Here is a 72,089-nt window from a genome sequence, read left to right on the forward strand (position 1 = left end):
AGGGATATATCATACTCTGTTTATCCATTCACTTGTTGACAGATATTGGCGTTATTTACTGGTTTGGGCTGTTATCAGTAAACCTGCTATGAACATCCATATACATGTCTTTGTTCAGATATATGATTTATTTTTCATGGGTAACATCTAGGCATAGAATGGCTGGATTATATGACAATTTTATGTTTGGTTTTTTAAGAAATTGCAAAACAGGTACCTTCTAAGAATATTAAAATCACTGATTTTTGCCAAATGCCAAAGGTAAGTGTACAATAGTCTTTATCCCCTTATCACTTTTGTTTTTCACTTTGAAATGAGAATTTCTCTCCCCTCTAATACTAAAACATGTTACTGACCAAAGCAGGCAATGTGAAAAATATCTCATCCTTTTTAATATTATAAGTCTTTGATTATTATACTTTTTTTGCTCCTCAGAATGCCTTCCCCTGCTATTCCAGACCCACATATATGGGAATGGGGTACTGTATCAAACTGTCTCCCAAGTGACAGGACATTAATTACTGAGACAAGAAAAACCATGGCCTAATTATCATTAATCCAAGTACATCTCTATTGCAGAAAAGCAGAATGCTGTAAAGGGCAGAGAAGAGCACTATTCACAACATTGTGTCGCTACTAAGTAACTTGTGATCTATTTCAACTTCTCTACTGATATCTCAAGTCCAGGGAATTCTCTCTGGTTTCTAACAAATGCCTGAAAAAAATAACTGCTTTACCCACTGATTTTTTTTTTTTTTCTGGCCCTCAGAAAATGGCATCATATTAAGCATACTAAGGGTGTAAGGGTAAAAGTCGCTCAGTTGTGTCCAACACTTTGCAACACCATGAACTATAGCCCGCCAGGCTCCATGGAATTCTCCAGGCAAGAATACTGGAGCGGGTTGCCATTCCCTTCTCCAGGGGATCTTCCCAACCCAGGCATCAAACCCAGATTTCCTGCATTCCAGGCAGATTCTTTACCATCTGAGCCACCAGGGAAGCCCCATTAAGCAGATTGGATTGTATTCTGAGTTTCTCTGCAGGCTCTTTCCAATTCACCTTTCCCCAGTGAGGTTTAACAACTCATCCATGACGGGTAAGATTCTTCTGTGAGTGGATTACACTCAGTGGCTGACATATGCTTGCCTGTCCTCAGTGCTCCCATTTTCTATTGTCTGGCAGATCCCCTAAAACAAATTTGCTTTCATTTTTTCTGGTATTCTTACTAAAATAAATGAAAAGGTAATCAGTGCTGATGTTTTCATTTGTCTCAGTAAAGGTTGAATTCAGGAATAAATCACAAGCTTTTTCTTTTTTTGGCTGCACTGCGTCATTGTTGCTTTGCTCAAAGTTTCTCAGGTTGCTGTACGCAGTGGCTACTCTCTTTTGCAGTGTGTGGGCTTCTCACCAAGTTGGCTTCTTTTGTGGAGCATGGGTTCTGGAGCTCAGGCTAGGTAGTTGTGGCACACAGACTTAGTTGCTCTGTGGCATGTGGAATCTTCCCAGATCGGGGATCGAATCCATGTCACCTGCATTGACAGGCGGACTCTTAACCGCTGGACCATCAGGAAGTCCACAGACTTTTTAGTGAGGATTTGTTCTTCCTTTTTTTAACATTGAAAATAATATTTATATTATTTTTCTTCATAAAACACTACAGAATGTATTTTTATGTCCATTATTTGGATCCTTTATAGATTTTGAGACAATTAATAGAATCTTAGCTTTGAGATAAGTCTTAGACTTAAATCCCAACTTTGCTGAAGAACTAATGCTGGTGATCGTGCACGTTGCATAAATTCTGTGTTTTGTGTTGATTTCTTCATGAAGTAGGAGTACCTCCAATCACAGAGCTTCCGGAGGGCAGGTATCTTGGGTTGTTTTGTTCATTATTATACAGAGGATGTCAAGAATTGTGCCTGACATATGACAGGCACTAGATAAATAATTACTAAATGTATAAATCTTCCCAGGTGGCTCAGCGGTAAAGAATCCATCTGCAATGTGGGAGATGCAGGAGATGTAGGTTCTATTCCTGGGTGGGAAAGATCCCCTGGAGGATGAAATAGCAAGCCACTCCAGTATTCTTGCCTGGAGAATCCCACAGACAGAGGAGCCTGGTGAGCTACAGTCCATGGGGTAACAAAGAGTCAGACACTACTGGGCACAAACATGCATGCACACAAATGTATAATTTAAAAACTGCAATTATAATAATATGACCATCGTCACATGATTTGCTGTATGAGACCCATGGATAAACAGTACTATTTAATTTACATTATATATACAAAGTGTTCTACTGGAAAGACAGCAAACTAAGAGATGATTTGGAGAATTTAGAGGGAATAATTCCCAGGTACTCTAGACTTAGGATCTGTGATTTATTCCTGACATCAGTCATAATTGAAGCAAATGAAAGCCTAAGTAATGACTGCCTTTTCTTTTCTTTCAGTAAAGGAAGGGTACTAGAAAAATGGATCATGAGAGGCCACATGAAGTTCTATGCTAAGGAAGTAAGAATATTATATGTCACCTTTTCCAGTTGTCACATAACAAAATGCTACTCCTTAGAGAAACACATCCTAATCCATCCTGGTAAAGTGGTTAGGACATGGGGCCTGAATCAATGCCCAATTCATCCAATATGTGGCCAGAACCATAACTAAATTGTCTTCCCAATTTCAGAGTAGAATTATTGGTGGAAACAAACAAACAAACAAAAAAGAGATCACAGAGACATCTTCAGAAGAGAAAAGAACTCACCTCTATGCAGGGTTCACTGTATTGGAGTTACTGCTGCTACTGCTGCTGCTGCTAAGTCGCTTCAGTCGTGTCTGACTCTGTGCGACCCCATAGATGGCAGCCCATCAGGCTCCATCATCCCTGGGATTCTCCAGGCAGGAACACTGGAGCAGGTTGCCATTTCCTTCTCCAATGCATGAAAGTGAAAAGTGAAAGTGAAGTCACTCACTTGTGTCCGACTCTTACTAGGTGAACATATTGTGCCCCTTCCATAAGATCTGACAACATCTTACTGCAAGAATGACACACCTTGAAACCTCTTGCCAAGGTCTGAGTCACATGGAGAGCAGTGGCTGAGAATATGCAATGGATGCAGCAATAAACAGAAACCATGGATCCAACCCATCAGCAGAGAATAAGGCAGCAGGTAGCAGCACCTTGAGGACTTCCCAAGTAACACTGATGATAAACAACCTAACTGCCAATGCAGGTAGATGTAAGAGACATAGGTTCACTTCTTGAGTTGGGAAGATCCCCTGGAGGAGGGCATGGCAACCCACTCTAGTATTCTTGCCTAGAGAATCCCAAGGCAAGAGGAACCTGGTCGCCCAGTCCATGGGGTCGCAAAGAGTTGGACACGACTGAAGCGACTGAGCAAACGTGCACAGCAGCACCTTGAAAATTCTAAAATACCCTCATAAAGTATGAAAGGGATAAATAATGACAAATAATATAAATAATAACTTGTGGTGATGCATACATTATTATTTACATGTTGTTTAGGACACACTGTATTTATAAAACCAAGGAAGAAGGATCCATAAAAAGTATGATGACACAGGCAGTGTCACCAAGTCGATGAGCAGGGCAAGAACTCTGGTTCCTGGGAAAAGAGAAATTGCTCTGAAAGTTACAGGGCAGTGGCGGGGCTCAGGGCTCCCAGGAGGGGCTCTACAATGGCCACAGTTGTCAACCACCTCTGCTCTGAAGCTTGGCTCCAAAACTCTGGCTTGATTGATTTTTAGGACGTCTTTTTACTCAGTATACCCCTGAGAAAGACAGATTCTCTGTACCAGTGAGATAAAAAGGAAGGAAAATGTGATTCTTCTCTCTCCTTAGAGACTTCTATTCCTCCAGCCTGCTCTTATCCTCCAAGAATGGGAGACCCTAGACACCAAAGGCATGTTACAGGGTTTATCAATTAAAAACACTCAAAATAAATATAACCCTTCTAGGTTTCCTTCTTCTAAGAACACCTCCCAACGTCCACTGCCAGGACCACCCAGTTCTGAGGGAGAATGAGGAGAACCAACCCCATCGTGCACACAGATCTGCACGTCTGGCTCCGACCAACTATACCTGCACAAACACTAACCACCCAGTCAGAAAAGGGCCACATCCCACGTTCCCATCAATCCTGACTAAGCCACTCCTTGTTTTCTGGCAATGTTTCATCTTTCTCTTTGTGAAGCCTTCCTTCAAATCTTTAAGTGTGTAATGTTTCTTGTTTTTAGGTACCATGTTTCTTTCCTACATGAATGGTACACGTTTGCAAGGAAAGGTGATTCTTCCTTGATTACTGTGTGGAGGGCTGTCTGTACTGTTTTTGCTAATGGAATTTAATCTACATAAACCCTCCATGGCAAACATTATCATTCCTGTTTTAAATAAGACTCAGGAAGATTAAATTGTCAGTGGACAATCTACCAATAAAGAGAACTAGGTCTGTCCAATTCTAGAATCTCCAATTTTTCACTATGCTAAGCTGTGTCCTAGAACAGGAGGTGCAGTCATTTAACAAATAGATCTACTAAATAATCTATAACACACCATGATTAATCCAGGACTGAGAATAGTTTATTAATGAACTAAGTATATCTCATCTATATCATATGGCCATAATTAATAGAGAATGTTTGCAAAGTCATAGGAATAGAACTGTCAAAAACAAACAAACAAACTCATATGTCCAAGTGAGAGTCTTAAGAAAAGTTTCCCTAGCAAAAATATGTTACATTGCCATTAGGACATATTTCCTCTAAGGAAACTTTGTTTGGTCTCTTTATTAGTAGCATACAAGATAACGATAAGGACATATATATTATACCCCCTGTCCCTTCAAACCATAAATCAATTATCAGATTATCTTTCAATCGGATAAGAAAAATCATGCTTATGTTTCTTACTTCAAAGGAAATTAAGGCAAATTCATCATTTAAGAATTTTATCTGCTCCAGAGTTACTAGGAAATAAGTAACAAAATAATTTAAAGTATTTTTAAAGCACTAAGAAAGAAATGTCTAGTACTGGTGTAAAGATGTCCATAGAGGACTGTTGCATAAATCCTGCACTCTGGATCTGCACAGTGAGCTGAAGTTAAAGATGCTGATTAGCTGCATTAGAAGAACATTCCATACAAGAGTCTAAGAAATTACAGACTCAACAATTCTAGGGGCAAGGAAAAAAGAAAGAAAACCATGTATTAGCAACCTTAAGATATTTATTAAGTATAGATCTTTCATTTTAATTAATATTCCATAATCATCTAGTCCATATGCTTCCATTGCATCCATTAACTGTACAGAAGGCACAATCCTGTTTGTGACAGAGGAACTAACAAAAATAAGGCTATATTTTTCACCTTAGAAATTCTATTACCTGGCTGGTGAGGATGTAGAGAAAAGGGAACCTTAATACACTGTGGGGAGGAATATAAATTGGTGAGTCACTGTGGAAAACAGTGTGGAGGTCCCTCAAAAAACTAAAAATAAAGCTACTCTATGCTTCAATATGGAGAAGGAAAGGGCAACCCACTCCAGTATTCTTGCCAGGAGAATCCCATGGACAGAGGAGCCTGGTGGGCTACAGTTCATGGGGTCACAAAGAGTCAGACACTACTTAGTGAGTCAACAACATGTTTCAGGGTATATATATCCAAATATAAAAAAATCACTATTTCAAAAAGATACAGGCACCCCAAAGTTCATAGCAGCATTACTTACATTAACTAAGATTTAGAAGCAAGCTAAGTGTACATCAATAAATGAACGGATAAAGAACATGTGGTATTATTACCCAGTGGAATATTACCCAGTGGAATATTACCCAGTGGAATATTATTACCCAGTGGAATATTACCCAGCCATTTAAAGATAAAGATAAAGAACATGTGGTATTATTACCCAGTGGAATATTACCCAGTGGAATATTATTACCCAGTGGAATATTACCCAGTGGAATATTATTACGCAGTGGAATATTACCCAGCCATTTAAAAAAGGATATTTTGCCATTTGCAACAATATAGATGAATCTGAAGGGTATTACACTTAGTGAAATAAGTCAGACAGAGAAAAAAAAACTATATGTTATCACTTCTATGTGGAATCTAAAAAATAAGCAAATAGGTGAATATAACAAAAGAGAAATAGATTCACAGTTATAAAGCACAAACTAGTGGTTACCAATGGGGAGAGAGAAAGGGAGAGGGGCAAAAGGGGGTAAGAGATTAAGAGGCACAAACTGCTATATATGAAATAAGTAAGCTACATGGATTCATTGTACAGCACAGGGCATATAGCCAATATTTTATAATAATATCTTTAAATGGAGTATAATCGGTAAAAAATATTGAATCACCATGTTGTACACCTGAAACTAATATAATATTGAAAATCAACAATACTTCAATAAAAAATGAAAAGGAAAAGGAAAGCTTACAACCTAGAGATGCAAATATCTATGCATCAACATACTTTCCACTAGTGAGAGAGGTGGTTGCTAAGCGTCATGGGTCCTCCTTTAAGGAAACTACTCTGTTAGGAATAACAACCCATGGTAACAGCTGTATCCAAGGCTCCAGATCACTCAGATTATTTGCTTTGTGATATAAACCACTGTCAATCAGTCCTTCCATAGCTGCCAGGACCAACAGACATGTATAGAAATGTTCGCTATGAAATATTTTAGAATTGTTATTACAGTGTGCTTTGCAATAGCCTCAAACTGCAAACTATGAAATGCTCATCAAAAACATGAAGGAGAATAAATTGCAAATGTGAAGTGGAAAACAACATAGCAACTAGCATAAACACACTACCACTACATGTAATAATACAGATGAATACACAAACATAATGTTATGCAAAAGGAACCTATGACAAAAGAGTACATATTGCAAGATCTCACACATATGTAGCAGTCCCCAACCTTTTTGGCACCAGGGACCACTTTCATAGATGACAATTTTTTCCAAGGACTAAGGTTGAGAGAGATGGTTCAGGATGATTCAAGCACATTACCTTTATTGTGCTTTTTACTTTTTTTAATCTAATGCCACTGCTGATCTGACAGGATGTATTGGTCCATGGCCCAGAGGTTGGAGAACACTGAATAAAGCACAAGAACAGGAAATTTCAAGTTACATACAACTCGATGACAAAAAGACAAATTATAAGACAAGCAAAGCATTCGAATAGATATTTTTCCAGAGAAGCTATGCAAATGGTCACCAACCACTTGAAAAGACGTTCCACATCACTATTCATTGGGGAAATGCAAATCAAAGCCATAATAAGATACCACTTTATATCCACTAGAATGGCTATCATCAAAACAATGGAAAACATGAACTGTTGGCAAGCATATGGAAAGATCAAAACACTTGTCCAATGCTAGTAAGAGTGAAAAATGGCACAGTCAGTAATGGAAAACAGTTTGACATTTCCTAAAAAATGTAAACTTAGAATTACTATAATTCTACTCCTAGGTACATATTCTAAGCGTTAGTTGCTCAGTCATGTCCAACTCTTTGTGACCCCATGGACTGTAGCCCACCAGGTTCCTCTCTCCGTGGAGTTAACCAGGCAAGAATACTGGAGTGGGTTGCCATTTCCCCTTCCAGGGGATCTTCCCAACCCAGGGATAGAACCCGCATCTCCTGAATTGCAGGCAGACTCTTTACCATCTTGGCCACCAGGGCCCCATATATTCCAAACAGATGTGTAAATAAAAACTTCTATATAAATGTTAATAGCAACACTATTCACAATAGCCAAAAGGTGAAAACAAAGAAAAAAGTTTGGAAGGACTATTTTTAATATCAGCCAAAAGCAAACATTGGTGAGATTTGAAATCCTAGTCTACTCCCTGCATGCTGAGGTCATCACATTGTATTTTCCAAAAATCTTTACATGTGACATTTATCCCCTCAGTCCATATTGAAATAGGAACACCCAGCAAACCTGTATTTTTCCTAATTCAAACATCTGGATCTCACAATCTAAGTGAGATCTCAGTGCGTTTCATTTAGGCTTAGGGTCATACGTATCTGGTAAAAGGAATCCTCTTCCATCTTCAGAGCTAGCTGGTTCTCAGAACCCTGTTTCACTGGCCTGATGCTAATGAATCTTATGTGTGAATTCTAGCTCTGTAAGTGGTCACAGGAACATGCAACCCCCTGAAGGGAGCTGTTGAACAACAACTTGCTAAGTCCTGTCCAGCTCTCTGCGACCCATGGCTGGCAGTACACCAGGCTTCCCTGTCCTTCACTATCTCCCAGAGTTTGCTCCAAGTTATATCCACTAAATCAGTGATATTATCTAACCATCTCATCCTCTGCCACCCTCTTCTCCTTTTGCCTTCAATCTTTCCCAGCATCAGGGTCTTTACCAATGAGTCAGCTGTTCACATCAGGTGGCCAAAGTATTGGAGCTTCTAGATCCTTCCTAAATCTCCACCACCAACATCCTTTTCATTAATTCCAAAGGTATGACTATATACATTATAAGACCTTTAATGAGTATGTAGGCAGCCTGTACATCACATATCAGTCACTTTCCTCTCTCTCAAAACAGGATTGTTTTGTTACTTTAAAGAATCTAAGAGGGAATATCTTAGAAAGCCTGGTTGGGGGAGGGGGTTGAGCACAATAGGGCAATGTCTAGAACCCAAGAGCCCTTCTGGTTTGTCTCTACTACTTGGCTGGGCTTCTGTTCACTTTCAGAACAGAAGTGAGGCAATTTGTTCCTGCGTCTTCCTCAGTATCCTTCTAGTCCAGGCCACCATCGCAGTGGAGGATCTCTTCTTAGAGTCACCTATGCTAGCAGGGGACAAATAGGATATCGATGAGTACTAAGGAAAACATGAGGGCTTCCCCGGTGGCTCAGTGGTAAACAGTCCGCCTGCAATGCAGGAGAGGCAGGTTTGATCCCTGGGTTGGGAAGATCGCCTGGAGGAGGGTATGGAAACCCACTCTAGTATTCTTGCCTGGAGAATCCCATGGACAGAGAAGCCTGGTGGGCTACAGTCGATGGGGTCACAAAGAGTTGGACACAACTGAAGCGACATGCAATGCATGCAAGAAAAACATGAAATGTCAGGAATTCACAGGAAGAGTATGAAGCTCTCACTTTAGTGAGATGGAGCCCACTTGCAGTGCATATTTCACTTTACATATACATAAACATAAACACATACATAAACATATACATAAACTGGAGATTTTAAAAGTTAACTTACTTGTATCTGTTCCTGAAATGATGCTCCCCTTCTCACTGCAGAAGTCTTAGAGTACTTTCTGTTACTTTACCATTTAACATTCAGGGATCTGAGCCAGGAATTCCTTGAAGGTGACATATTCACACTGTACTTTTTTTGGCTCTCACAAAAGTAAAATCATTTATTTTTATATATAACTTTCCTCTACTTTTCCTTGAAAGAGATTAGAGAAATAAGCAAAAGGCATCAATCAACCCCAAGCATGTATTGATTTTCTGCCACAGACCAAGCAGTTATGTGGATCCTGGAGTCAGAGAATGAGTTACCTGCCAGCAAAGACCATAGACTCTGGCAGAAGCACAACAAAGATGTACCCAGTCAGTCAATAACTGCCCACTGAACAGAGCATGTGGAAGGCAATCTGCTGACCACCAGAGACTCAAAGATCAACAAATGATAGACCCTGTAGTCTTCCCGTCTACAAAGAGAGGATCCCAGACTGGAAGGAGAGGTATGATTAAACATATGGAGGTAATGGAAGCCATATAGTGAAACTGGTTAATATATAAAATGCCTTAAGAACAGCCTATTGTAGGTCAATAATGCTGAGCATTCATAACTATATAGTCTCTTACAACAGTTGATCAAGACCAGAAAACTAGTTAAACAGAGCTTTTAAGAGAAACGAGCATGATCATGAATTCTTAGTCCTTTTACTAGACTTAACCTCACATGCTGGCATTTAGAATAACTGTGTTAGTTATCTACCACTGCATAACAACATACCTGAGAAGGGCCTAAACCACTTTTTTTGCTCACAATTCTATCTGGGCCAGGCTCAGCTTTAAAGTTCTTTTGCTTGTCTCATCTGAGAATGTTCAGGTGGCCTTTAAACTGGGGACTGATTCATCCAGGAGTACTCAGCTAGGAGACCTCATCTCAGCTCCATGTGGCCTCACATTTTATGAGGTTATTCTAGACTTCCTCACACAAACACATTACATTCTATGGGGGAAAAGGAAGTTACGAGTCCCTTTGAGTCTTAGATCAGATTGTCACAAATATCACTCACTCCACATTCTTTCAGACAAAGCCAATCACAACACCATTCTAGGTAAATAAATGGGATAAAAGACTCTTAAAGTATGGACAGTAAAGCTATATATTTCAAAGAGGTGTGTGTATAGGAAATGCAGAATTGCTGTAGTCATCAGTTTACCAATGTCTTAACACTTAGGGCTACAAATATCTAATGCTTACAACATCTGTGATATCTCTTCATTTCTCACTTGTCACAGTATAAATATTCCTAATTTCATATCTAAATTCCTAAAGTCTAAATATGTTAGTTTTATCTGTAAACTTAATATTTATACAATACCTGTATTGATAGCATTTTTACTTCCTGGGCTATGTACAATACTCTTGTCATGTGAATTACTAAAGTAGATAATAAAGGATAATAATAACCTTTATTATTAATAATAATAATTAATAATAATAATAAATAAAAGGATAATAATAACCATGTTCCCTGTTCCACAACTATTCCCCACTGCTAGGGCCATCATTTGAGGACTTTTGATTAACATAACTCTCTTTTGTATTTGACATTAGTTTTAAAGACATCAATTAAAAGTATTGAGTTGTCCAGAAAATTTGCTCAGATTTTTCCATTACATCTTATAGAAAAATCTGACCGAACTTATTGACCAACCCAATACAAGTCCTGTACAATCAAGTTGAAACAACTTACTTAAACATGTGACTTTTCATGGAGCCCTCCCTCCATCAACACATCCCCTCCTCTCCCAGGTACCTGAAGTCAAACAATCATAAACAAATGAGTAATTCTGATTTTAGCCTTCCCTGGTGGTTCAGATGGTAAGGAATCAGCCTGCTTCAAGAGACCTGGGTTTGATCCCTGGGTTGTGAAGATCCCCTGGAGGAGGGCATGGCAACACACTCCAGTTTTCCTGCCTAGAGATTCCCCATGGACAGAGGAGCCTGGTGGGCTATGGGATTGCAAAGAATTGGACACGACTGAGTGATTAAGCACACAATTCTAATTTTTATATAATATTGAATACAATGTGCAGTTTTTCTTTTCCAGATAAGAGGCATAGAAAAAAGAAAACATTGGAATGTAGTTTTTTGAGGCTCTCGGTTAAAGACAATGTGTTTTGCTTTTCTTTATAAGTCAAACTGACTGTAATGCTTCAAGCACAGTGATATTCACTTACTATTGAACAAGAGATGACTAGTCTCAAAAATAAACTCCCAATGTTCTTCCAAGGTAATTTTATCACAATTGCTTCTGCTAGAAAAGAGGGAAAGTGTGGTGATACACTCAAAATTTCCATTAGGAGAGGCTGTCTGAATAGTATCCTATCACCTTATGATATTCATGAACAAGTTCCCTTGCCGCTCTCACCTACCACAAGGTCACTTGGCAAGGTTCTGAGACAGCCTTCTCTGATTTCGCTTGGCAGACGGAGGCAGTTTTTCTACTCCGTGATTGATTGCAGCATTACCTGAATATTCTTAGTCCAAGCTCCCGTGTGAAAGTCTTGAATAATTTGTAACTCCTGCCATGAGCTCAGCATCTGATTTATTACACTTCATTATTGCAGCTGCCTGTCTGTGTACAGAGGCAACAGGTAGTGAGAACACACAGAGTACAGGGGAGAAGACAGGCACCATACCCACACAGCAACCTAAACAAGACAGACGACAAAATTCGATTCCACGTTACAAAATTCCAGACTAAACACAGAAGCTTTCCTGTTAAAGACTTAGTCAGTGTGGACCCAGCCAACGCCTCCATTCTACTTTTCCCATAACTTTCACCCTACCTGTATCCTAGCCAAATGCTAGACCCACAGTGAAATTATTCCCCATGCAGTTCTATCATAAAGGAACCCATTTTGAATTGAACTGAATAAAAGAAGACATGGAAAACAATATAAGCATGGGTGTGTTTTCTAAGTCTATTTTGTAAATAAGTTCATTTGTATCATTTTTTTGTAGATTCTGCATCTAAAGGATGTCATACAATATTTCTGTTTCTCTGTCTGACTTACTTTCTTCACTCAGTATGACAGTCTCTAGGTCCATCCATGCTGCTGCAAATGGTGTTATTTCATTCTTTTTAATGGCTGAGTAATATTCCATTAATATTAATATCACATTACTCAGCCATGTGATATCTATGTATCACATCTTCCTTATCCATTCCTCTGTCAATGGACATTTAGGTTGCTTCCATGTCTTGGCTATTGCAAACAGCTCTGCAGACACTGGGGTACATGTATCCTTTCGGACCATGTTTCTCTCCAGACGTAGGCCCGGGAGTGGGATTGCAGGGTCATACGGCTTTGCTGTGCACCTGAAACTGTCACAACATTATTAATAACTGGCTAAGCTCCAATATAAGGTAAAAAATTTAAAGCAACAACAAGAAAAAGCAATATAAGCATGCAAATGGCCAAGACCCATATTTAAACCAACAAAGAAAAACAGCCAAAATTCATTCATAATTATCCCATGAAGAATTTCTCACAAAATAGTCTAGGTGTCTAGTTCATAGCATAAATGTTCACGTTTTTGAGTGTCATTGTCACTCAATTCTCTTTATGTGTGAAAGATTTCCAAACATCCACCTTGATGATATTTTTATTTCACTTAAGAATAAATTTCCCTTGAGGACTTCTCTGGCAGTCGAGTTGTTAAGACTTCACCTTCCAATTCAGGGGGTGTAGGTTCAATTCCTGGTCAGAGAGATAAGATCTCACATGCTTCAAGGCCAAAAAAAAAAAAAAAAAAGCCCAAACATAAAACAGAATCAATATTGTAACAAATTCAATAAAAGAAGGGGAAAAAAAAAGCCTTCCCTCAATACTTAGAGAAGGACTCCTCTGTTGAATTATATGCTTGAAATGCATTAATTCCAAGATATGTTGATCATACCCTAAAAAATGCCTGAAAAAGGGAGAGAGGTTAGTGTCTCCTAAGTTTATCCCAGGATTACTGAGCTCTGATTCTCAGAGATAAGTGGTTAATCCTCTCACAGTGTATAGGAGCATGTGTGCATGCTAAGTCGCTTCAGTCGTGTCTAACCCTTTGCAAACCCATAGATGATAGCCTGCCAGGCTCCTCTGTCTATGGGATTCTCCAGGCAAAAAATAATGAACTGGAGTGTCATTTCCTCCTCCAGGGAGATCTTCCAGGAGATCTTCCCAACCCAGAGATGGAACCCACATCTCCTGAATTGGCAGGCAGATTCTTTATCACTAGCACCACCTGGGAAGCCCTGTATAGGATCATATATCCTACATAAGCTGGAGAAATGGGTTTTATGGTATTTTAAAATTCAATAATAAATGTAGAGGGTTACCTCTTATGTACTCCTCGAACTCATATGCTGAGGCTCTAAACCCCAAAGTGATGCTATTTGATGGTAGGCCTTTAGGAGGTAATCAGGTTTAGATGAGGTCAGTGGAAACAGTGGCTGACTTTATTTGGGGGGGGGTTCAAAGTCACTGCAGATGATGACTGCAGCCATGAAATTAAAAGACGCTTACTCCTTGGCAGGAAAGTTATGACCAACCTAGACAGCATATTAAAAAGCCGAGAACTTACTTTGCCAACAGAGGTCCATCTAGTTTGTTCAGTTCCGTTCAGTCACTTAGTCGTGTCCAACTCTTTGTGATCCCATGAACCACAGCACACTAAGCCTCCCTGTCCATCACCAACTCCCTGATGGAGTTGGATCTGGAGACGAGATGGATCTAACCTTGACTAGATGGACCATTGTTGACAAAGTAATGTCTCTGCTTTTTAATATGCTGTCTAGGTTGGTCATAATTTTCAGGCTATGGTTTTTCCAGTAGTCATACATGGATGTGAGAGTTGGACTATAAATAAAACTGAGCACCAAAGAATTGATGCTTTTGAACTGTGGTGTTGGAGAAGACTCTTGAGAGTCCTTTGGACTGCAAGGAGATCCAATTAGTCCATCCTAAAGGAGATCAATCCTGAGTGTTCATTGGAAGGACTGATATTGAAGCTGAAACTCCAATACTTTGGCCACCTGATGCAAAGAGCTGACTCATTTGAAAAGACCCTGATGCTGGGAAAGATAGAAGGCAGGAGGAGAAGGTGAGGACAGAGGATGAGATGATTGGATGGCATCACCAATTCAATGGACATGAGTTTGGGTAAACTCTGGGAGTTGGTGATGGACAGGGAGGCCTGATGTGCTGCAGTCCATGGAGTCGCAAAGAGTCGGACACGACTGAGTGACTGAATTGAACTGAACTGAGGTCATGAGAGTGGGGCCCCCATATTGGGATTAGTGTCCTTAAGAGACTAGAGCTTGCTCACTCTCTCCACTATGTAAGGACACAGCCGGAAGGTGGCCACCTGCAAGACAGGAAAAGGGTCCTCACCAGAAACTGAATCTGCCAGCACCTTGATGCTAGACATTCAGCCTCCAGAATTTTAAGAAATAAACATCTGTTCTTTAAGCTACTGACTCTGGTATTTTGTTAAAGCAATCCAAGCAGATTAATACACAACAGACTGGTTCCAAATAGGAAAAGGAATATGTCAAGGCTGTATATTGTCACCCTGCTTATTTAACTTATATGCAGAATACGTCATGAGAAATGCTGGGCTGGAAGAAGCACAAGCTGGAATCAAGATTGCCAGCAGAAATATCAATAACCTCAGATACGCAGATGACACCACCCTTATGGCACAAAGTGAAGAGGAACTAAAAGCCTCTTGATGAAAGTGAAAGAGGAGAGTGAAAAAGTTGGCTTAAAGCTCAACATTCAGAAAACAAAGATCATGGCATCTGGTCCCATCACTTCATGGGAAATAGATGGGCAAACAGTGGAAACAGTGTCAGACTTTATTTTTTGAGTTCCAAAATCACTGCAGATGGTGACTGCAGCCATGAAATTAAAAGACGCTTACTCCTTGAAAGGAAAGTTATGACCAACCTAGATAGCATATTGAAAAGCAGAGATATTACTTTGCCAACAAAGGTCCGTCTAGTCAAGGCTGTGGTTTTTCCAGGGGACATGTATGGATGTGAGAGTTGGACTGTGAAGAAAGATGAGCACCAAAGAATTTATGCTTTTGAACTGTGGTGTTGGAGAAGACTCTTGCGAGTCCCTTCGAATGCAAGGAGATCCAACCAGTCCATCCTAAAGGAGATCAGTCCTGAGTGTTCAATGGAAAGACTGATGCTAAAGCTGAAACTCCAGTACTTTGGCACCTCATGCGAAGAGTTGACTCATTGGAAAATACTCTGATCCTGGGAGGGATTGGGGGCAGGAGGAGAAGGGGATGACAGAGGATGAGATGGCTGGATGGCACCACTGACTCAATGCACATGAGTTTGGGTTAACTCTGGGAGTTGGTGATGGACAGGTAGGCCTGGCATGCTGTGATTCATGGGGTCACAAAGAGTTGGACATGACTAAGCGACTGAACTGAACTGAACTGACAAGATTATTGGGCTTCTCTAATAGCTCAGTTGGAAAAGAATCCGCCTGCAGGAGACCCCAGTTTGATTCCTGGGTTGGGAAATCTGCTGGAGAAGAGATAGGCTACCCACTCCTATATTCTTGGCTTCCCTTGTGGCTCAGCTGGTAAAGAATCTGCCTACAATGCGGGAGACATGGGTTTGATCCCTGGGTTAGGAAGATCTCCTGGAGGAGGGAAAGGCTACCTACTCCAGTATTCTAGCCTGGAGAATTCCATGGACTGTATAGTCCATGGGGTCGCAAAGAGTCAGACACGACTGAGTGACTGAACTGAACTGAACTGACTGAGGCATCTTTAAAGTATGTTAACTTCTTTACATTTAAGTGCCTTTACCTAAGGCATTGGGCATCAGATTGTTACTAAAGCTTGTAGTATTTGAAATTTTTCCAGCCAAGGGGCAAACAAAAGACATCTCTGTTCTGACAGTGTATATGATTTGAGGATCCCTTTAAGCATATTTTGTAAGGAGAAAATGGCATAGGCTTTTAAGATGTCTTGAGAAGAGTCAGAGGAAAAGTCATTTAAGGTCAAGTTAATAAAGGAAAACTTTCTTGGAAAGACTTTGTATCAATTTCGCTAAACATTGTTTCAGGGAAGAAGCCAACTCTGACTCCATATTGGAAACTGTTTCTTTGAGTTGCTTTTCTTTGCTCTTGTTGTTATAATCATAGTTACTGGCTTGCCTGGAGGACCCTGCCCTCTGCTTGACTCTGAATTTTGTTTAGCTTATGGAGAGGTAGTTTGTCCCTGCCCATCTTTAAATAGAAGAGATTAACACACCCCTTCCAAAGGCTGGCCATTCCCTCGAAGGTGTTTTGCAAGACTGAAGACCCTTTCGCTTTATTCCCCCACTGCCTCTCCTTCTCTATTCTGCCTTTTGACTTTAGTTTCTCATTGTTTCTTTCTCTCTGATCCATAAAAGTACCTGGCATCCAGAGCCCGATAGATGTTTATTTTGAGGCGCTAGCTTGCCATCTTCTCAGTCAGCTGCTTTCCAAATAAAGTCATTTTCCCTGCCTCAGCACCTTGTTTCTCAGATTCATTGGCCTGTCATCTGGGCAAGTAGAGCAAGCTTGGATTTGGTAACAACATGGCAGTAACAAAATATCTAATTGGCTCCTTCTTCCTGATACATCTACCCTCCCCACCAACATCAGAAACAAACACAGCATGTTTGAAATAGTCTATGAGGTGACCCTGAAGGAGGGGGGTTTACAGCCTGACTCAGATTCTCATCTTTAATGAATTGCAGGCCCTCCCAGGCGGTGCAGTTAGTAAGAATTTGCCTGTCAGTGAAAGAGATGTGGCCTTGATCCTTGGGTCAGGCAGATGCTCTGGAGTAGGAAATGGCAACCCACTCCGGTGTTATTTCCTGGAGAATCCCATGGACAGAGGAGCCTGGCAGGCTACAGTCCACGGAGTCACAGAGTCGGACACGACTGAGCATCAAGACACATACAATGGATCATAGTCCTATGCATAGTTATTTAATGAATACAGAGTTACCTGTTAAATTCTGCCTCTAAAAGTTTTTTCTCCTTTTGTCTATAGAATAAAGCTGTTTTCAGGTTTCATAAAAAGAAGCTGCCACATCTATACCTGAAACAGTCAAGTCTCAGGGTGTCCTGCTTCTTGCCATTCTTTGAAGAGACACTCACTGCTTGATACCCTTATATTACCCCCACATTGGTTTTATTTTTGAAAAAATTTAATAATTGTCAGTGACAACCAAATTATTTTTAGAAGAATAAAACACTTCATGGGTTTTAATTAATGAAAAACAAGGAATGTTACATTTGAAAACCCACAATGATTGCCCCAGGAAAAAAATTATTGTAGGACCATTTCTCTACATGATTATTCTGTGTGAAAGGCACACCAACACTTTCATAAGGTGGTGTTTCCAGGCACAGAGGAGGCCTTTAACAGAAAAACAGAAAGAAATAGGAGAAAATGATCAGATGTCTAAAGTAATTACTAAATGAATACAGTGATCTAAAGTGATAATTTTGTTGGAGCACAAATCTCCCTAGAAAATACTCATCACAAAGACGTCCTCTAGTATGGGGAAGAAAGAAGAATATTTGGCTGGAAGCCCCAGGGACAGGTCTGTAGCAGTAACTCTTTAACAGAAGGGAGATAAGAATTTGCAGTGGCATAATGCAAAAGCACAGCACAGAGGCAAGAATATTCAGGGTAGCACAGGGAGAGCAAGTGCTTATACAGGTAGAAATGAGTCATTAGTAAGAAAGGCTTGGGGTAGTAGTTGAAGGCCTCAGGTGCCATGATAAGGCTTAGGAACAGCATCCTACCCTCAAGACCAGCACACTGAAGGTGGGTAGCGTGAGCCACGTGCCATCATATCCAGCAGACTCATTTATGTATCAATACAACAGAATCCTGGTAAAGATCATATATGTGCTTTAGGATGACAACTCTGCTAACAGAGAGTAGGGTAGCAGAGCACAGAAGACAGAAAATTATAGCAGCAAGAATGGTTAAGGGCCTCCCTAGAGAACTGGTTGTACCAACACAGGGTAAAAGAGCATCCATTAAAAATCATGATCTTAAAAAAATGATGCTATTTTTTTAAAAGGAACATGTTTAGATAGTAAAAGAAAAATTGAAATACTAAACTCTTATATTTCTAGTTTTTTTTAATTATGTAAGATAAACACAAGAAAAATGTTAGTAGTATACACAACATACTAAGTTCATTTCCAAGTTGACATTGTGAGAAGCTTCATGGACCTTCTGAGGCTTCACACTGCTTCAAACTGTGGAAAAAACAGACTTTGAAAAAATATATCTTAGCAGATCACTAAACAAACAAGCAAACATCAACAAGTCAGGAGAGGAGTGAGGGGAATCAGTATCCAGAGTTGCTACAATATATTACCTAAAATATTCAACTTTCATCAACAGTATGAGAGGCGTAAAGGACGAGGAATGTTTGACACATACTTAGGCAAAAAAAAAAAAAAGGAACAAAAACTGCCTTTGAGAAGAACCAGATGTCAGATTTAACTAGACAAAGACTTCGAAACAACCATTGAAAAATACACTCAAAAACTAAAGTAAATCATGCTTAAAGCCTGATATGAAGACACCATTTCATCAAATAGACGTACCAATAAAGAGGCAAAAATTATTATTTTTTTTTAAATGGAGGGGCTTCCCTGGTGGTCTAGTGGTTGAGAGTCTGCCTTGCAATGCAGAGGACATGGGTTCAATCCCTTGTCCAGGAGGATCTCACATGCCATGGAGCAACTAAGCCTGTACTGTATTACTGAGCCTGTGGGCCCAAGAGCCCATGCTCCACAACTACTGAAGCCTGCATACTGTAGAGTCCATGTTAAAATACATTATTAAAGTAAAATAAAGAAATAGACTCACTATTCTGAATGAGTAATGGAAAGATGGTGGTTGAATGGACTAGAAAGTGGAGTTGCTGAGAAGACTGGTCTGCCCTTCCTCTCAGTCTGCTAACTCATCCTGAAGCCATATGCTTGTGTGCTGTGTCTTCTTGATCTGATTTTATACTTGTCTTGAGATAGTTCAGTGATAAAGAAATTTGCCTACCAAGCAGGAGATATGGGTTCAATCCCTGGGTCAGGAAGAACCCACGGAGAAGGAAATGGAAACCCACTCCAGTATGCTTGTTTGGGAAATCCCATGGACAGAGAAGCCTGGCAGGCCACAGTCCATGGGGTCACAAAGAGTTGGCCATGCCTTAGCAACTAAACAACAACAAGTTGCTACTAGTTTTCCTAGACTATGGGGTAACAACTATATCATATACTGGAACTATACCATGTTAGAAATAAAAGTCACCTAGTCAAAATAAAATCAGTAAGGATGGTGATTTGGGTGGAAGGAAATATAAACCAGACAATGTTTAGAAAGTTTAAAATTATATTGTCCTTATGAAGCTCTTTTGCTTGCTTATGCCAGTGTCCACAATTTCCAAATAACCCATCTCTGACCTCTTTCCATGGTCCTCCTTGATCTTATCCAACAATTATCATACTAATGCTATAACTCCTCTCAGGAGAATTATCTGTTTGAGGTGCCCCAATTTCCACCTACCCTAATTTTTTAATTTAGGCTGGTTATTCTCAATTTGTGTTGTTGTAATTGTTTTAATTACTCAGATGATTGACTCAGAAAATAAATCATTTCAGATGCTATTTCATCAGGCTCTTCTATATTAAGAAGTGGCATAAATATTCTCTGGTATTGTTGCATAGGGCTTCCCAGGTGGTGCTAGTGACAAATAATCTGCCTGCCAATGCAGGAGACCTAAAAGACACATGTTCGGTCCCTGGGTTGGGAAGATTCCCTAGAGGAGGGCATGGCAACCCACTCCAGTTTTCTTGCCTGGAGAATCCCATGAACAGAGGAGCATGGCGGGCTACAGTCCATATGGTCATAAAGAGTTGGATGTGACTGAAGTGACTTGACATGCACATTGTTGTATATGCTCTCATTTTTCCATTGGAAATAAAGCATATAATCACAAGAGCATAAAAGAAAAATTGAGTAGTCACACAAACAGCACTGCTTCCTTTTGTTCTGGGTTCTGCCTCCCAAGACATATAGTCCCTCTTAGAGATTCCAACACAAGCTTGTGAATCAGATTCAAGGTGTTGAAAAACCTGAGGAATTTTGCATGCAATTGTACATGAGTGTGTGTAGATGAATAAGTTTCATTGTATGTGATATAGTCCATAATTTTCATCTGATTCTCAAAAATATTCATAACATAAATAGGTAAAAAATTACAGCACTAAAATGACCTCAATTCTTGCTTATTTCTTCTTTTGGGCTCAAATTAAATTGCTTTGCAGTTTCTGAATAGATACAAAATGGCAACGTAAAAAGTGTCAAGAATCTCTCACAGATTCAAGAGGAGAGAGTCAATTAGATATAAAATAATCCACTAAACTAACTCAATAGGTATTCTACCTTCAAAGGATTTCTTAAACAAGAAATTGATTTCAATAGTGTCAATCAGTTCAGTTCAGTTCAGTCGCTCAGTCGTGTCCAACTCTTTGCAACCCCATGAATCGCAAGCCAGGCCTCCCTGTCCATCAACAACTCCCGGACTTTACTCAAACTCATGTCCATCGAGTCGGTGATGCCATCCAGCCATCTCATCCTCTGTCCTCCCCTTCTCCTCCTGCCCCCAATCCCTCCCAGCATCAGGGTCTTTTCCAATCAGTCAACTCTTCGCATGAAGTGGCCAAAGTATTAGAGTTTCAGCTTTACCATCAGGCCTTTCAGTGAACAAACACCCAGGATTGATCTCCTTTAGGATGGACTGATTGGACTTCCTTGCAGTCCAAGTAGGGTATACATTTAAATGAGTTAATTTCTTTTTAAAATTTTCTTTTTGATTAAGGAAAACCTTATTCTAAGGGCATTGGTCAGGTCCAGTTTCCGCAACATAGGAAAGAAGATACCAAGCATTACAAAATTATTTCAAAGCAACCTCTTGTGCAAATAAGCACCTAAGGGTAGATTGATGCTGAGAGGGTAGATGGTGGAAAAGGGAAGGCATTTCAGCACTTGGAGCAAGAAAAGTATTAAAAAGAGATATCTCAATTTCTTAGTCCATTTGGGCTGCTATACTATAATACCATGAAGTTTATGGCTTATAAACAACAGAAATTTATTTTTCATAGTCCTTGTAAAGGACAGCAAGTGTAAAAAGAAGGTGCACACAGATCTGGAGCCTGGTGGGATCCCACTTCCAATTCATAAAAGACCGTCTTCTGGTTGTCCTCACATAGGGGAGTGGAGCACAGAGCTCTCTGGAGTCTATCATAAGAGCATTACAGGCATACCTCGTTTTGTCGTGCTTCACAAATGTTGCTTTTTTTTTTTTTACAAGATGAAGGTTTGTGACAACCCTGCCTCCAACAAGTCTATTCATGCCCTTTTCCAAGGGCACTTGCTCACCTTGTGTCTCTGTGTCCTATTTGGCTAATTCTCACAATACTCCAAACTTAATCATTTTTATATTTGTTACAGTGATCAGTGATCTCTGATGTTACTATTGTGACTGGAGGGGGCATCACAAACCATGCCAGCATAAGACAGCAAACATAACTGACGAGTGCTGTGTGGGTTTGACTGTTCCACTAACCAGCCATTCTTCCATCTCCCTCTCCTCAGGCCTCCCTATTCCCTGAGGTATTGTTATTAAATTTAGGCCAATTAATAACCTTACATTGGCTTAGCAAAGTGTTCAAGCAAAGGGAAGAGTCACATATCTCTCACTTTAAATTATTAATAAAATCTAGCAATGATTAGGCTTAGTGAGGAAGCTGTGTGAGAAGCTGAAAATCCTTCCTTCCAGGAAATCCCTTCAGCCCTCAGCAAATTAGGACATCTGGTCACTCTATGCCAGTGCTACATAGCTAATAGGAAAGCATGGACTCCGGCCAAGGTTTGTCTGCCTTGATGATTCATTCTCAAGTTATGAATGCAAACAAAAAGTTCTTGAAGGAAATTTAAAGTGGTACTCCAGGGAACACATGAATGACAAAAAAAAAAAAAAGCAAAGCAGTCTTATTGCTGATATGGAGAAAGTTTTAGTGGTCTTAATAGAAGACCAAGCTAGTCACAGCATTCCCTAAGCCTCAACCAGAGCAAGGTCCTAACTCTCTTCACTTCTATGAAGAGTGAAAAAAAGTAAGGAAGCTGCAGAAAAAAAAATTAAACCTAGGAGAAGTTGATACATGAGGCTTCAGGAAAGAAGCCATCTTTACAATCATAACATTTCAAGAAGAAGCAGCAAGTGCTGATGTAGAAGCTATGGCAGTTTATCCAGAAGTCCTAGGTAAGAAGATTAATGAATGTGGCTACATTATATAACAGAGTTTTAATGTAGATGAAATATTCTTCTATTGCCAGAAGACTCCATCTTGGACTTTCTTGGTTTCCAAGATTCAAAGGACAGATTGATTCTCTTATTAGGGTTAATGCATCTGGTCGAAGCCAATACTCACTTATCATTCCAAAAATCTTAGGGCCCTTAAGAATAACACTAAACTGATTCTCCCTGAGCTCTTTAAATGGATCAACAAAGCCTGAATGACAGCACATTTGTTGAAAACCATGGTTTACTGAATATTTTAAGTCCACTGGAGACCTACTTCTCAGAAAAAAATTTCCCTTAATATGAATGTTTATTAAAAATGCACCTGATCACCCAAAGATTCTGATGGAGATGTACAATGAGAATAATTATGGTTTCATGCTTGCTAACACAACATCCATTCTGCAGCCATGGGTCAAGGAATAATTTTGACCTTCAAGTCTTATATAAGAAACACATTTTGTAATGCTCTGGCTGCCACATATAGTGATTCCTCTGATGAATCTGCGTAAAATCCATTGAAAACATTCTGGAAAGGATTTACCTTTCTAAATGCCATTAAAAACATCCATGATTCATGCAAAGAAGTCAAAATATCAACATACACAGTTTGGAAGAATTTTATTCTAAATTTCTTGGGTGCTTTGAGGGGTTCAAGACTTCACTGGAAGAAGTAACTACAGATGTGGTGAAAGGGAACCAAAACAAAAGTGAAGCCTAAAGATGTGACTGAATTGCTAAGATCCCATGATAAAAACTTAATGGATGAGGAGTTGCTTCTTAAATGCACAAAGAAAGTGGCTTCTTGAGATGGAAACTACTCCTGGATGAAGACACTTTGAAGATCATGAAATGACAAGGAAAGTTTTAGAATATTATGTAAAACTTAGTCGATAATACAATGGTAAGCTTTGAGAGAAATGGCTCCAATTTTGAAAGTCCTACTGTAAGTGAAATATTATCAAACAACATTGCCAGCTACAGAGAAAATGTTCATAAAAGAGAGTTAATCAATGTAACAAACTTCATTGTTGTTTTATGTCAGGAAATTGTCACAGCCACCTCAATATTCAACAACCACCACTCTGATCAGTCAGCAGCCATCAACATCAACGCAAGACCCTCCAAATGATGATGACAGGCTGAAAGTTCAGATGATGGCTAGCATTTTTTAGCAATAAAGTATTATAAATTAAGGTAAGTACAATATATTTTGGGGCGTCCCAAGTAGCTCAGTGGGTAAGGATTCAGCCTGCAAGGCAGGAGATGCAGGCAGATGTGGGTTTGATACCTGGGTTGTGAAGATCCCCTGGAGGCAGACATGGCAACCCACTCCAGTATTCTTGCCTGAAGAATCCCCATGGACAGAGGAACCAGCTGACACAACTGAGCAACTAAGCACAGCACAGCACTTTCTCAGCATACCTAGGACTAATCACAGTCTCCTTGACTTTTCCCTAGGTCCTTCACTTCTTCTCAGCTTGATTTACTTGTATTCATAAACACATTAAATGATTTAGAAATACACAATGGATTAATTTCTTACTAAGAAAAATCCAGACTGGTGATTCCCATGTTGGAAGGGGTAGGAGAGGGATAAAGTGGGTTAGCAGATGTAGGCTCTTATATATGGAATGGATAAGCAACAAAGTCCTACGGTATGGCACAGAGAACTGTGTCTAATATGCTATGATAAACCATAATGTAAAAGAATATTTTTTAAAAAGAATGTGTATATCTGTTTAACTGAGTCACTTTATTATATAGCAGTAATTAACACAACATTGTGAATCAACTATGCGTGCATGTGCTCAGTCGTTTCAGTCCTGTCTGACTCTTTGCAACCTGATGGATCACAGTCTGCCAGGCTACTCTATCCATGGGATTCTCCAGGCAAGAACACTGGAGTGGGTTGCATGCCCTCCTCCAGAGGATCTTCCCAACCCAGAGATAGAACCGGTGTCTCTCACTTCTCCTGCCTTGGACAGCAGATTCTTTACCACTAGTGCCACTCAATTTAAAAAATAAAATAAAAGGGAAAAAAAAATCCTAAAATCAGTTTGACTCTTCTGTTAGTTTTATGGCAGGAATTTAATTTTCTTTATTGGGTTTTCAAACCGAAAGCGCAAAGGTTTTTTTCCACCAACACTTCAAGGACATGAGGGTAGGCAAGTAGTGAAAGCTTTCCTACCTAGAGAGCAATAGAGGCTCATAAGGATAGTCTCGGGTCTCCAGGAAAAACTAACAGAAAACCATTAGAAGCACATCTCCATTTTCTACAGCCACTTGAATAATTTAACTTCTCTAAAATGGTTCAGAACTGGCACTTTGAGGACAGTGAATGACTGTCATTGTGTGTTATGACATATCCTCTCTTGATTTGCTCATTATGAACTTGGTTTAATTTTAGATCTTCGCAGTTGTCTTATTTATCTTCATTTTTCCTGATCATTTGTCCTAAGTTTAAGCCATTCTATTTTTCTCTTGGTACATCTGTCACCTGTGAGTTTTCTTTTTCTCATTTTCGAGTTTCATATCCCTAATCAGTGTCTCGCCTGCCTTGGTCATGAGCTTTGATAGTCACGAGAAACTTTTGGCATTTTCTCTTTTGTTATGTGTGAAAGAAAGCAAGCTCTTAATATTCTACCAAAATGCAGTCACAGAATGAGAGAGACTAGGAGTCTATGAAACTCTGTACCTGTTTTGTTCTTTTAAGGGTTATCCTTTCTGGTGTTTTTGTGAGATTTTATCTTTTCCAATTTGAAAATATCCAGACTTCATTGGTGGTCCAATGGGTAAAACTCTACACTTCCATTGCAGGGGGCACAGGTTCACTCCCTTGTCTCAGGGAGATAAGATCCCATAAGCTGTATAGCACAAACAAACAAAACATACCCAAAGAAGTGTCCATACTCCCTGACGTGCCTGCCAAGCCTTCGGGAGTTCAGTAAGTACTTGTCTACTAGCTGAATGAGTCTTTAAAAGCACCCGCAGTAAGATAAAGTTTATCTTATCTAACTCAAAATTGTTTCTACTTTAATATTCAGTTGTTTTCTTTTAATTACCTTTAGTAGTTTCCTTCAGTTTTTCCAGTTCAGTTCACTTCAGTCTCTCAGTTGTGTCTGACTCTTTGTGACCCCATGAATTGCAGCACGCCAGGCCTCCCTGTCCATCACCAACTCCCGGAGTTTACTCAAACTCATGTGCATCGAGTCAGTGATGCCATCCAGCCATCTCATCCTTTGTTGTCCCCTTCTCCTCCTGCCCCCAATCCCTCCCAGCATCAGGGTCTTTTCCAATCAGTCAACTCTTCACATGAGAGGACCAAAGTACTGGAGTTTCAGCTTTAGCATCATTCCTTCCAAAGAAATCCCAGGGCTGATCTCCTTCAGAATGGACTGGTTGGATCTCCTTGCAGTCCAAGGGACTCTCAAGAGTCTTCTCCAATACTACAGTTCAAAAGCATCAATTCTTTAGCACTCAGCTTTCTTCACAGTCCAACTCTCACATCCATACATGACCACTGGAAAAACCATAGCCTTGACTACATGGACCTTTGTTGGCAAGGTAATGTCTCTGCTTTTGAATATGCTATCTAGGTTGGTCACAACTTTCCTGCCAAGGAGTAAGCGTCTTTTAATTTCATGGCTGCAGTCACCATCTGCAGTGATTTTGGAGCCCAAAAAAATAAAGTCTGACACTGTTTCCACTGTTTCCCCATCCTATTTCGCATGAAGTGATGGGACCAGATGCCATGATCTTAGTTTTCTGAATTTTGAGCTTTAAGCCAACTTTTTCACTTTCATCAAGAGGCTTTTTAGTTCCTCTTCACTTTCTACCATAAGGGTGGGGTCATCTGCATATCTGAGGTTATTGATATTTCTCCTGGCAATCTTGATTCCAGCTTGTGCTTCTTCCAGCCCAGCATTTCTCATGATGTACTCTGCATATAAGTTAAATAAGCAGGGTGACAATATACAGCCTTGATGTACTCCTTTTCCTATTTGGAACCAGTCTGTTGTTCCATGTCCAGTTCTAACTGTTGCTTCCTGACCTGCATATAGGTTTCCCAAGAGGCAGGTCAGGTGGTCTGGCGGTCATGTATAGATGTGAGAGTTGGACCATAAAGAAGCCTGAGGGCTAAAGAATTGATGCTTTTGAACTATGGTGCTGGAGAAGACTCTTGAGAGTCCCTTGGAGAGCGAGATCAACCAGTCAATCCTAAAGGAAGTCAGCCCTGAATATTCACTCGATGGACTGATGCTGAAGCTGAAGCTCCAATCCTTTGGCCACCTGATGGGAGGAGCTGAGTCATTGGAAAAGACCTTGATGGTGGGAAAGATTAAGGGCAAGAGGAGAAGCAATGATGGGATGAGATGGTTGGATGGCATCACTGACTCAATGGACATGAGTTTGAGCAAACTCAGGGAGATAGTGAAGGATAGGGAAGCCTGGTGTGCTGCAGTCCATGGAGTTGCAAAGAGTTGGACATGACTTAGCAACTAAATGACAACAAGGTCCCTTCACTGTACTTAGACCTTTATTCCCACTTGTCTTATACTCCTTAGTTTTTGTTCAGGTTAGTATTTAAGTGTTTCATAGTCTCATCATGATGGCTGGATGGCATCACCAACTCGATGCACATGAGTTCGGGTGAACTCCGGGAGTTGGTGATGGACAGGGAGGCCTGGCGTGCTGTGATTCATAGGGTCGCAAAGAGTCGGACGTGACTGAGCGACTGAACTGAACTGAACTGAGTCTCATCATAACGTGTGGAAACTTACTTTTTATTTTTATGCTGTTCTATGTTCTGAGGACTTCCCTGGTGGCTCAGATGGTAAAGGAGACCCGGGTTCGATCCCTGGGTTGGGAAGATCCCCTGGAGAAGGAAATGGCAGTCCACTCCATCTATCTTCATATAGATAGCTCTGTGATAGCTCTGCTTCCCTGAAAATCAACTTAACTGCTAACATTGCACGGGGTGGGTAGTGCAATCTCAGAGAAGTAGGAGACAGGATAAAATAAAGCAAGGAAGAAGGAAGAGTAAATAGGAAGTATTATTCATCAGACCAGCATTTGTCAATAAGTTCAACCAATTCCTCAATCACAGGATAATTTTAGAAATTCCAATTATACCACAACTTCTCAGAACAGTATGGAAAAGAAGGAGAAGAATTCATCTGCTGATTTCTTATTATTTTCTTTCTCCTACTGGTGTTGACTCATTCAAACATCCAGATTACATCATCCAGACACTAAAGGCAGCCATGGAGGCCCACAGCCACTGTACCTATTGAATCTGTCCTGCCAGCACTCAGCATAGTGATCTTTCCTGCCCAGCTGGCCCCATGGTGCAGAGCCTCTCCAACTCTAGTGATTGATGATGGTGGCAGCATCAGCAACCTGGAACAAATCATTTGAAGCCAATTTTCTGAGCAAGCAAGGCTAGTGCTCATTAGCTGGGTCTCACATAATAGGAAAAAAAAAAAAAAAACTTGGTAGATCTTTGCACACTGCCTTTATCAATTTTTCATGTGGCACCAACTTGCTCTTCAATATCATTTTTGTGCATTTTTCCTTCCTCACCCATGAAGCTCTGTTCAGGGGAAGTCCCTCCCCCTATCATGACCCTGATTCTGTTTCTAACTCTCAAAAGCATCTCCTTGAAGTCCATTGGCCTAACTTACACTTTCTTTTCTCTGTTTAATCTGTTCTAACTTCCTTTGACAAAATTCTGAAAAGCTTTCCTGCAAATCTATCTTTCACCAGCTGATGCATCTGCCCTGTTCCGTCTTATGCACCTGAGGGGTCAGAATACTGACCTTGTTAACTTATCCAACACTCCATAAATTAGTCTGCAACTGTTGGACATTGGGATCAATTACATATTTCACTATTATAAATAATATCTAATATTTATATTTGCACATATATATATTTGCACAAATGGGTTATTTCCTTAGGATATGCTCCTAAAAGTTAAAGTGCCATGCCACTGGAAAAGTTACCTGATGTTGACTTTTCTCCCAAAGGCATATGCTTATTCAGATTCTTGACAATATAAAGCATTTAAAGTGATCTTGTCAAAAGTATTTGATAAAATAGAAAGTAGAAAAAAGATATACTCATTGGTAGGTAGTAAAAAAGGATGAGTTCTCTTAATCATTCATTTATTCATGCATTTATTGACTAGCCTTTAAGAGGAGACCTATTTTGTAAATGACTTTTAGATGCATTCACCTATGTGTCTAAAATTTTATGTTGTGTTTTTACTTGCCCTAGAAGCACTGGATACTTGCATCACAAATAGGTAAAACAGTAAATTTCACATTGTTGAATAGAATTCAGAGCATTATCAACTTTCTGTTAGGAGAGAAAATTTCTATAACCTGATTTTCTTTTTTTGGTAAAAAGTCCATAAAGGTTCTCCTCCATAAAAATTTACTCTTTAGGGGTCATGAAGCTACGCTCTGTATAATTTCAGAATTCTAACATACTATGTTTATTGCATTTATCATCCAACAGATGTGCTAGTACCTAAAATCTGGCAGTGAATATGTATCCTGGGGGTTTAAATTCTTTAGTTTTTAATATAAGATTTTTAGTTTATGTTTACCTTCCAGCACAGAATTATATACCAGATGTTTGCCATAATTCCACTTCATTTTGCTTCCTTTTATCTCTACCAATATTTTAGCATTAAATTGCATCTAACTAATTTGGAAATATTTTAATCACATCAGACTTAGTTGTTAAAAAAAAAAACTTTCATAAAAAAGTGTTCTCTAAAATATAGTAATGAATACATAGGTGTAACTATGTCAAATCTGAAGTCTTCTATGCCAAATGGGTCCTCATACAACCGGATAAATTCTTGGACAATTGCTGTAAGGCCTTATATCATAAATGATTTTTTTAAATTACTAACAATCTCCCATCTTATCCAAAACTTTAATGTTTGATTGTAAACTGTTTACCCTTTCTTCTTCTCTTTTGAGCTCACATTATCTCAGACTAGCATTTGTTCCATATTTTCTCAGTAAATATGAAAGGAAAGGCAAAAGTTTTTACCAAAGGTAAAGCTTATTTTTTCATATGTTATTTAGCAACAAAACACAAAAATGTGTAGCAAATTATCCTGGTGGTAAGTTGTTGAGCCTGATAGTCAGCACTTTTTCTTTATATTAATGTTTTACTCTTTGTATTAATGTTTCTACACAGTGGATTAAGTAAATATGAAACCAAAAAATGCTAAGACTTCAGATGTTAAAGTGGTAGGATAAGAAGACTCTGCCTGTTCTCCCAAAAATATATCCCATATAAAAGGAAATAGGAAGAAGAAATATAAATCTATGTTCAATAAAAATAGATATCTACCAAACTGAAGCATAGAATATGAGGACTAGAAGGTAGTGAAAATCAAGCAAGGACAAATTAGGAGCACTCCGATAGCTGCAAATTTCAAAACTGGCACATTCAGATCTCCAAAAAGAGGTGATTCAGCATGAATGTCAAAACCATCAAGCTCTTACTTTGAACAAAAGGAATAATGTAAATAAGCTGGCAGCATACATTTTCTTAGAATTGGCTGATGATGCAAAGTAGCAGAATAGAAAAGGCTGAATGAATACCTACAAATATGCCATATTTGCAGGAAACATTCTGTCCCACTGAAGGCAACACAAAGAAAAGTAGACACTGTTGAAAATACAGTGAGAGATCTGGATTTATCAGTAAGAAATGACAAATGAGACCAAAATGAAATAAGAAATAATTGACTTGAATGTACTAGAGCACTCCAGTTCCAGAAATGAAAGAAACAGTGTAGTTTAAAAACCCACATGCTATAAGAGATCTGGATACTGAATATATTGTCCTGTCTCGGAAGAGATATGAAAACTACACACACACACACACACAGTATATCTGGAACTAAGACCATAAAATCTAAAATGGAATTATTTTGTACAGTTTTAAAAAGCCTCCTGATGTTCCTTGCCTCCTAGTATTCAGACTCTTGTATTCAGACTCTTTCATATTATAGTGAGGTTGATCTATATTTAAAAAAAAAATAGCATATGGTATAAATGATGATATGTCATTTCTGATATGTCACTTAGGATATAAACTATTCCCATTTTCATTATTCTCTTCCTCTGTCTCTCTCTCCTTCTCCTTCTTTTTCCCTCCCTCTCTTATCACTCACTGTGAGAAAAACAAATTGATATGTTATTAATATAATCAGTCCTATGGAAAGGCACACATGTTAAGGATCCAAAATCTCTGGCCACAGTCAATGGGGAACTGAGGACTGTTAAAAATCAGTGAGTGAAACTGAAGTATATTCACCAGCCCCAGTCAAGCCTGGAGATGACTGCATTCCCAGATGAAAGGTTGACTGCAGTCTCAGGAGAGACTGTGAGCCTGAACCATACAACTAAGCCACATGATTCGTGTTTCTATTTAAAGCTGCTAGATTTTAAAGTAAGTTTTCATGAAATTGTATGTGACTAATACAATTGCAAATGGAACACAGAAAAGGAAAAGATCAACAAACAGGTCCAAAGTAAGCTATCTAAAATAAAGCACGGTGGGAACAGGAGAAAAGACTGAAAAAAAAAAAAAAAAGAAAATCACTTCCTCAAATCTTCAAACAAAACATTAGTAATTTAGAAAAATATCAAGTAATCTAATGTATGTGCAATTTGGAGCCCCAGAAAAAAATTGTGGTTGAGAAGTGACAAAAAATTTAATAAATGGCTGAAGATATTCAAAATTTCAGGAAAATACATATCCTCAATTTCAAGAAGGTCAAAAAAGATCACATAATTTTTTTAAAATCTGTAATTAAGTCATTTATGGTCAAATTGATAAAAAAGCAAATACTAAGAAAAACTTCTAAAAGCAAGAATAGAGGAAAAAGATTTAAAATACAGAAAACCAACTATGAAAAATGGTAGCTGAGCATCTCAGAAACAATGCAAGTCAGAAGCAAAAGAGTGACATTTCTAAAATATTAAAAGAAAAAAGTCAACTTAGAATTGAATTTTCAGCACAAAAACTCTTCAAATTTGAATTAAAATAAACATTTTTCAAATACATGAATGTTAAGAGAATTCCTTTAGGAATTCTGCATTTTAAGAAATTATAAAGAAGTTTGTCAAGCTGAAGTGAAAGTATATCAGTTGGAAACAGATCTAGGAATGGTAAATAAGTAGATAGTTTTATGAATTGTTTTTTCATTTTATTTTCAAAAAAAATTTTTTAACCATCTTATTTTTTTTAATATATTTATTTTAATTGGAGGCTAATTACTTTACAATGTTGTATTGGTTTTGCCATACATCAACATGAATCTGCCACAGGTGTACATGAGTTCCCCATCCTGAACCCCCCTCCCACCTCCTTCCCCATACCATCCCTCTGGGTCAGCCCAGTGCACCAGCCCCAAGCATCCTGTATCCTGCATTGAACCTGGACTGGCGACTTTCATATATGATATTAAACATGTTTCAATGCCATTCTCCCAAATCATCCCACCCTCTCCCTCTCCCACAGAGTCCACAAGACTGTTCTGTACATCTGTGTCTCTTTTGCTGTCTCGCATACAGGGTTATCGTTACCATCTTTCTAAATTCTACATATATGCATTAGTATATTGTATTGGTGTTTTTCTTTCTGGCTTACTTCACTCTGTATAATAGGCTCCAGTTTCATCCACCTCATTAGAACTGATTCAAATGTGTTCTTTTTAATGGCTAATACTCCATTGTGTATATGTACCACAGCTTTCTTATCCATTCATCTGCTGATGGACATCTAGGTTGCTTCCATGTCCTGGCTATTATAAACAGTGTTGCGATGAACATTGGGGTACACGTGTCTCTTTCAATTCTGGTTTCCTCGGTGTGTATGCCCAGCAGTGGGATTGCTGGGTCATAAGGCAGTTCTATTTTCAGTTTTTTAAGGAATCTCCACACTGTTCTCCATAGTGGCTGTACTAGTTTGTATTCCCACCAACAGTGTAAGAGGCTTCCCTTTTCTCCACACCCTCTCCAACATTTATTGCTTGTAGATGTTTGGATAGCAGCCATTCTGACTGGCGTGAAATGGTACCTCATTGTGGTTTTGATTTGCATTTCTCTGATAATGAATGATGTTGAGCATCTTTTCATGTGTTTGTTAGCCATCTGTATGTCTTCTTTGGAGAAATGTCTGTTTAGTTCTTTGGCCCACTTTTTGATTGGGTCATTTATTTTTCTGAATTGAGCTGTAGGAGTTGCTCGTATATTTTTGAAATTAGTTGTTTGTCAGTTGCTTCATTTGCTATTATTTTCTCCCATTCTGAAGGCTGTCTTTTCACCTTGCTTATAGTTTCCTTGGTTGTGCAGAAGCTTTTAATTTTAATTAGGTCCCCTTTGTTTATTTTTGCTTTTATTTCCAATATTCTGGGAGGTGGGTCATAGAGGATCCTGCTGTGATTTATGTCAGAAAGTGTTTTCCCTATGTTCTCCTCTAGGAGTTTTATAGTTTCTGGTCTTACATTTAGATCTTTAATCCATTTTGAGTTTATTTTTGTGTATGGTGTTAGAAAGTGTTCTAGTTTCATTCTTTCATAAGTGGTTGACCAGTTTTCCCAGCACCATCTGTTAACAAGATTATCTTTTCTCCATTGTATATTCTTGCCTCCTTTGTCAAAGATAAGGTGTCCATGTTTAAAGTGAAAACAATAAAATTGTACTTGGGAGTTTCTGTCTAAATTTGAAGTAAAATATATGGCCCAATGGCACACAGGGCCAGAATGTGGGCAGGTGGGATTGTTTTATTGTAAGTTTACTATCCTATAAAGTTATATATCGATAATATTATTTAAAGATAGGATAAAGTAAGTTAAAGATGCATATTGCACTCTTTGGAGTACAGAAAAAGAAGTAAAGAAAGAAGTATATATTTGGTATTTTTTAACTGCTCTCCTCCCAATCCCTTCCCTGATTTGACCAAGGTATTGAACATAATAACTCATGCTCTCAATCTAGCACTCTAGTCCCTAGTCCTAAAGAGAACAGAACACGATATTATTAAACTGTTTTTGTCTATTTTAACCAGTCTGGGGTAGCTGAAGGACATACAAAGGCACTTGTCCTTGTTTTGCCTAACTCAAAAATCACTCAAAGAATTACTTAAAAACTCAGTAAGGCAGATTAACAGCACATGGCCACCTGGGGAAAAAATATATCTTGAGACCAAAAAATAAAGCACTGATAGACTGGAAGGAAAATCTAGGAATAGAGTCTCTTTGGGAAACTGCAATGTTTAAAAGCACACATGTATAAGGAAATATGAGCTACCCTGGTGGCTCAGAGATACAGAAGCTGCCTACCAATGCAGGAGATGTGGATTTGATTCCTGGGTCAGGGAGATCCCCTGGAGAAGGAAATGGCAACCCACTCCAGTATTCTTGACTGGGAAATCCCAAGGACAGAGGAATCTGGTGGGCTACAGTCCATGGGGTCACAAACAGTTGGGACACAGCTTAGCAACTAAAAAACAACAATAATAAGGAAATATAGGAAGATGTACACATGCCCAGGGCAATTATTATGCTTAGAAAACACCTTAAAAGACTCTTAATTTTCACCTCTGGCTGAAGTGAAAGTTAAAGCAAAATTGGAAACTAACTAGATAAGAATCAAAGGAATGTCTCATCACAGAACCAATTTATTTAAAAAAATGGGCTAGAGAATTTTTTGTTTTCTCTTTCCTTCTCTTCTACATTTTTTCCTCCTTTTCTTCCTTCTCCTCCTCTTCTTTTTCTTCTTCTCTCCTGGTCTCTCTCCCGTGATTTAAAACATGTTTCAAAACACTACTGAAGAAAAACTAATGGAACATAAACTTTAAAAACTGAAAACAAAAAGTGAAAAAATACACAGACTCTCAAACATAGTCTAGAAAAGTTATTAAACCAACAGCTAAATCCTATAACAAAAAACAAAAAGAAATCCTAAATAAGAGAAAAATATAATTTCCTAAATTATCACATTATATTACTCAAAATTTCATTTCCAACAAGAACCAAAAAATTATAAAGCATGAAAAAAAAAAAAAAACAAGACAATGTGAAACATTCACAAAGGAAATATCTGGAATTACCTCCTTAGGAACCACAAACATTGGACATATTAGACAAAGATTTTAAATCAATTGTCTTAAATATGCTCAAGGAACTAAAGGAAATCAGGAGACTGATGCTTGAAAATAATAGAGAATATCAATAAGGAAATAGTATCAAAATAAAACAAACATAAATTCTGAAGCTAAAAAAAACAATAAGTGAAGTGAAAAAACTAAAGGATTTCAACAGTAGATTTTTTTCAAGCAGAAGAAAGAATCAGTGAACTTAAAGACAGAACAATTGAAATTATCAGTTACTCAATGATTCAATCATTACTCCTCTGAGAGGAGGAAGAAGAAAAATAAAGAAAAATTAACAGACTTTAAGAGACTCTTGAGACAAGTGTACCAAAGTATACATGACAGACATCCCAAAAAGAGAAGAAAGAGAAAGGAACAGACACAGTATTTGAAAAAAATAATGACTAAAAGCTTTCCAAATTTGGTAAAAGACAAAAGTTTATATATTCAATAACTTCAATGAACCCCAGTAGGATAAACTCAAAGAGGTCCCCACTGAGATGGATTACAAATAAATTGTCAAAAGCCAACGAGAAAGAGAGAATCTCAAAAGTAATAGAAAAAAAGGAACCCATCAAGGAAAATAGATCTTCAAGATTAATGGTAGTTTTTTCATCAGAAATCTTTAAGGCCAAAAAAGAATACAATGTCATTTTTTAAGTGCTGAAGTGGGGAAAAACTGTCATCAAAAACTCTATGGCTGATAAAACTGTCTTTCAAAAATGAAGGAGAATTAAAAACATTCCTGCACAAACAATGCTGAGGGAGTTCATTGTTTACTCACTTTCCTACAAGAAATGCCAAAGGGAGTTCTTCAGGTTGAAATGAAAAGACACTAGACAATAAGTGTCTAGGTCATATAAAGGTCATAATAAGGTCATACAAAGAAAGCACTTTAGCAAAGACAATTACATAGGTAAACTTAAACGTCAATATTATTATATTTTTGGCTTATAACTCTTCATTTTATTTCCTATAAGACTCTTATTGTTTGCATAAAACAATAATCACAAAGCTTACTATACAATGTATAAAAATGTAATTTTAGACAGTAACTTCATAAGAGGAAGCAGAGCTATATAGGATCAGAGATTTTATATCCTACTGAAGCTAAATGACATGAATTCAAATTAGATCATTATAAATAAGTATGTTAATCATAATTTTAATGGTGACCACTAAGAAATAACCTAAAAATATATGGGAATGAGATGAGAACAGCAAAAAATTTTACAAAATATGCACTCTACCTCCTCTAGGAGGTGATGCTTAATTCCTTCTACCAACATCTCTTCCCAACTTCAATATAAATTGACTCAGCAAGTTTCCTCCAAAGAACAGAAAGGGAAGGAACAGAGACAGAAAAAAATAATTTTACTGTGACTAAGCCTGGAGAACACTACCTTGGCCAGATGATCAAGGATAAGTTCAGTTCAGTTGCTCAGTCGTGTCCGACACTTTGCGACCTCATGGAACAAGATTCCCTGTCATCATCAACTCCCAGAGCTTGCTCAAACCCATGTCCATCGAGTTGGTGATGCCATCCAACCATCTCATCCTCTGTCGTCCCCTTCTCCTCCTGCCTTCAATATTTCCCAGCATCAGGGTCTTTTCCTGATGAGTCAGTTCTGCACATCAGATGGTCAAAGTATTGGATCAAGGATAATATCGTCAATGACATTTTACGATCATGGACCCCCTGACTGACTGACTTGTCTCTTCAGTCATGTCTGACTCTTTGTGATGCCAAGACTGTAGCCCTCCAGACTCCTCTGTACATGGGATTCTCCAGGCAAGAACACTGGAGTGAGTTGCCATGCCCTCCTCCAGGGAATTTTCCCAACCCAGGACTTGAACCTACCTCTCTTATGTCTCCTGCATTGGTAGGCAAGTTCCTTACCACTAGCCCCACCTAGGAAGCGTTCACATGTGCAGTAGTCTTCCCCAAAATTTATAATCTCAGTCCAAACATGAGAAAATATAAAACAAACTCATATTGAAGGAATCTCTATAGCATACCTGACCAGCACTTCTCAAGGTCATCAGAAACAAGAGAAGCCTGAGAATCTGCCTCAGGTCAGAGGAAACAAAGGAGCTATATGACAACCAAATGCAATGGTTTTTTTTGTTTGTTTGTTTGTTTTTAATTTATTTATTTATTTTAATTGGAAGCTAATTACTTTACAATATTGTAGTGGCTTTTGCCACACATTGACATGAGTCAGCCATGGGTTTACATGTGTTCCCCATCCTGAATCCCTCCTCCCATCTTCCTCCCCATCCCATCCCTCTCGGTCATCCCAGTGCACCAGCCCTGAGCATCCTGTCTCATGCATCAAACCTGGACTGGTGATCTGTTTCACATATAATTACATGTTTCAATGCTATTCTCTCAAATCATCCCACCCTCACCTTTTCCCACAGAGTCCAAAAGACTGTTCTTTACATCTGTGTCTCTTTTGCTGTCTCTCATATAGGCTCATTGTTACCATCTTTCTAAATTCCATATATATGTGTTAGTATACTGTATTGATGTTTTTCTTTTTGACTTACGTCACTCTGTATAATAGACTCCAGTTTCATCCACCTCATTAGAACTGATTCAAATACATTCTTTTTAATGGCTGAGTAATATTCGATTGTATATATGTACCACAGCTTTCTTATCCATTCATCTGCCGATGGACATCTAGGTTTCTTCCATGTCCTGGCTATTGTAAACAGTGCTGCGATGAACATTGAGATACACATGTCTCTTTCAATTTTGGTTTCCTCAGTGTGTATTCCCAACAGTAGAATTGCTGGGTCATAAGGCAGTTCTATTTTCAGTTTTTTAAGGAATCTCAACACTGTTCTCCATAGTAGCTGTACTAGTTTGCATTCCCACCAACAGTGTAAGAGGGTCCCCTTTTCTCCGCACCCTTTCCAGCATTTATTGTTTATAGACTTTGATAGCAGCCATTCTGACTGGCATGAGATGGTACCTCATTGTGGTTTTGATTTGTATTTCTCTGATAATGAGTGATGTTGAGCATCTTTTCATGTGTTTGTTAGCCATCTTTATATCTTCTTTGGAGAAATGTCTGTTTAGTTCTTTGGCCCATTTTTTGATTGGATCATTTATTTTTCTGGAATTGAGCTGCAGGAGCTGCTTATATATTTTTAAGATTAATTCTTTATCAGTTGCTTCATTTGATACTATTTTCTCCCATTCTGAAGGCTGTCTTTTTACCATGCTTATAGTATCCTTCCTTGTGCAAAAGCTTTTAAGTTTAATTAGGTCCCATTTGTTTATTTTTGCTTTTATTTCCATTACTCTGGGAGGTGGGTCATAGAGGATCCTGCTGTGATTTATGTCAGAGAGGGTTTTGCCTATATTTTCCTCTAGGAGTTTTATAGTTTCTGGTCTTATGTTGAGATCTTTAATCCATTTTGAGTTTATTTTTGTGTATGGTGTTAGAAAGTGTTCTAGTTTCATTCTTTTACAAGTGGTTGACCAGTTTTCCCAGCACCATCTGTTAACAAGATTGTCTTTTCTCCATTGTATATTCTTGCCTCCTTTGTCAAAGATAAGCTGTCCATAGGTGTGTAGATTTATCTCTGGGCTTTCTATTTTGTTCCATTGATCTATATTTCTATCTTTGTGCCAATACCATACTGTCTTGATGACTGTAGCTTTGTAGTATAGTCTGAAGTCAGGCAGGTTGATTCCTCCATTTCCATTCTTCTTTCTCAAGATCACTTTGAGTATTCGAGGTTTTTTGTACTTTCATACAAATTGTAAAATTATTTATTCTAGTTCTCTGAAAAATACCATTGGTACCTTGATAGGGATTGCATTGAATCTATAAATTGCTTTGGGTAGTATGCTCATTTTCACTATATTGATTCTTCCAATCCATGAACGTGGTATATTTCTCCATCTATTTGTGTCATTTCTGATTTCTTTCATCAGTGTTTTATAGTTTTTTATATATAGGTCTTTTGTTTCTTTAGGGAGATTTATTCCTAAACACTTTATTCTTTTCATTGCAATGGTGAATGGAATTGTTTCCTTAATTTCTCTGTTTTCTCATTGTTAGTTTATAGGAATGCAAGGGATTTCTGTGCATTAATTTCATATACTTCCACTTTACTATATTCAATGATTAGCTCTAATGTTTTTCTGGTAGAGTCTTTAGGGTTTTCTATGTAGAGGATCATGTCATCTGCAAACAGTGAGAATTTTACTTTTTCTTTTCCAATCAGGACTCCTTTTATTTCTTTTTCTGCTCTGATTGCTGTGGCCAAAACTTCCAAAACTATGTTGAATAGTAGTGGTGAAAGTGGGCACCCTTGTCTTGTTCCTGACTTTAGGGGAAATGCTGTCAATTTTTCACCATTGAGGATGTTTGCTGTAGGTTTATCATATATGGCTTTTATTATGTTGAGGTATGTTTCTTCTATTCCTGCTTTCTGGAGGGGTGGTTTTTTTTTTTATCATTAATGGATGTTGACTTTTGTCAAAGGCTTTCTCTGCATCTATTGAGATAATCATATGGATTTTATCTTTCAATTTGTTAATGTGGTGTATCAGATTGATTGATTTGCAAATATTGAAGAATCCTTGTATCCCTGGGATAAAACTCACTTGGTCATGATGTATGATCTTTTTAATATGTTGTTGGATTTTGTTTGCTAGAATTTTGTTGAGGATTTTTGAATCTATGTTCCTCAGTATTATTGCCCTATAGTTTTCTTTCTTTCTTTTTTTTTTTTTTTTGGTGGCTTCTTTGTCTGGTTTTCATGTTAGGGTGATGTTGGCCTCATAGAATGAGGTTGGAAGTTTACCTTCCTCTGCAATTTTATGGAAGAGTTTGAGTAGGATAAGTTCTAGCTCTTCTCTAAATTTTTGGTAGAATTCAACTGTGAAGCTATCTGGTCCTGGGCTTTTGTTTACTGGAAGATTTCTGATTACAGTTTCAGTTTCAGTGCTTGTGATGGGTCTGTTAAGATTTTCTATTTCTTCCTGGTTCTGTTTTGGAAAGTTATACTTTTCAAAGAATTTTTCCATTTCTACCAAGTTGTCCATTTTATTGGCATATAGTTGCTGATAGTAGTCTCTTATGATCCTTTGTGTTTCTATGTTGCCTGTTGTGATTTCTCCATTTTTATTTCTAATATTGTTGATTTCATTCTTCTCCCTTTTTTCTTGATGACTCTGGCTAATGGTTTGTCTATTTTATCTATCTTCTCCATAAACAAGCTTTTAGCTTTGTTGATTTTTGCTATGGTCTCCTTTGGTTCTTTTTCATTTATTTCTGCTCTAATTTTTATGATTTATTTGCTTCTACTAACCCTGAGGTTCTTAATTTATACTTTTTCTAGTTGCTTCAATTGTAAAGTTAGGTTATTTGATTTTTCTCTTGTTTCTTGAGGTAAGTTTGTATTGCTATGAACCTTCCCCTTAGCACTGCTTTCACTGAATCCCATAGGTTTTGGGTTGTTGTGTTTTCATTTTCATTCATTTCTATGCATATTTTGATTTCTTTTTGGATTTGTTCTGTGATTTGTTGGTTATTCAGAAATGTGTTGTTTAGCCTCCATATGTTTGTATTTTTAAGTTTTTTATTTTTCCTGTAGTTGACATCTAAACCTACTGCATTGTGATCAGAAATATGCTTGGAATGATTTCAATTTTTTAAAAATTTACCAAGGCTAGATTTAAGTGCCAAATATGCTACTGGAGATCAGTGGAGAAATAACTCCAGAAAGAATGAAGGGATGAAGCCAAAGCAAAAAAACAATAGCCAGTTGTGGATATGACTGGTGATAGAAGCAAGGTCGATGCTGTAAAGAGCACTATTGCATAGGAACCTGAAATGTTAGGTCCATGAATCAAGGCAAATTGGAAGTGGTCAAACAGATGGCAAGAGTGAATATTGACATTCCAGGAATCAGCAAACTAAAATGGACTTGAATGGGTGAATTTAACTCAGATGACCATTATATCTACTACTGTGGGCAGGAATCCCTTAAAAGAAATGCAGTAGCCATCATGGTCAACAAAAGAGTCCAAAATGCAGTACTTGGATGCAATCTCAAAAACGACAGAATGATCTCTGTTCGTTTCCAAGGCAAACCATTCAATATCACGGTAATCCAAGCCTGTGCCTCAACCAGTAATGCTGAAGAAGCTGAAGTTGAATGGTTCTATGAAGACCTACAAGACCTTTTAGAATAACACCCCAAAAATATGTCCTTTTCATTATAGGGGACTGGAATGCAAAAGTAGGAAGTCAAGAAACACCTGGAGTAACTGGCAAATTTAGCCTTGGAGTACAGAATAAAGCAAGGCAAAGGCTAATAGAGTTTTACCAAGAGAACACACTGGTCATAGCAAACACCCTCTTCCAACAACTCAAGAGAAGACTCTATACATGGATATCACCAGATGGTCAACACCTAAATCAGATTGATTATATTCTTTGAAGCCAAAGATGGAGAAGCTCTATACAGTCAGCAAAAACAAGACCAAGAGCTGAATGTGGCTCAGATCATGAATTCTTTATTGCCAAATTCAGACTTAAATTGAAGAAAGTGGGGAAAACCACTAGACCATTCAGGTAAGACCTAAATCAAATCCCTTATGATTATACAGTGGAAGTGAGAAATAGATTTAAGGGACTAGATCGGATAGACAGAGTGCCTGATGAACTATGGACGAAGTTCGTGACATTGTACACGAGACAGGGGTCAAGACCATTCGCATGGAAAAGAAATGCAAAAAGGCAAAACGGCTGTCTGAGGAGGGAGATCTTACAAATAGCTATGAAAAGAAAAGAAGCAAAAATTAAAGGAGAAAAGGAAAGATCTAAGCATCTGAATGCAGAGTTCCAAAGAATAGCAAGGAGAGATAAGAAAGCCTTCCTCAGCGATCAATGCAAAGAAATAGAGGAAAATAACAGAATGGGAAAGACTAGACATCTCCAAGAAAATTCGAGATCAGTTCAGTTCAGTTCAGTTCAATCACTCAGTCGTGTCTGACTCCTTGCGACCCCATGAATCACAGCACGCTAGTCCTCCCTGTCCATCACCAACTCCCAGAGTTCAACCAGACTCATGTCCATCGAGTCGGTGATGCCATTCAGCCATCTCATCCTCTGTCGTCCCCTTCTCCTCCCACCCCCAATCCCCCCAGCATCAGAGTCTTTTCCAATGAGTCAACTCTTCGCATGAGGTGGCCAAAGTACTGGAGTTTCAGCTTTAGCATCATTCCTTCCAAAGAAATCCCAGGGCTGATCTCCTTCAGAAATTAGAGATACCAAGGGAATATTTCATGCAAAGATGTGCTTGATAAAGGACAGAAATTGTATGGACCTAACAGAAACAGAAGATATTAAGAAGACATTGCAAGAATACACAGAAGAACTGTACAAAAAAGATCTTCATGACCCAGATAATCATGATGGTGTGATCACTCACCTAGAGCCAGACACCCTGGAATGTGAAGTCAAATAGGCCTTATAAAGCCTCACTATGAACAAAGCTAGTGGAGGTGATGGAATTCCAGTTGAGCTCTTTCAAATCCTGAAAGATGATGCTGTGAAAGTGCTGCACTCAATATGCCAGCAAATTTGGAAAACTCAGCAGTGGCCACAAGACTGGAAAAGGTCAGTTTTCATTCCAGTCCCAAAGAAAGGCAATGCCAAAGAATGATCAAAATACCGCACAATTGCACTCATCTCACATTAGTAAAGTAATGCTCAAAATTCTCCAAGCCATGCTTCAGCAATACGTGAACCGTGAACTTCCTGATGTTCAAGCTGGTTTTAGAAAAAGCAGAGGAACCAGAGATCAAATTGCCAATATCCGCTGGATCATGGAAAAAGCAAGAGAGTTCCAGAGAAACATCTATTTCTGCTTTATTGACTATGCCAAAGCCTTTGACTGTGTGGATCACAATAAACTGTGGAGAAGTCGTCAAGAGATGGGAATACCAGACCACCTGACCTGCCTCTTGAGAAACCTGTATTCAGGTCAGGAAGCAACAGTTAGAACTGGACATGGAACAACAGACTGGCTCCAAATAGGAAAAGGAGTATGTCAAGGCTGTATATCGTCACCCTGCTTATTTAACTATATGCAGAATACATCATGAGAAACGCTGGGCTGGAAGAAGCACAAGCTGGAATCAAGATTGCCAGGAGAAATATCAATAACCTCAGATATGCAGATGACACCACCCTTATGACAGAAAGTGAAGAGGAACTAAAGAGCCTCTTGATGAAAGTGAAAGAGGAGAGTGAAAAAGTTGGCTTAAAGCTCAACATTCAGACAACTAAGATCATGGCATCTGGTCCCATCACATCACAGAAAATAGATGGGGAAACAGTGGAAATGGTGTCAGACCTTATTTTTTGGGGTTCCAAAATCACTGCAGATGGTAATTGCAGCCATGAAATTAAAAGACGCTTACTCCTTGGAAGGAAAGTTATGACCAAACTAGATAGCATATTAAAAAGCAGAGACACTTCTTTGCCAACAAAGGTCAATATACGAGTCAAGGCTATGGTTTTCCAGTGATCATGTATGGATGTGAGAGTTGGACTGTGAAGAAAGCTGAGCGCCAAAGAATTGATGCTTTTGAACTGTGGTGTTGGAGAAGACTCTTGAGAGTCCCTTGGACTGCAAGAAGATCCAACCAGTCCATCCTAAAAAGATCAGTCCTGGGTGTTCACTGGAATGACTGATGCTGAAGCTGAAACTCCAATACTTTGGCCACCTCATGCGAGGAGTTGACTCATTGGAAAAGACCCTGGTGCTGGGTGGGATTGGGGGCAGGAGGAGAAGGGGACGACAGAGGATGAGATGGCTGATTGGTATCACTGTCTCGATGGACATGAGTTTGGGTAGACTCTGGGTGTTGGTGATGGACACGGAGGCCTGGTGTGCTGTGATTCATGGGGTCACAGAGTCAGACACGACTGAGTGACTGAACTGAACTGGAGATTTATGGCCCATATTGTGATCTATCCTGGAGAAGTTTCCATGTGCACTTGAGAAAAAGGTAAAATTCATTGCTTTGGGGTGAAATGTCCTATAGATATCAATTAGGTCTAACTGGTCCATTGTGTCATTTAAAGTTTCTGTTTCCTTGCTAATTTTCTGTTTAGTTGATCTATCCATTCATGTGAATGGGGTATTAAAGTCTCCCACTATTATTGTGTTACTGTTAATTTCCCCTTTCATACTTGTTAGCATTTGACTTACATATTGCAGTGCTCCTGTGTTGGGTGCATATATATTTATAATTGTTATATCTTCTCCTGGGATTGACCCTTTGATCATTATAGTGACCTTCTTTGTCTCTTTTCACGGCCTTTATTTCAAAGTCTATTTTATCTAATATGAGTATTGCTACTCCTGCTTTCTTTTGGTCTCCATTTTTCATGAAATATCTTTTTCCAGCCCTTCACTTTCAGTATGAATGTGTCCCTTCTTTTGAGGTGGGTCTCTTGTAGACAGCATATATAGGGATCTTGTTTTTGAATCCATTCCGCCTGTCTTTGTCTTTTGGTTGGGGCATTCAACCCATCCACATTTAAGGTAATTATTGATAAGAATGATCCCATTGCCATTTACTTTGTTATTTTGGGTTCAAGTTTATACACCTTTTCTGTGTTTTCTGTCTAGGGAAGATCCTTTAGCATTTGTTGAAGAGCTGGTTTGGTGGTGCTGAATTCTCTCAGCTTTTGCTTGTTTGTAAAACTTTTGATTTCTCCATATTTGAATGAGATCCTTGCTGGGTACAGTAATCTGTTGTAGGTTTTTCTCTTTCATCACTTTAAGTATGTCCTTAAATGCAATGTTCTAAGTTGGACTGCATCCGGGAATAGAAGAGTACACTAGTGGAAAAACTGATGGAATTCAAATAAAGTCTGTATTTTAGTTAACAATATTGTATTATTGACATCTTAGTTTTGGCCAAAATGTACATAGTCATTAACATCTGGAAAAACTGGATGAATGATATAAGGCTACACTTGGTCAGTCAGTTCAGTTCAGTTGCTCAGTCGTGTCTGACTCTTTGTGACCCCATGAACCACAGCCCTGTCCATCTCCAACTCCCGGAGTCCACCCAAACCCATGTCCATTGTGTCAGTGATGCCATCCAACCATCTCATGCTCTGTCATCCCCTTCTCCTCCTGCCCTCAATCTTTCCCAGCATCAGGGTCTTTCCAAATGAGTCAGCTCTTCACTACACTTGGTACCATCTTTATAATTTTCCTGTAAATACAAATGTATTCTAAAATTTAAAAGTCTTTAAAAAATGGTTTAGCATCAGAGAAAAGGATGGACTTCCTATGAAAAGGAACAACATATGTAAAGACTAGAAGGAAATGAAAATGTGTCTTGTTCATATAACCATGAGGAAAATGCTTTGTTGGAATAGAGAATGCATAAGAAATAGGTGTGGTATTTGAGGTGATGGAGAGTTTTGAAGGCTAGACTGAGTAGAATGTGGCTGAGAAGATCAAACACTATACTCTGGTGAAGACAGAAAGCAAGTTCAGGCCTGGCCAAGGAGTGAGATTTCTCCAGGTATCATAAATCTCTCAAGACAACTTCCTCTTCATCACTCAGCTCACCCATCCAAAGATACCTGTTCTCTATCATATGCCAGGCTCCGACTGGGCAGGGGGACAGAAGGACAAAGCCTTGTCCCCTAGAGCTACAACATCTTGGCAGAGCCATACAATCAGGCCTGAGTCAAAGTGACCAGGATGGGAGTTTTCCTGGTGGTCCAGTGGTTAAGAATCTGTCTGCCAGTGCAGGGGACACAGGTTTGATTTTTGGTCGGGGAAGATCCCCTATGCCATGGAGAAACTAAGCCCATGAGCTGCAAATACTGAAGCCTGAGCACTTAGAGCCATGCTCTGCAACAAAGAAGCCACTGCACCACCCACAAAGAGTAATCTTCACTCACCGCAACTAGAGAAAGCCTGAGAGCAGCAATGAAGACATAGTGCAGGCATAAATACATAATTAAAAAAATAAAATAAAATAGCAAAAATAAACATAGGGTCTGTCATCTTTATTTGTGAAGAAAGTAACCGGGATGATGGTGTGTGTGTTAGCATGGAAGACAGCGGGGTGAGGAGCCAGGCTGCTGCTTCCTCCCTCCCAGGGAGGACTTCCCAGGGGAGGTGACGCCTGCACAGAGACATGAAGGATGAGCAGGAATTGGACAGGCATACAAGAAGGAGAGGGTTCCTGAGAAGGAAATACTATGATGTACAAAGAATGGGGTTTGATGTTGACTTGAGGAACTATAAGCAGTTTGCAGAAGACTCTCACTATGGTTCCAAGAGAGAAAATGACCCAGTCTCCCTTGATAAAGTAGAATGACACAAAATGTATTGAATATTTTGTACAGGCTAAGAACAAAATCTCACATTAATCACCTGAAACAATGCGTTTTAATATTAGGTAAGCATTAGGGAAATGATCTGAATTTCATTGACTAAAATAAAAAAAAATTCAAGCAATTGAAAAACATAAAAGAATTTAAAGCAAAACACTTCACACATGGAAACTGACTCCCACAGGGGAAGAAGAAAAGAGATGGTAAGTCAGCAGTATTTGAGGAAAATTTGCAACTTTGCTTAAATATAAGTGCTTCATTGTTGTTTTTCAGTTGTTCAGTTGTGACCAGCTCTGTGACCCCATGGACTGCAGCATGCCAGGCATCCCTGTCCTTCACTATTTCCTGCAGTTAGCTCAAAGTGCTTCATGGTGGGGTGTTTTTGCTAAGTGACTTCTACCTAAATATAAGTTAATAAAAGTTGGAGAAGCTAAGGTAAGAGTACTTGAGCAGCTTGAATGTAAAATAATAATAAATGCAAAACTCAAACCTTGTTTTTAGATAAAGACCCCAGAAAAAATACTAACTGGGTTTCACTATGATTATTGACCAGAAAACCATGTCCATGCCACCTTGGAGTCCTTCCCCGGACAGCCCTCCAGCCTCCCAGCTTGTGCTAAATCAGGCTCAAGCATACAGCAGTCACAGTGAGGAGCACTCAGATTCAATACAGCACACATACCTACACACATCCCAGAGCACAGACAAATCCAAAACAAGCCAGTAATTAAGTCTGGAGAGTCAAGCGATCATCATCTGAGGTTCATAAGCATCTGGCAAGCACATTGCCAGTGACAGCGCATCCAACAACAGCTGTCACTTGCTGTAATCAGTTTGGCATTATCTTTAAATCTCTGAGAACACTGAGTGACCAATGCAACCTTCTGTGACAGATCGCAAGAGACAAGCCCATGGTATTTTGATGGGAAGAAATATCACTCTTTACATTGAAGTTATTGTTCTTGTTCAGTTGCTAAGTCGTGTCTGACTTTTTGTGACCCCATGGACTGCAGCACGCCAGGCTCCTCTGTCATCCACTGTCTCCCAGAGTTTGCTCAGATTCATGTCCATTGAGTTGGTGATGGACAACTCAACACCAATTGAGTTGGTGATGAGTTGAGTTATCTAACCATCTGTCACCCCTTCTCCTTTTGCCTTCAATCTTTCCCAGTGTCAAGTTCTTCTCCAATGAGTCAGCCACACATCAGGTGGCAAAAATATTGGAGCTTCAGCTTTAGCATCATTCCTTCCAATAAATATTCAGGGTTGATTTCCTTTAGGATTGACTGGTTTTTACATTGAACAGCAGTGGCTGTTAGCACTCAAAAAATCTTGCTTATCCTTCAGTTTGAGGAAGAGACACTGGACAAAGAAAAGGCTTTCCCCAAACTGTCTTTGTCCAGTACTCTTGCCTGGGAAATACCATGGACGGAGGAGCCTGATAGGCTACAGTCCATGGGGTCGCGAAGAGTCGGACTCGACTGAGCGACTTCACTTTCACTTTTCACTTTCATGCACTGGAGAAGAAAATGGCAACCCACTCCAGTATTGTTGCCTGGAGAATCCCAGGGACAGGAGCCTGGTGGGCTGCCATCTATGGGCTTGCACAGAGTCGGACACGACTGACGTGACTTAGCAGCAGCAGCAAACTGTCTTTGTCAATTCTACACATTTTGTCCCTCACCGGCCCAGCCCTCAGCCCCTCTTGGAGGAGTTAATTTTTCATTCCATTCTCCATAGCCACAGGACAGATGACTTTCCAGCACCACCTAACATAGGTGATGACCACTCACTACCATGGTTTAATGGGAACTTTCTGTACCCTGTGTCTAAGGTTATGTTAGACAGTGCACATGATATACACAGCAAGCCACTTTAAGCACATGGGGATGTCTGCTTGAGTGAGATATGCTGAATGATTCAGTCCCAGTGTTAGAGTAAGGCTGTCCTGGGGCTGTTGACCATGCCCATTCCAAACTCTTCAGATCCTCTGGGATCGCACAATGCCTCCAACACTAGTGTCTTCCTAGTCCTAGTCCCAAACATGTTGCCCAGTCCTCCTGGTATGAGTCCCTAAATACCTGTTGATCTTTATACACTATCAGATCCTTTGTGGTACTTCTGTCAGATTTTAGAGGTGCAAACTGTTCTTCAGAACACAAATGCATTGCTAAAAGGGAGGTTAGCATGGAGTAAACATTACACGTCAGAAAAAACTTTCAACATTAGATACAGCCATGGAGGCTCAGGAGCAGAGAACAACTGCAATGAGCTGCATTTATACTCAAGCCAAGTCTGCAATGGCTTGCACACTTATTTTCATTGGCTGAAACAAAAAGACAGCAGTAAGAAAGAGGGGGGATTATATTTTTTTTTCTTTACATAAAGAACCCAGATGCATGAGTGACCCCTTGGAAAAGAAGTACCAGGAATATCAAGTCATTTGGTCACTTATATGGTTACAGACTGAAATATGGGCAAGAAACACACTTTAACTGTGTAATCTCCAGAGATTTGGGAGTTGCTTGTTAGAAAATAGCAATACCAGTGACCATGTGTTTGATGTTCAGAGCCTGGCATGGGTGAGGGCACAGGGCAAGTCCCATGTCTTTACTTATTAAATCTAGAGGGAAACTACTGACACAAGGCGGGGTATCAATTTATGCGATTTAAAGTTTCTGTGCCACATGAACCCCAATGTCCATGGCAGCACTGTTTATAATAGCTAGGACATGGAGGCAACCTAGATGTCCATCAACAGATGAATGGATAAAGAAGATGTGGTACATATATACAATGTAATATTACTCGGCCATAAAAAGGAACGCATCTGAGCCAGTTCCAATGAGGTGGATGAACCCAGGGCCTATTATACAGACTGAAGTCAGAAAGAGAAAAACAAATCTGGTATATTAACACATATATGTGGAATCTAGAGAGATGGTACTGATGAACCTATCTGCAGGGCAGCAATGGAGACGCAGACTTAGAGAACAGACTTATGGACGTGGGGGTGGGGGAGCAAGGAGGGGGTGGGATGCATGGAGAGCAACATGGACACATATATTACCGTATGTAAAATAGATAGCCAATGGGAATTTGCCGTGTGATTCGGGGAACTCAAACCAGGGCTCTGTAACAACCTAGAGGGGTAGGATGGGGAAGGAGGTGGAAGGGAGGTTCAAGAGGGAGGGGACATAGGTATACCTATAGCTGATTCATGTTGATGTTTGGCAGAAACCAACACAATATTGTAGAGTAAGCATCCTTCAGTTAAAAATAAATACATTTAATTATTAAAAAAGTTATAAAGTTTCTGTGCCAAGAACTGTGGTTTCCTGTGAAGTGAGAGTGTGCTATGGACATGTTCCTCCTGTGGAATATCAAAACAATTGAAAGGCAAATCAATAAAAAACATTTAAATTATAATTTGGATCAAAGTATCTGAAGATCTATAACCACAGCTTTCTCAAATAATTTAAAATGCACACGGTGGTTATAGGAATGGGCTTCGGGGTTGAGTAGACATTCTTAAATTCATGTTACATATGCATGAGCTGGGTAAATGGGTAATATGAGGTTAATGGATTAATAAGGTTGCCTTAGACTTGTTCTGAAGATTAGGTGGCTCAGTGGTAAAGAATCTGCCTGCAAGTGCAGGAGATGCTAGAGACTGGTTCAGTCCTCGGGCTGGGAAGATCCCCTGAAGAAGGAAGTGGCAACCCACTCCAGTATTCCTCCATGAAAGGTCCCATGCACAGAGGAGCCTGATGGGCTACAGTCCATAGGGTTGCAAAGAGTCATACATGATTGAGGACACACACATACACACACAGACTTGTTCTGAACATTAAAGAACATAGCTTGCAGTATTCTGGAATATAGAAAGCACTAAATAAATATTGGTAATTATTGTTCTGGAAAGCATTCTCTCAATTAAAATGCATTGAACCTAACTCTGATCTAAAATGGGTAGATTAAAATAAAATGTAAAAATCTGAGAAAATCTGTAAAAATAAATTCCTCAAAGTTTTATTTTTACAAGGTAAAGAGAAACCCAAGAACTGTGTCCTATTTTGCAGAGTAACCATTTGAAGCTTTGCTTATGCAAACATAGACAGGAAATCAATAAGTTTATTTACAAGGAATAAATATGTTACTATTTAGAAATACAGAAAGAGGATATATCAAAATTGAAGTTAGCTAAATTGTGAGGTTCTTATTTCCCCTAAAAATAGGTTCTTATTTTTTGGCAATCTAGCCATCATAGGTTATCTTTTAAATTGTTATTGATCAGTGTATCAGTGTATCTTTATGTGATCATAAATATAAGCTCCTTGCTTGAGAGTTCTAGGATCAGAAAAAAAAATACATAATTAAAATGTTAGAAGCGGCTGTCAATACAAATTCTAACCAAAATTAGTATTAAATTTCTCTAAAGCTAAAATCTGTCAGTGAACATAACCCTACATCCAAAAGTCCACTTAAGCATAAGTTGTGCAATATTTCATCTAGTGTTGTTTTTAATGTAAGGTTCACAGGCAATTGTATTTGTTCAGCAGCCAGAGGGTCTCTTTCCAAAACAACTCTGCACTCTTTTTGGAGGCCAGCACACCATTCAGCCTCCTTAGTGGACTTGTACTTTGTTTCACCACAAGGAAGCAGAACAGAAAGAGAGAGCTCTGGGTTTCACAAGGGACCTTTCTATATTCTTTTAAATATTGTTTCATTGTTCAGTAAATCTTTTTGCATCTTTTGAGTTTTGGAGCCCTCTTCTGGACATTTTTGTTTCACAATCGCGACTTCTCTAAACCCTTAACTAAGCACACGTGTGGCTGACATGTTGTACACAAAATGGAATCAAAAACACAATTTCTGACCGTTAAGGGCAATACTATTTCTAATGCCTTAGGAAAACTTGTTTGTTTTTCCAACTAAATAACTATGCAAAACAGGAGTCAGTTATTTCCTAAGCTTGAGCCTATTTTTCACGGAGGTCCAGAAAGTTTGCATTCCCTCTGCAGTTAGAGAAGGTCTTATGCATTTTAAAAACAAGGGCATATAGGACTTCCCTGGTGGCCCAGTGGTTAAGACTTCATCTTCCACTGCAAGAGGCGCAGGTTCGATCCCTGGTCGGTGAGCCAAGTCCCACGTGCCTGGTGCCAAAACACCAAAACATAATGTAACAAATTAACTAAAGACTTTTAAAATGGTCCACATCAAAAAAATCTTAAAAACAAAACAAGGATATCTGACATTAAAGTATGCTGCTAACTTGCAGCCCAGGACTCTGAGTACCAACTATTAGCTCAGGTCTCTGTGGATAAGTACTCGGCTGAGCAAAGGGGCTGCAAAATCAATGTATCCACACAACCCTAGGTGCTGCTCACTAGGGACATGAAGTCTGATGATGCAAATCAGGCCATGGTGAAATCCAAGTTCACCAGAGCCCTTGGGCCTGTGCAAGGCCCCTATAGACACTATCATTCTTACTCCATCACTCCATCATTCTTACCCAGGACCTTCCCAGAGTGCTCAAGCAAAGAGAGGCATCATGTAACTAGTGGGAAGTTGCTGTATAACACAGGGAGCTCAAGCCAGTGCTCCATTATGATCTAGAGGGTAGGGAGGAAGGTTCAAGAGAGACAGAATATATGTATGCTTATGGTGTACATTGCTGTACAGCAGAAACCAACACATTGTAAAGCAATTATCCTCCAACTGAAAATGAATTTTAAAAAATACCATTATCTGTTGTTATGATAGGTACCATATATGGAATGCTATGGTAAAGAGGCTTTTGAGGAAATGACTGGGGGTAGGGGTGCATCTTGTCCCCAGGTCAGGGTACTAGATTCTCCTTCAGGCTCTCCTACCACCTGAGTGCTAGACATAGGCTGTATCTAAGCTTCACGTTTAACATAAGAGAATTGGGTCATAGGTGGTTCCTGATGTTGCTGCTGGCTCCCGCTGTGTACAGGATGCTCAAGCAGATGATTGAGATGAAATCAACTGTAACAAATGTTTGTCCAGTCTTCCCATCACTCCTAGCAACTGGACACATCTGTGTGAACAAACTAAAGGCAAAAGAGGCCAACAGAGGACATCTCACTGCATGATGAAAGTGCTCATCATCAAGCTGTTAGAATGATTCTAAAAGTTTGGCCTAAGGGTTGTGGGAGAAGCAGTAAGCCTTGTTAACAGGTTGAGAAAGAGCCCAGGTTGCACTTAAGTTCTTCTGATTTGGGCAGATATTCTCAGACATAGAAGTGGAGTGGTGGGAGGGAGTGTTAATATCAACACCACATCTTTATTAACAGCCTCATTGCTCTTGTCAATGCTGTTTGCTAACAGGTTAATTCTTTTGGCAATGTTATTTTCTAACAGGTTATTTTATTCTGACAACATGGTGAATTTTGATAAAACATAGTCTTTTACACCCATGAGGATCTTTAATTCTTCAAAAATGAAGTAGAAAGACAGTTTAGTAATGCCAGTTTGAGACAGCATGCTGGAGTACCAAGCTCAAAGCAATTCCTTAAGAAAAGAATAAATTGAATATGTTTCTCTCTACTGTTCATTTTTTAACATCACAAAAACTTTCACTTAAAGATAACCAAATATTTTTTATTGTAATCTTATTCTATATTTACCCCATTCTGCTTAAGGGAAAGAGTAGATCAAGCATTGGAAATGCTTCTCAACCTGAGACATATTTATCTCTTCACTGTGCCCTTTCAACTCACCAGTCCTTAAGCATGCATCCAAGACCTTCAAAAAATACAAGGAATATCTTTGCAGATTTTCCATAATGCAGGATCCATATAGGTAATTCTTGCACAAGTAAGAAGAAAGCTACATGAATTTCAAGTGCTGGAAATGAAACATGTCACACATTTATTATCATCTCATTCTACATATGTTAATTATATTTAAACATCAATCACATAATTTTGACAGAAATTGATTTTAAAATGATAAGGGGTACCCCTTAACTTAAATAATTGTTTCTGTGCAACGTAGTTTGTGGTTGTGATGTTAAGTCTTATAGGACAAAGGGTCTATGGTGGTAGTTTGTCTTATTGCTGTTTAGGAGCAGAATGTATTTAAAGTGGGTCTCATATAAATTTAGCCATGAGGAAATTCAATAGAATATACCCCAGGACAAGATTGAAAACAATTTTTAATTAAGTCTGATTCTTGACTGGTGTCTGTTTTAACGATGCCTGATACAGGGCAACAGATGTGGAGGCACTGCAGTTGAGCAAGATGGTGGTGCCGTACATGGGACTTAATAAATACTGGATGAGGAGCAGGAAGGCAATGTTGACATATTTATTGCTTTTGCCTTGGGAAACTAAAAATACATAAATTACTTCAAAAAAAAATTAGGACAGCCTTTAAAAACATGACAGAAGTCCCAAAAGCCAAAAAAATAAAAATGATAAATCTTACTGTATAAAACTACTTCTTCATGGTCAAAAACAAGAGTTTGGAAGGTCCTCTGGCTATTAAGCATCAGGGTCTGGGATGGGTAGGAGGATGAGCATTTTTTGAGAAAGAGGCTGAGGGAATATATATAAAATAACATTTCCTTAAAGAACCTAGGAATTTTCTTTGAAATTTCATATTTTGAATTCTTGTAAAAGTTCTTTATTATGATGTCTTGCTTTTACATACCTAATGCTAAGTCCTAAGGAGGTTTGTTGGAGGAATGTTCCACCCCTCTCCACTACTTTGCTTTTTGTCCCACATAAAAAAGTTCCCAAGTTCTCTTTGTTCTGTACTTGTATATGTATTGTGCAAAGTCATATCTGGAAGATGTATGTTTTGCATTTCCTTAATCAGTCCATCCTAAAGGAGATCAGTCTTGGGTGTTCATTGGAAGGACTGATGCTGAAGCTGAAATTCCCATACTTTGGCCATCTCATGCAAAGAGTTGACTCATTGGAAAAGACCCTAATGCTGGGAGGGATAGGGGGCAGGAGGAGAAGGGGACGACAGAGGATGAGATGGCTGGATGGCATCACCGATGTGATGGACATGAGTTTGGGTAAACTCCGGGAGTTGGTGATGGACAGGGAGGTCTGGCGTGCTGTGATTCATGGGGTCGCAAAGAGTTGGACATGACTGAGCAACTGAACTGAACTGAAACATTTGCTTGATCACTTTATTTTGCCATGTGGCTGTATTGTTTACTTTTGAAAAACATGCATGTTTTCCTCTCTTTTTTCTTTAATTTGGTAAAACTGCTGTTAAGTCTTCTCATAAAAACAGCTTTCATTTTTATTAAGCTTTCCTATTGTTTCTTTCATTTCTTTTTCATTTATTTTTGTTCTGATCTTTATAATTTTTTTCCTTCTGCTAATTTTGGGTGGGAAGTCTTTTACTGTATTGCTGTGCTCCATATTTTAGTAACTTTCACTATCTTAATCCTAAGAAATATTTTTATGTCCTTTGTGTTGAAAAGGTATACCAAGAAAGGAGATCTCAATTTTCCCCCTACTTTGCACAAATTTTCTGCACACAATTTTCAGAATACAGTAAAATAAGCATCTGTCTTTCAATTTTAAATTTTCTTTGTGATATATGCTGTTTTTGCTTTAAAAAAGTAGTCAATTCAAAAAGTGTGTAACTTAAACCCTAAGTACCTTATTATTCATGCTTTTAAGTAAATTAGTATATTTCTTATGTATTCTTACATTGTTTTCACACTGAACAAGAGTAATCGTGTATTCCTTAACATTTCTAATCCCCAGTGTACATTTAAATTTCCCAAACTTTCCCCAGTCCTCTGTACCAGGTGCTGTTTTTCCAGCTGCCATCTGACTGAAAGCAAACATTGTGCTGGATTGCCAAGGTCAAATTTCATCCAAAACACCCAGAGGTTACAAAAGAATAGAGGTAAAAAGGCAGTCACTGACAAGTCCAAACGTCTGTGTGTGCTAAGTTGCTTCAGTTGGGTCTGAGTCTTTGGACCCTATAGACTCTAGCCTACCAGGCTCCTGTGTCCATGGGGTTCTCCAGGCAAGAATACTGGAGTGGGTTGCCATGCCCTTCTCCAGGGGATCTTCCCAACCCAGGGATTGAGCCTCGGTCTCTTGCGTCTCCTACAATGGCAAGTGATTTTTTTAAAGATTTATTCCCTGGTGGCTCAGATGGTAGAGAATCTGCCTGCAATGTAGGAGAAGACCTGGGCTCAATCCCTGGGTTAGGAAGATGCCCTGGAGGAGGAAATGGCAACCCACTCTGGCATTCTTGCCTGGAGAATCCCATGGACAAAGGAGCCTGGTGGGCTACAGTCCATGGGGTCACAAAGAATCCACAGGACTGAGAGACTAACATTTTCATTTATTTTAACTGAAGGATAATTACTTTACAATGGCCTTCCCTGATAGCTCAGTTGTAAATAATCTGCCTGCACTGCAGGAGACCCCAGTTGGATTCCTGGGTAGGGAAGATCCACTGGAGAAGGGATAGGATACCCACTCCAGTATTCTTGGGCTTCCCTTGTGGCTCAGCTGGTCAAAAATCTGCCTTCTATGCAGGAAACGTGGGTTCCATTCCTGGTTTGGGAAGATCCCCTGGAGAAGAGAAAGGCTACCTAACTCCAGTATTCTGGTCTTGTATAATCCATGGGGTCACAAAGAGCTGGACAAGACTGAGGGACTTTCACTTTCACTTTCGCTTACTTTACAATATTGTGATGGCTTCTTGGCAGGTGACTCTACCACTAGCGCCACCTGGAAAGCCAGTTCCAAACGTCTAAAAGAGAGGAAATGCTGCCAGTCACATGAAGGGGAGGGCGTGGAGGATAACGGGAAATGTAGTCTTGAGTCCAGATGATCATCGCTCAGCACTCTGGGAACTGGTCCTCTGGGCTCCTAAAGCAAATGTGCCTTCTCAGCCCTTCTCCTTCCTTCTAACAGCTGGGTTCTTGGGATGACGGTTTGGAAGTTTAAGCCTTACGCAGATGCAAAGCACGCAGGCCAGCGTGAGAGCGGTGAGGGGTTGAGCCTCAGGGTGTCTGGGGGACCAGTATGGAGGTGTGAACCTTTGCTGGAGTGGACCAGAGTGGCAGTCCGGAACCTGGTGGTGGAACATGCAGCCTTGGGGCACGCTCCAGCACCTGTGGTCTGTGGAAAGGTGGGGCTGAACGCGGTCCGGAGCAAGCGCTTGTTTGGATGGGTGCTCTCGGAGATCCTGTTCCTGACCCTGCCTGCAGCCCCAGCGGGAAAAATGCCTGCCTACCAACTTGAGAGGGGAAAGCGCATTTGTATAGCGTTGACAAAAAATATGCCAGAGAGAGCTGTGAAAATTAATAAAAAGGAATCCTTATTTACAATGGAATCGGGAAGCCTGAAGGAAGAACTCTCACTCAAGTACCACTCATTTTTAGTCTGCGTAACCAGCACAATAAGGGAGATAAGTTATTTTGATTAGGGAGCACAGTTCCCACATAGAAATTTCATCTTGTACTTTTAAGAAAAGGGAGGAAAATTTCTCCTTGTCCAGCAACAGTCCCAGCCAATAAGTCTGAATTCTAGGTCTCCTTTAATGAACTCGTGTAAAACAATCTTCCTAATTTCCTTCTAAAAGCTTATAAAAGCTGACCTCTCTTTGGCGCTCCAGACTTTCCTATACTTTTAAAGCTTGCATGCCACAAGCTGTAGTTCCTCTGCCATTCCTAAATAAACCCATTTTGTTGGTAAAATAACTAGCTGTTTTATTTATAGGTTGACAGTGCAGGCAGTGGGTGTGCAGTGAAGGCCACACTCCACAAAGACACAGCAAACTCCAACTCTGTCACCTGTAACTGGAGGTAAGAAAATCTGGATAAGAGGTCACTTGTCTGAAAATGAGGACATTAATAATGACTACTAAATGGCATTCCTCTGAGAGTTAGGTAACTGTTTAGCCAAGTGCCAGATGAAGATATCAGCGCACCCTTTGTTCCTGTGAGAAATCTCAGTTTCAGGTTGGTGAGATGAAAGCCTGAGGCGGCCAATGATTTGGCCACAACCCTAGTCCCTTTTACTTGCTTTCTATGGATTTTCTAACTCAATGGGTAAAACATTACTATGATAGTGGATAAAAATGGAGCCTGAGTCTGTTTTCTACTGTTATAATTTTAATGAAAGAGCAGTGCTTTATCTTTTTATATGCTTTAATCATCTGTTGCTGCTGCTACTGCTAAGTTGCTTCAGTCATGTCCAACTCTGTGCGACCCCATAGACAGCAGCCCACTAGGCTCCTCTGTCCCTGGGATTCACCAGGCAAGAACATTGGAGTGGGTTGCCATTTCCTTCTCCAATGCATGAAAGTGAAAAGTGAACGTGAAGTCGTTTAGTTGTGTCCAACTCTTAGCGACCCCATGGACTGCAGCCTACCAGGCTCCTCCGTCCATGGGATTTTCCAGGCAAGAGTACTGGAGTGGGTTGCCATTGCCTAATCCAATCATCTGTTAGTTTTTCTATTTTTTTAACTGATAGAAAAAAATTTAGAAATCTATAGATTTATGTCCCTATAATCATTTCAGTAACTTGTATGGAAAGTTTCTGTTGGTTCTACACAATTATTCCTTTTTTTTTTTTTTCCAACAGCCAAAGGGTCTTATTCCTATCAGAAACCTGCTTCCCATTTGGGGTGATGAGATTTTGTGAAAGTGAATCTGGGAGCTGTAAGGCAGGACAGATCTCTTAACCTTAATACTCTTTCTTTCCACCCAGCTTAATCTTCACAAGTGTCCAAGAAGGACACTATACAAACACAAGTAAGCTTTTTATTCATTCTCCACTTTGTGTTTTGATGGATTTATAAAGTTTATAAAGAGTCTATACATTCAGAAAAGTAGAAATAGATATACATCAAGTTAAGCTTTAGGAAAAACATACAGTCTTTTATTATTAATTCTGATTTTTACTGTTAGGATGTTAGTAAGCATCCTTTAAGTATAAATATAGTATCTCCTATTATAGTTTACTAAAATGTTATTTTAGTGATGAATATGCAATATTATGTTCTGGTTGTCCCAAATGTGAAACCAGAATTTCAAGGTCTGAAGGTGAGCTTGGATTTTGTGCTGACAGTGTACATTAAAAACTGTGATTTGAGGCAGGGATCCTCACAGGAGGTGAACAGTGGGAAAGCAAGTGAAGCTTCATCTGTGTTTATAGTCACTCCCCATTGCTTGTGTTACCACCTGAGCTTCCTGTCAGACCAGCGGTGGCATTAGATTCTCATAGGAGGTTGAACCCTACTGTGAACTGTGCACATGAGGAATCTAGGTTGTTCACTCCTTATGAGAATAAAATGCCTGATGATCTGAGGTGGAGCTGAGGTGGTAATGCTAGTGCTGGGGAGCAGCTGCAAATACAGATTATTGTTAGCAGAGAGATTTGACTGCACAGGGACCATAATAAATCAGCTGCTTGTAGACTCATATCAAAACCCTATCAGTGAGTGGCAAGTGACAAGCTGCAGCTGATGGCAGGCTTTAAGTCAGAATCCGACACATTTTAGTTCATGCATGGCCCATCCATTATTTTATTTACCACTTCTGTCTGTGTGTCTTTCCCACACTGTACAGTTACAGTTTTGGTAAGCCCAGAAACTAACCCTAGCCAAAATGAGTAAAAAACAAACATCACTGGGGAGCTTCTTTCAAAGGGGGAAGACCCAATGATGAGACAGCAGAAGACTCTAAGACAACCAACAAAAAGAAAGCTGCATTTAAAAGAAAATACCAGGAGTCCTACGGGTTAAAATTAATTATGAGTTCATTGCAACAGATGATTAGATGATTCACATTCTCCAAGACTGCTTTCTTTTAGTATAATATATCTTAACTGGTGCCAGGAGCCAGCATGGGAGTTCCCACCCATGACAAGGTCATGCAGGAGAGGCCTGACAGGCAAGGCGGGTCAGGGCTCGAGGGGCCCCCCGGACCTGCCTGAGCGTCTACCCCAAAACCAGAATCTGTTTTACTATTTTACGTCTTTCACCAACTCCTCTGACATTTATGGGGGGCTATTCCCCGACCACCTTTCTCTGTAAGAAAATCAACTTAGAGCTCTAGTTAATAAGTCTCTGGGGTATAATAGGTGTGTTCCAATTCAAATCCCTCAGAAAGCTTTCTAACTTGCCTAACAGGTTCCCGGACTCTTACAGCTATGCATGTGATTGTTCACAGCCTCCCAACCACTAGAGGCACAAGAAGCTTAAGATATTCTAACAATGCAGAGCTTCTCGGGGAGTTAGAAATTATTAAAATAGAACTAGTAGAGGATTTCTTTGTTGAGCTAATGCTTGCTGCCAAGTTTCCATATCCCATACCCACTGTGTCCCCAGGAGTGTATTGATTAATATAGTTGGTATATAGAAATATAAGTAGTAGCTTTGATGTTAATCAACCTTAGACCCTTGAGTTAATAAATTCTTCCCTTGATTATCCCCCACTGCACCTTTGCCCTATAGGAATGCAACTCTATCTAGTGCCTTCAGGGAGTGGCACCAAACTTTAAGAAAAATCAGCTTTGGAGAAAATAAGTTGTTCTGGTTGACTAACCTTTATCAGAAGAAGAATGTTAGCAGGTCTCCTGACCAGAAGATGATGTAAACCACTTAAAGCCTTTGCATATGATAAGTTTGCAGAAAGAAAGCCTGGTTTCGATAAGGGTCAAGGATTGCTGACCTTGCATGACTTTGCACCCCCTATTATCTTCTATGTACAACTTAGGGTATAAAAGCTCCTTTTGAAAATAAAGCTACAGAGCTTGCTCATCAGGCTTGGTCTCCCCGTGTCGTACTTGTTTCCGTTTCTCTCCTATTCTTCTCTGTTCTTCCTTCAGGATGAATAACTGGAGCGTGAGGGCCCTCTGAGACCACTTACTTGCCCGGGCTTCTAAGACCCACTCGAGAAGGTACCTAAGGCGGGGCACCTTCTGCTATTCGAGCGGGCGCCTGTGGCCTCCATGGTCAGTGCAAACCTGGTGTCACAGGTTTTATTGGCTTTCTGAGTAAACCAGTTAGATCAAGCCTCTGTTCTCTCCCTTTTATCTATCCTCTTTTTGCCGACGCCATCATCCTGAGGGAATCCCTGGATCCAACCGGGACTAGACCCTGGTAGACTGGCTATACAGTGAAGTCATGAAACCTTCAAAACTGCTTCCCCACGTGGAAACCAAGCACCTGCATTAAAAGATAAGCCTTTGGAGTTTTTCAAAGGAAAAAAAAATGGGAACACAAAGAACAGAAGCACTTATAGAAGGCCATCACTTCATCAAACGTGTCTGCACTGAGAGCATCATTCTTACTGGCTAACCACATCACCAAAGCTAAGAAGCCCTTTACTCTTGGCGAAGAGTTGATCCTGCCTGCTGCTAAGGACATTTGTCGTGAACTTTTAGGAGAGGCTGCAGTTCAAATGGTGGCACATATTCCTCTTTTGGCTGGCACCATAACTAGATGAATTGATGAAATAGCATAGGATTTGAGGCAAAAATGTTAGAAAGGATTAATAAGTCACAATGGTACACAATCCAGGTTAACAAGTCTACCAATGTTGCTAACAAGGCAACAGTGCTTGTTTTTGTGCAATATATTTTCCAGGAGGATGTGCCTAAGGATATGTTATGTGCACTTTTGTTGCCAACCAACACCACAGCTGCAGAACTATTGAAGTCACTGAATTATTATACATCAGGAAAACTAAATTGGTCATTTTGTGTGAGTTTATGTGAAGAAAGCTGAGCGCCAAAGAATTGATGCTTTTGAACTGTGGTGTTGGAGAAGACTCTTGAGAGTCCCTTGGACTGCAAGGAGATCCAACCAGTCCATTCTAAAGGAGATCATCCCTGGGTGTTCTTTGGAAGGAATGATGCTAAAGCTGAAACTCCAGTACTTTGGCCACCTCATGCGAAGAGTTGACTCATTGGTAAAGACTCTGATGCTGGGAGGGATTGGGGGCAGGAGGAGAAGGGGACGACAGAGGATGAGATGGCTGGATGGCATCACTGACTCGATGGACGTGAGTCTGGGTGAACTCCGGGAGTTGGTGATGGACAGGGAGGCCTGGCGTGCTGCGATTCATGGGGTCGCAAAGAGTCAGACACGACTGAGCGACTGAACTGACTGAACTGACTGATGCACAAACAGAGCAGCTGCCATGACTGAATGGCTTTCTTGTTTCACCACTTGAGTCAAAAAGATCAGTTCTGAATGTGAACCTACACACTGTGTCATCCATACAGAAATGCTGGCTAGCCAAAGAATGTCACCTGAACTTAGCAACATTTTGCAGATGTGACTAAAATTATTGACCACATTGAAGTACATGCCCCTAACTTACATCTGTTTGTGCAGCTCTATAAAGAGATGGATGCAGAACACACACATCTTCTCTTGAGATGGCTTTCTAGAGGCAGATCACTGGCCAGGGTTTTTGAATTACAAGAGCCGTTCCAGAGATTTCTTTTAGAAAAACAGTCACCACTGGCAGCACATTTCAGTGACACAGAATGGGTTGCAAAACTTGCTCACTTGTGTGACATATTCAACCTGCTCAGTGAACTCAATCTGTCACTTCAGGGAGAATGACAACTGTGTTCAAGTTGGCAGATAAAGTGACTGCATTAAAAGCAAAACTGGAATTATGGGGGAAATGAGTGTACATTGGGATTTTTTTGACGTGTTTCAAACATTAGTAGAGATTTTGAAAGAAACTTAGCAAGGACCTTCTTTCTCCCAACTCATTGATAATCACCTATCTCAGCTTTCAAATCAGTTTGAGCATTACTTCCCAACCACAAAAGACCCCTAAACTGGGAAGGGATGGATCCATGACCCATTTGTGAATAAGCCAGGTGAATCAACTTTGTCTGTGCTAGAAGAGGATCAACTGCTTGAAATTGCAAGTGGCAGTGGCTATAAAAGTATGTCTGAGACAACTTCAAATCTCCATTCATTCTGGATAAAGTCAAGGCAGAATATTCTGAAATTGCCACTAAAGCATTGAAAAGCCTGCTCCCATTTCCAACATCTTGTCTTTGTGAAGCAGGTTTTCTGTGGTGACAGCAACCAAAAAAAGATTACAGAGTAGACCGGACATAAGGAACAAACTTCTGGTGTCATTGTCATCCATTACCCCTAAATGGGACTGATAGTTGCAAGAAAACAAGTTCAGGACTCCCACTGATTCTGCATTATGGTGAGTTGTATAATTCTTTCATTATATACCACAATGTAATAATAGAAATAAAGTACACAGTGAATGTAATGTTCTTAAATCATCCCAAAACTATTCCCCCCACCCCAGTCCATGGAAAATTGTCTTCCATGAAACTGGTCCCTGGTGCCAAAATAGGTTGGGGACCTCTGAGACATATACCCAACATTTTGGGCCTTCTGCTTATGCACATCCTGTCATTCTAAAATATTGAGGGGAAGGGACAAGAGATTCTGCTCCTGCTAGAATCCCCATTCCTATCTACCTGTATCCTCTGTAATTTTCACTGTCAGTTTATCATACCCTTCAATTTTTTTTATTTATGAAGAATCAATTAAATATGAATTTATTTTCTACCCATTCTTTGCAACACTTATACTATATATTCTTACTGTAAACTTTGTGTTTTCTTTTCCATAAATATAACCCAGACACTTTGTATTGATATTCAGTGAGCATCATTTTTTTTAACAGCTATATAGCAAGACATCATCTAAAGGCATGATAGGTTACTTAATCAGCCTTGTACTGAAAGACATTTGAGTTGTTTATAATTTTATATATTCCAGTGGGTGAAACTATGGGTTAAAATTGTCAGAGGTTAAATTTTCATTTTGTTAAATATTGTATAATTGTCCTCCATAGTGTTTGTTATATTTGTATTACTGCATGCAAAGTGTTTATTCATAATTGAGATGATCACCTAATATGATCATCACCTAATATGTTCCATGCACTGTTGTAGTTACTGGGTAAACACAAACAGTAGACAAAAATCTCTTCCCTCATTTGCTTATATTCAGGTGATAGGAGATAAACAATAAACTTAAAAGACTTAATGCTATTTGATAATTGATTTGGAAGAAATAAAACTAAAAATGTGTTGGGAAAGATCAAATTTAATTTTAAATAAGACCGTCATATAGGCTTCCCTGAGAAAATATTTGAAAGTTGTCAAAAATACTTTGACAGTTGTGAGGGAAGACTTTCAGGCATCCAGAGAATATTTCAAGCTGAGGAAATTGCAGTTCAAGTACTGTGAGGCAGGCTGGTGCCAGAGGTGACCTACAAACAGCAGGAACAACAAGCAGGCCAGCCTGGCTGGGAAATAGTTGAAAAAGTAAAGGAGCACAGATGGTGCAGGGCATTGAAGGCCATCACAGTTCTCACTTTGCATAATACTTTGGAGATTCACCCATGTTGTTGCATCATTTTTCCAGTGAGTAGATTTATTTATTAACTAGTTAATGGACATTTGTGTTGTTCCCAGCTTATTGTTATAAACTTCCCTCTCAGAACTGCTACAGTAGCTCACATAAGGTTTGGTAAGTTCTGCTCTATTTTTTAATCTCAAATATTCTTGGATTTTTCTTTTGATATTTTAGTTGACACATTGGTTATTCAAAGTGTGTTTAATATTTACAATTGTAGATTTTCCAGCTTTCAAGTTACTGATTTCTAATTTTATACCACTGCAGTCAGAAAAAAATTACTTGTTACTGATACTAATCCAAACATGGATCCACTTGCATGATGCCAATCTGCAAGTGTGGCACGGGAGTGTGGTAGAGGAATGTACACTGTTCATTGCATGATATCCAGTGTGAAGCCAAACAAGAATGGGCAGATCATCCTCAAAAAAGATTCAGCTCTACCAAGCCTGGAATGAGCCTGAGTTGTTTTGCTAATATAGCTGCATGGCAGTGAAATCTGAACAAGTAGTAAGAACTACTAATTCATTGTTTTGCTTTGGGTCCATGCAATATTGTACCAAATCATAAACATAACGTATTGAAAACAATAGATAATTGCAATTGGTTTTTGTGAGACCCCTGAAGGCCTCTGCTTTTGAGGCTCTATTTGTAGCAGTAAAATGCCTCAATGATTAGCAAAATATTAAAATAATGCATCTCAGCCAAACTTCCACTTGCAGCTCCCTGATTTCAAAGGGTCTTGGCACATGTTGGTGGTTTCTGATCTAAGACAAAGTATATTCTCTCACAGCATTTACAGAGGTACCATAATTACAGCCCAAATTTGGCCTCTACAGATGCCTTGCTATAACACAGCTTTCAATGGGATTCATATCATTATTTAGGTGTGTTACTATATTATATACTTTTCTTTCAATAAACTGTAGATTTGTGAGTAGTCATTGTGGGCTCTGTGTAATTTCTTTAGAATTTGAACCCATGTTATATGACACATTTAGTATAGCTACCTGTCAAACACACACACACACACACACACACACATACTACATGGAAAAGAAAAACATCAGTCTCTTAAATATAATTATAAATTTAACCTCTCTGTGTGCATGTTGTTGCTGTGATGTCCAACTCTTTGCAACCCTATGGACTCTAGCCCACCAGGCCCCTGTCCAGGGATTCTCCAGGCGGCAAGAATACTGGAGTGGATTGACATGCCCTTCTCCAGGGGATCTTCCTGACACAGGGATTGAACCCATCTCTCTTACGTCTCCTGCATTGGCGGGTGGATTGTTTACCACTAGTGCCACCTGGGAAGCCCTTACTCTCTCTGTTGCTCTTCAATTTTATCTTGTAGATACAAGTATTCATCTCATCTGACCTTACTACAGCCTGAAAAACTCTTTTTTATTGCAGTTTTAAGTAGCAAGAGTTTCATTAAGTAAAGCCAAAGTACAGACCTGAGAAAGGATGAGTGGTTTGTATGGAAACCAGCAGCAGCCTGGTTTTCATTTTTATATGGCATATCTGCTGTAACAAAATCTCTCAGTTGTCATTTTTCTAACCTCATTTTTGCAATACAGTCCCTTGATATAGAATTCTGGGTTAACTTTTTTGTGATGAGAAAGATGTCATCCACCAGGTTGTTTGCAATGTATAATAAGGTCTCTATATTCCCTCCAGAAGCTTTATTAAAAAATAATCTGTTGTAATTTGTCATGCCAACTCAGCCTATTGATACCTTCCTTTGTTTCCTGCCAAGAATGCCTGGGCAAGTACATTTAATGTGTTGACAAAGTGAACTCCACAGACCTCTCCCACCATCAGCACTGGGGATGATTTTATGATTGCGCCAGCCCTTTTGATTTTAATTATGATTATAGGACACAACACAGCAAGAAACCATCAGGCAACTTTGAAGAACAAGGTTTTTTACTCACAGGTCCTTGCAAATACATGGCACATGGGGGCCACTCATTGAGTTGTGTGGAGAATGGGAGGAAGGGCACACATGGGGATCTCTGTTAATTAAAATTAGGAGGGTGTGGTGTCAATAGTTTCATGGGTTCACAATTTTATGGTGAATATAAATGATAGGAGTTGGAATTAAGGCATGGGAAAGCACTCCAGTGGGTCAGTTATAAAGTTACCCAGAAAAATCTTTTCCTTTATATATACGTTACTTTGGATGCTAAGGGTCTTAGTTGCAGAACACAGGAACTTCAATCTTCATTGTAGCATATGAACTCTTAGTTGCAGCATCTGAAATCTAATTCCCCAACCAGTAATACAACCTGGGCCCCCTGCTTTGGGGGAATGGGGTCCTGGCCACTGAATCACTAGTGAAGTACCCATCCAGTACTTTCTAAAAGGGAAATTCTATGGGCAGGGCAGTCTGTTTCCTCCATTAGTAATTTTGCTAATAGCTCTGTCACACCACTGGCAATACCTTTGAGATGTATGTCTTTAAAATTGATGCCAGGGCAATCAGAAGCTTTGTGTAGGCACTTATACTACAATCCACCCTATGATGCCAAGGAATCAGATTTAATGGTGAGGACATTAACAGTCTTGGTAGCAAATAAGCTAAGTCAGGGGTAGATACCAAGAAAGTATGCATCTGATTTTGATTATGATAACAAATCTGATAATTACAGTTGTCGGAAATTCAAACTGAAAAGGTACAGCCACGAAAATGCATCATTACTCTTGGAGGCCTAGGGAATCTGTTGAAAGGTGTGGATAAAATTATGGAATATTTTATTGTTTTGGACCATGTAAGTCTGAACTTGTCTTAAACTAGTGATGAACATGCAACAAGTGGTCCCAAGGAGGGCAAAAACTGCTTTTCCTTGGCCAGAAGACAATCTAGGGCTGGGTGGCTATCCAAAACCACTGGAGCAACAAACACACGGGACTGTTGCACAAGGGAGAGGGTTTCATGGAAACTTTGTGTATGTTTGGTTAAGACTGACAAAGTTGTATATTGGCCCAAACTACCCAATTTTAGGTGAACAGAGCCAGTACTCTCATGCCCAATTCAGTCAGAGTACAATGCCAAAACCCAATGAAATGAAAATGGCTTTTTGTCAGTGGTAGACAAGCAGAAAAGATGTCCTTTTTATTATAGGGGACTGGAATGCAAAAGTAGGAAGCCAAGACACACCTGGAGTAACAGGCAAATTTGGCATTGGAATACAGAATGAAGCAGGGCAAAGACTAATAGAGTTTTGCCAAGAAAATGCACTGGTCATAGCAAACACCCTCTTCCAACAACACAAGAGAAGACTCTACACATGGACATCACCAGATGGTCAACACCGAAATCAGATTGATTATCTTCTTTGCAGCCAAAGATGGAGAAGCTCTATACAGTCAACAAAAACAAGACCAGGAGCTGACTGGCTCAGATCATGAACTCCTTATTTCCAAATTCAGACTTAAATTGAGGAAAGTAGGGAAAACCACTAGACCATTCAGGTAAGACCTAAATCAAATCCCTTATGATTATACAGTGGAAGTGAGAAATAGATTTAAGGGACTACATCTGATAGAGAGAGTGCCTGATGAACTATGGACTGAGGTTCGTGACACTGTACAGGAGACAGGGATCAAGACCATCCCCATAGAAAAGAAATGCAAAAAAGCAAGAGGGCTGTCTGGGGAGGCCTTACAAATAGCTGTGAAAAGAAGCGAAGCAAAAAGCAAAAGAGAAAAGGAAAGATATAAGCATCTGAATGCAGAGTTCCAAAGGATAGCAAGAAGAGATAAGAAAGCCTCCTTCAGCAATCAATGCAAAGAAATAGAGGAAAACAACATAATGGGAAAGACTAGAGATCTCTTCAGGAAAATTAGAGATACCAAGGGAACATTTCATGCAAAGATGGGCTCAATAAAGGACAGAAATGGTAGGAATCTAACAGAAGAAGAAGATATTAAGAAGAGGTGGCAAGAATACACAGAAGAACTGTACAAAAAAGATCTTCACAACCAAGATAATCATGATGGTATGATCACTCACCTAGAGCCAGACATCCTGGAATGTGAAGTCAAGTGGGACTTAGAAAGCATCACTATGAACAAAGCTAGTGGAGGTGATGGAATTCCAGTTGAGCTATTCCAAATCCTGAAAGATGATGCTGTGAAAGTGCTGCACTCAATATGCCAGCAAATTTGGACAACTCAGCAGTGGCCACAGGACTGGAAAAGGTCAGTTTTCATTCCAATCCCAAAGAAAGGCAATGCCAAAGAATGCTCAAAATACCACACAATTGCACTCATCTCACACACTAATAAAGTAATGCTCAAAATTCTCCAAACCAGGCTTCAGTAATACGTGAACCATTAACTGCCTGATGTTCAAGCTGGTTTTAGAAAAGGCAGAGGAACCAGAGACCAAATTGCCAACATCCACTGGATCATCGAAAAAGCAAAAGAGTTCCAGAAAAACACCTATTTGCTTTATTGACTATGCCAAAGCCTTTGACTGTGTGGATCACAATTAACTGTGGAGAATTCTAAAAGAGATGGGAATACCAGATCACCTGACCTGCCTCTTGAGAAATCTGTATGCAGGTCAGGAAGCAACAGTTAGAACTGGACATGGAACAACAGACTGGTTCCAAATAGGAAAAGGAGTACGTCAAGGCTGTATATTGTCACCCTGCTTATTTAACTTATATGCAGAGTACATCATGAGAAATGCTGGACTGGAAGAAGCACAAGCTGGAATCAAGATCGCCGGGAGAAATATCAATACCCTCAGATATGCAGATGACACCACCCTTATGGAAGAAAGTGAAGAGGAACAAAAAAGCCTCTTGATGAAGGTGAAAGAGAAGAGTGAAAAAGTTGGCTTAAAACTCAACATTCAGAAAACGAAGATCATGGCATCTGGTCCCATAACTTCATGGGAAATAGATGGGGAAACAGTGTCAGTCTTTATTTTGGGGGGCTCCAAAATCACTGCAGATGGTGACTGCAGCCATGAAATTAAAAGATGCTTACTCCTCGGAAGAAAAGTTATGACCAAAGTAGATAGCATATTGAAAAGCAGAGACATTACTTTGCCAACAAAGGTCCGTCTAGTCAAGGCTATGGTTTTTCCAGTGGTCATGTATGGATGTGAGAGTTGGACTGTGAAGAAAGCTGAGCACCAAAGAATTGTAGCTTTTGACCTGTGGTGTTGGAGAAGACTCTTGAGAGTCCCTTGGACTGCAAGGAGATCCAACCAGTCCATTCTGAAGGAGATCAGCCCTGGGATTTCTTTGGAAGGAATGATGCTAAAGCTGAAACTCCAGTACTTTGGCCACCTCATGCGAAGAGTTGACTCATTGGAAAAGACTCTGACCCTGTGAAGGATTGGGGGCAGGAGGAAAAGGGACGACAGAGAATGAGATGGCTGGATGGCATCACTGGCATGATGGATGTAGGTCTGTGTGAACTCCAGGAGTTGGTGATGGACAGGGAGGCCTGGCGTGCTGCGATTCATGGGTTCGCAAAGAGTCAGACACGACTGAGCGACTGAACTGAACTGAGACAAGCAGATTAGGAAACAGGTGCCATGTGTCCCAAGGTTCACATCTCCAGAGGCAGGAAGAGGGATACAAGGGTGCACTTGGTAGGTAGCCCAGGGCCAGTGAATCAGAAGCCTGAGGTAGAGTCATGGACTGTGTGGGATTCTCACACTGTGGGATTACAGTACAATCTAAAGTTGACCATTCTTACTGTAAAATATTCACTGGGCCTACAGCGAAACCTGGATTTCATGTCTGTGCTGAGTTTCAGTGGCATGGTTAAACGGGTACATGACCAAGATTTGTGTCTGGGCAAAGACTTACCAAGGAGGTTTGAAGGTTAACCTCAAAAGGATCCTTTAAGAGCTACTGGGGTAGAAAATGGGTGCAGCATGTAGCTGAAGGGTGGCCAGGTAAAAGATATCATTTGTTAAGTGGAGTTGACTGAAATCGAACATGTCAGCAGGGTAACCACTTAAGGTAGAGTATCAGTTCAATTCAGTTCAGTCCAGTCACTCAGTCATGTCCCAACTCTTTGCAATCCCGACTGCAGCACACCAGGCTTCCCTGTCAATCACCAACTCCCAAAGCTTACTCACATCCATCAAGTCAGTGATGCCATCCAACAATCTCAACCTCTGCTGTCCCCTTCTCCTTCTGCTTTCAATCTTTCCCAGCATCAGGGTCTTTTCCAATGAGTCAGTTCTTCACATCAGGTGGCCAAAGTATTGGAGTTTCAACTTCAGCATCAGTCCTTCCAATGAATATTCAGGACTGATTTCCTTTAGGATCAACTGGCTGGATCTCCTTGCAGTCCAAGGGACTCTCAAGAGTCTTCTCCAACACCACAGTTCAAAAGCTTCAATTCTTTGGTGCTCAGTTTTCTTTATAGTCCAACTCTCACATCCATATAGGTAAAGTATAAGAGACTGTATGAGATTGAAAAGTCAAACAAGAAGCCTAGAAATTTCTGACTTCAAAGTATGGGCAGCCCGCTTAGCTACTGGGTATAAATGTTGGTAGTATTTGCAAACCATCTTGCCAGTGATGTGGAAAGTGTAGGGGAAGTATAGTGGATGAGGTTGTGAATATAAGCAGTAGTCCTGGTAGGGAATGGTGGTGGCCAGCAGGCTTCATGGTTGGGAATTCTCATGTGACCACAGTAAACTGGAAGGTCCCGGGGAGCAGGTGAAAGCAGGGAGTCTGAATAAGTAGTACTTCTTGGCAGGAAAGTTATCTGCTTCTGACAAGAGAGTGTAAGTACAGTCTGACAGGCATATTCGTATTAGGTAAGCTGTGCTATCAAGCCATGCCCAGAAAGTTTCTACATGGGTTTTAAGTTTATGAAGGAGTTACTGAATCTCCTCAGGAGCTTTAGAAGGCAATAGCACAGATGTCCACAATACTTAAGAGTTGTTCATTAATTTTTTTTGCAACACTGTATTAGGGATTAGAGCCATTGCTTTGTCAAAGGGCCCAGCAGTAAGGCCAGGTAAGAACCAAAGGGCTGGATATATATGAAAACAGCCAATATGCAACAAGTTTGTACTGTGCTGTGCTGAATAGGTCATGTCTGACTTTTTGTGATCCCCATGGACTGTAGCCTGCCAGGCTCCTCTATCCATGGAATTTTCCTGGCAAGAATACTGGAGTGTGTTGCCATTTCCTACTCCTGGGGATCTTTCCCACACAGTAAACTCACCAAGTTTATTGCACACAATACAGGTTAATCACAGCAGTGAACATTCAAAGGGGATAATGAACCACACCAAGGAGAAGTTGAAGAAAGAAATGTTTCAGCACCAGCAGCAGTCTCTGGTCGAGTAATGAGTCTATAGAGACAAGCAGGAGTGGGAAGTCGCCTCTTTCTCCCACACTTAATCTAGAAACATCAGTCTGAACAGCTGTGAGTATGATAGAGAGGGGTCATCTAGCAAAGTACCTGCAAGTTGCTGAGTTGAGTGGTCTCATTTGAAGGAGTCTGCCACCAGGGCATAATGGTTACACCCCAAGGGGTCACCACATCTCTTATTAGCTGCTCCTTTTGACTCACTGAAGTCTTTTCTTGGATCTGGTCAAACAAATTCCCTATCTAAAATTAAAAACAAAACAAAACAGTATAGTTGATTTATAATGTTGTTTTATTTTCTGGTGCACAGCAGTAATTCAATTATATAAACACACACACACACACACACACACGTATATATATACACACACATACACATAAATACAAGAGAAAGAAAAACAAAACCCAAAGTCAGCAGAAGGGAAAAAAATCATAAAGATCAGAGCAGAAATAAATGAAACAGAAACAAGAAACAGCAAAGATCAATAAAATTGAAAGCTGGTCTTTTGAGAAGGTAAAATTGATAAACCTTTAGCTGAAATCATTAAGCAAAATAAAGGGGGGATTCAAATCAATAAATAAAATTAGAAACCAAAAAGGAAAAATTACAACTGACATCCAAGACATACAGAAGATCCTAAGAGACGACTAATATAAGGAACTATATGTGAATAAGGGAGAAAGCAATGGCACCCCACTCCAGTACTGTTGCCCGGAAAATCCCATGGATGGAGGAGCCTGGTAGGCTGCAGTCCATGAGGTCGTTAAGAGTCAGACACGACTGAGAGACTTCACTTTCACTTTCCACTTTCATGCATTGGAGAAGGAAATGGCAACCCACTCCAGTGTTCTTGCCTGGAGAATCACATGGACGGAGAAGCCTGGTAGGCTGCAGTCCATGGGGTCACACAGAGTTGGACACGACTGAAGTGACTTGGCAGCATATGTGAATAAGATGCACAACCTGTGAGAAATGGAGAAGTAATTGGAAAGATTCAACC

At 39.6% G+C, this 72,089-nt stretch overlaps 1 long non-coding RNA gene across 1 annotated transcript; it reads left to right on the forward strand.

Annotated features, from left to right (window-relative positions):
* Nucleotides 1-23,751: 23,751 nt before the first annotated feature.
* On the forward strand, nucleotides 23,752-58,025 carry LOC147367286 (uncharacterized). The gene is made up of 3 exons (XR_015169180.1): nucleotides 23,752-23,884; nucleotides 57,024-57,109; nucleotides 57,891-58,025. It is a non-coding gene; the product is annotated as an uncharacterized LOC147367286 (long non-coding RNA).
* Nucleotides 58,026-72,089: the final 14,064 nt, after the last annotated feature.

This window comes from Bos grunniens, chromosome 8 (assembly GCF_055505025.1).
Source record: "Bos grunniens cultivar Pamir isolate PY7600 chromosome 8, Bosgru_T2T1.0, whole genome shotgun sequence".
Lineage (NCBI taxonomy): Eukaryota > Metazoa > Chordata > Mammalia > Artiodactyla > Bovidae > Bos > Bos grunniens.